The 72,089-nt window shown below is 31.4% G+C and overlaps 2 protein-coding genes and 1 long non-coding RNA gene across 3 annotated transcripts; 2 read left to right on the top strand and 1 right to left on the bottom strand.

The window, feature by feature from the left end:
- Positions 1-48,823: 48,823 nt before the first annotated feature.
- On the top strand, positions 48,824-51,366 carry LOC139844767 (probable WRKY transcription factor 53). The gene is made up of 3 exons (XM_071834992.1): positions 48,824-49,381; positions 49,487-49,615; positions 50,624-51,366. The coding sequence occupies exons 1-3, from the start codon at positions 49,092-49,094 to the stop codon at positions 51,156-51,158; spliced, it is 954 nt and encodes a 317-aa protein (XP_071691093.1). The 5' UTR covers positions 48,824-49,091; the 3' UTR covers positions 51,159-51,366.
- An 11,506-nt stretch (positions 51,367-62,872) lies between these two features.
- Positions 62,873-63,806, top strand: LOC139904410 (uncharacterized). The gene is made up of 2 exons (XR_011778781.1): positions 62,873-63,007; positions 63,623-63,806. It is a non-coding gene; the product is annotated as an uncharacterized lncRNA (long non-coding RNA).
- Positions 63,807-64,132: 326 nt separating this feature from the next.
- On the bottom strand, positions 64,133-68,401 carry LOC139842434 (protein trichome birefringence-like 25). Its single transcript, XM_071832573.1, has 7 exons — positions 67,949-68,401; positions 67,119-67,215; positions 66,782-67,000; positions 66,257-66,262; positions 65,182-65,465; positions 64,328-65,102; positions 64,133-64,182 (listed from the first exon to the last, which is right to left on the bottom strand). The coding sequence occupies exons 1-7, from the start codon at positions 68,399-68,401 to the stop codon at positions 64,133-64,135; spliced, it is 1,884 nt and encodes a 627-aa protein (XP_071688674.1).
- Positions 68,402-72,089: the final 3,688 nt, after the last annotated feature.

Raw genomic sequence — 72,089 nt, 5'->3', positions numbered from 1 at the left:
AATGGTCCAGACCATCTTGATTTCAATTTTCCAGGAAATAGCTTGAATCGTGAATTGAAAAGAAGAACTCTGTCTCCTTCTTTAAATTCTTTTGAACTTCTGATTCTTTTATCATGCCATTTCTTCGTTCTTTCTTTATAGATTAACGAATTTTCGTATGCTTCATGTCTTAATTCTTCTAATTCGTTTAGTTGACTTAATCGTAGACGTCCAGCTTCATGTAAATCAAGATTACATGTTTTCAAAGCCCAAAATGCTTTGTGTTCAATTTCTACTGGAAGATGACATGCTTTTCCATAAACAAGTCTAAAAGGTGTGGTTCCAATTGGAGTTTTGTAGGCTGTTCTAAAAGCCCAGAGTGCATCCTCCAATTTAATGGACCATTCCTTCGGATTTGATCCTACGGTTTTCTCTAGAATACGTTTTAAAGCTCGGTTGGTATTTTCAACTTGTCCACTTGTTTGTGGATGATATGCGGTGGAGATTTTATGAGTTACTCCATATCTTTTAAGAACTTTCTCAAGTTGATTATTACAGAAATGAGTACCCCGATCACTTATTAAAGCTTTCGGTGTTCCAAACCTTGCAAAAAGACGTTTTAAAAAGTTGACTACAACTCTTGCATCGTTAGTTGGGAGAGCTTGTGCTTCCGCCCATTTAGATACATAATCAATGGCTACGAGTATATATAGATTATTATGAGATTTTGGAAATGGACCCATAAAGTCAATACCCCAAATGTCAAATACTTCACATACTTGGATGACATTTTGTGGCATTTCATCACGTTGAATTATTTTTCCGGCCCTTTGACATGCATCACAGGATTTGCAAAGAAGGTGTGCGTCTTTGTAAATTGTAGGCCAATAGAATCCAGCATCATAAACTTTTCTTGCTGTTAGTTGAGGCCCATAATGCCCTCCTGTTGGTCCTGTGTGACAATGGTTTAAAATTTTACTAGCTTCATCTCCAAATACACATCGGCGTATTATTCCATCGGGACAACTTTTAAACAGATGTGGATCTTCCCAAAAATAGTGTTTTATATCACTGAAGAATTTCTTTCGTCTTTGGTACGATAATCCTTTTTCAAGGAATCCACAAACTAAGTAGTTTGCATAGTCTGCAAACCATGGGATTTCTTTATAATCTATCTTCAATAGATATTCATCAGGAAAGTTGTCTTGTATGGCCGATTCATTTAGAACTTCTAACTCAGGATTTTCAAGACGAGAAAGATGATCAGCGGCGAGATTTTCTGCTCCTCTTTTATCTCGGATTTCAATATCAAACTCTTGTAAGAGTAAGATCCAACGGATTAATCTTGGTTTAGCATCTTGTTTTGAAAATAGGTATCTAAGAGCAGAATGGTCGGTATAGACCACCGTTTTTGCTAGAACGAGATATGATCGAAATTTGTCAAAAGCAAAGACAATAGCAAGGAGTTCTTTTTCAGTAGTTGTATAGTTCGTTTGTGCTCCTTGTAACGTCTTACTAGCATAATATATAGGTTGAAATCGTTTTTCAATCCTTTGTCCTAAAACGGCTCCCATTGCAAAATCACTTGCATCGCACATTAGTTCAAATGGTAGATTCCAATTTGGTGTTATCATGATCGGTGCATTAGTGAGTTTTTCTTTAAGAATATTAAAATATTTGATACACTCATCTGAAAATATGAATGGAGCATCCTTTTCTAGGAGTTTATTCATAGGAGTGGCAATTTTAGAAAAATCTTTTATGAAACGTCGGTAAAAACCGGCATGCCCTAGAAAACTCCTAACTCCTCTAACATTGGTGGGATGTGGAAGTTTAGCAATTACATCTACTTTAGCTCTATCCACTTCAATTCCTTCTTTTGAAATTTTATGTCCAAGAACGATGCCTTCTTTAACCATGAAATGGCATTTCTCCCAATTAAGTACTAGATTTGATTTTTCGCATCTAATTAGCATTCGTTCCAGATTAACTAGACATGATTTAAATGTATCACCGAAGACTGAAAAGTCATCCATGAATACTTCCATGCATTCTTCTATCATGTCATGAAAAATCGCCATCATGCACCTTTGAAAGGTTGCAGGGGCGTTACAAAGTCCAAATGGCATGCGTTTGTAAGCAAAAGTACCATAAGGGCACGTAAATGTGGTTTTCTCTTGATCTTCGGGTGCTATTGGAATTTGAAAATATCCGGAAAATCCATCTAGAAAACATTAGTAACTATTTCCGGCTAATCTTTCCAACATTTGATCTATGAAAGGTAAGGGAAAGTTATCTTTTCTGGTGGCATCATTTAATTTTCTATAATCAATACATACACGCCATCCTGTTACAGTCCTAGTAGGAATAAGCTCATTTTTCTCATTTGTGATGACAGTCATGCCACCTTTCTTAGGCACGCATTGAACTGGGCTTACCCATGGACTATCAGAGATTGGATAAATTAAACCTGCATCTAGCAGTTTAATAATCTCTTTCTTAACTACATCTTGCATATTAGGATTTAGTCTTCGTTGGCGTTGCACATACGTTTTATGACCTTCTTCCATAAGGATTTTATGTGTGCAATACGAAGGACTTATTCCTTTAATATCATGAATCTTCCATGCAATGGCTGGTTTATGAGATTTCAACACAGAAATGAATTGTGATTTCTCATTTTCAGTAAGATAAGACGATATTATTACAGGTAATTCAGATTCACCATGTAAATAAGCGTATTCCAAATGGTTTGGAAGTGGCTTTAACTCTAATTTCGGAGGTTCTTCTATCGATGATTTGTATCGATATCTGTCTTCTTCTTTTAGCATTTGAATTTCTTCTGTTGTTGGTTCATATCCATTAGCTATAAGTGTAGCTAACATTTCAGCTTCATCAATTGGTTCATTACCTTCTCCTAAAGAACATTCTCCTGTTCCTTGTAATTCTGGAAATTCTTCTAATAATTCTGCATGTGCATCTATAGTTTGAATATAATAACATGTATCATCTGCAGATTGTGGTTGTTGCATTGCTCTATCAACTGAAAAGGTAACACTCTCATCCTCTATACTTAGGGTCAGTTTCTTACCGAACACGTCTATCATTGCTTTAGCCGTGTTTAAGAATGGTCTTCCTAATATGAGAGGAACTTGAGAATCTTCTTCCATGTCCAAAACAACAAAATCTACTGGAAATACTAAAGTACCAACTTTAACTAGCATGTTCTCCATTATCCCTCTAGGATATTTTATTGATCTATCGGCTAGTTGTATGCTTATTCTGGTTGGTTTCAATTCTCCAAGGTATAGTTTAGTGTATAGTGAATACGGCATTAGATTTATACTAGCACATAAGTCTGCCAATGCTTCTATTGAACTAAGACTACCCAGAAAACATGGAATTGTGAAACTTCCTGGATCAGATAGTTTTTCTGGTATCTTATTCAACAGCACTGCTGAACAATTAGCATTCATAGTAACAGCCGAGAGTTCTTCCATTTTCTTTCTATTTGAGATTAGATCTTTCAAGAATTTAGCATATCTAGGCATTCCTGAAATCACATCAATGAAAGGAAGATTTACATTTATCTGTTTAAACATATCCAAAAATTTGGATTGCTCGGCTTCAAGTTTCTCTTTCTTCATTTTACTCGGGTAAGGAAGTGGTGGTTGATATGGTTTAACATAAGGTTTATCCTTAACTGTGTTATCTTCATTAACCTTTTCAACTACCGGTTCTTTTTCCTTATCTTGATCAGGTTGTGGTTCTTGTGGAGTAGGAATGGTTTCATCAGAAGTTACAGGTATTTCAGGTGGTTTAAGTGTTGTGCCACTTCTTGTGGTAATGGCTTTAGCTGTTTCACTCCGGGGGTTAGCATTTGTATCACTAGGTAGACTTCCCGGTTTTCTTTCACCTATTAACCTTGCTAGGTTACTCACTTCTTGTTCCAGATTTTGAATAGAAGCTTGTTGATTTCTAAATGCTTGAGCATTTTGTTCATTGGTTTGTTTTTGAGATGTGAAAAACTGTGTTTGAGTTTCAACTAGCTTCGTCATCATATCTTCTAAATTTGGTTTTTTATCATCGGTTTGTTGTGGTGGTTTGTTTTGAAAATTAGGTCTTTGCTGATTGTAATTGTTATTATTGGATATTTGTTGATTGCTAGGACCTTGTTGGTTGTTGTATGGAATATTTCGGTTATAATTCTGGTTTTGATTGTAAATCGGTCTTGGCGGTTGATAATTATTCTGATAATTATTTCCAGGCCTTTGGTTTATGTATGAAATATTCTCTCTTTGTTCCATTGTTAATTCAATACTGAGACAATCTTTTGTCAAATGTGGTCCTCCACACTGCTCACAACTAATTCGTATTGAGTGAATATCTTTAGTCATCTTTTCCATTCGTCTCTCCACAGCATCTATCTTTGCGGAAATGGAATCTAAGTCATGGCTAGAATCGGCTCTAGCTGCTTTAGATGATCTAACGATATCTTTTTCTTGGTGCCACTCATGTGAGTGGGAAGCAGTATTATCAATAATTTTGTAAGCATCAGTTTCGGTTTTCTTCATAATAGAACCACCAGCTGCTATATCTATGTCTTTCCTTGTAGTGATGTCGCATCCTTGGTAGAATATTTGTACTATTTGACAGGTGTCTAAACCATGTTGCGGACATCCTCTTAACAACTTTCCATATCTTGTCCACGCCTCATATAGAGTTTCATTTGGTTTTTGTGTGAACGTAACAATTTCTGCTTGAAGTCTTACGGCTTTAGATGCAGGAAAAAATTGTTTAAGAAATTTGTCAACTAAAACATCCCATGTATCGATCGCCCCTTCAGGTAACGATTCCAACCAATCTTTGGCTTCTCCCTTTAAAGTCCAGGGAAATAACATGAGATATATCTGTTCATCCTCCACTTCTCGTATTTTAAATAGTGTGCAGATCCTATTAAAGGTACGTAGATGTTCATTTGGATCTTCCTTCGGCGCACCACTAAATTGGCATTGATTAGTCACCATGTGTAGAATTTGTCCTTTGATTTCATAATCTGGCGCATTAATGTCTGGATGAGTAATTGCGTGACCTTGGCCAGTGCGTTTAGCTCTCATTCGGTCTTCCATACTTAAAGGTTCCAGATTCTCCATAATTGAATTTGTTGAATCAGTATCACTAGATGATTCTGATTTAATGGTTCGTTCCTCAACAATTTCTGGTTGAATGATTGGTGGCTCCGGAGGAAAGTTTAATGGTTCAGGATCTACGAACCGTTCCTGAATATTTTCCGAATTCTCAATTGTGAGGTCGGGTTCAAAAAATGGATTATCGGAAATTTGAACTGAAGTACTTGGTCGACTGGATGACGATTCTAAAGAAAAATCAACGGCGGTTATATTTGCTAAATGTCTTGATCTAGTTACAGGTGGTGAACGTACAAAAGGTGATGAACGTCTTGCTCGGTGCATTCACTGAATATCCTATTAGTTTTTAAAAGGAAAGAAAAATTATAATAAGTTATCCAATCAATAGACTTTTCTGATTTTGCCCACGTTTCGAATAGCCAAAAGATGCAGCAGAGGGGCAGGATTCGTTTGGTCTCAATATAATTGAGGACTGTTTGGCTCCAATAACCCGGTTCACGTACAAATCCAACTATTACTACGAACCAGAAAATTTTGATGTCTATTAATTTAACCACTTAAAATAAATTTTCGTAATTTTAAGAAATTTAGATAAGAAGTAGAATAAAAATCTATGTCCTAAAACTAGAATAGCGAGAAATAAGAAAGAAAAAGAGTTCGTCGAAAAAAAAATTGAAAAAGAAAAATGGTTGAAAAAAATAAAAGGTGACGGAAAAATAAAAGAAACTTATAAAAACTTAAAAATACTTGACTAACCTAACCTTATTACTACAACTAACTTAAAATTATAATCGCAAATTGATATTACTAATTGGAATGATAATTGATACATAGTAAAAGGTCGTCTAAAAATATTAAAGCTTACAAGAAAAACTAAATCTCAAATGGAAATAACTTAAAAAGAAACTAAAACTTAAAAAGGCGTCGCAAAATTCTAAAGTACCTAAATCTTAGTCTAAAGAAAAAGCACTTAAGGAATTCTACGGCAAAGCCTAAAAATCTAGGAGTAAAAATGACTATGGCAAAAACTAAGTTTAAAATTAAATATGAGCTAAAAATACAAATATTACGCTAAAACGATTAAAAAGGGACAAAATATAAAAATATACAAAAAGTTGTAAAAAGTACAATTTTTATAAAAATATTATTTTTATATTATTTATTTAATAAAACTACTAATTTTACAATTTAATAAAACTAATTTAACTAAAATATATAAGTTAAATAAAAAGTAAAAGTAATTATAATAATAATAATTAGTTAGGGTTATAATAATAATAATTAATAATTAACCGTAATTAATGCTGAATTAGGGCTTCTGTCGGTGTGTCAGAGCAGCTCCGCGACTTGCGGTATTTAATGCTTCAAACCCCGCGACTCGCGGGGTTCAGAATTTCAACTCTGGAGCAGTTTTAATTTACGCGTTTTTTTTTTTTTTTCTTATTTTCTGTTTTTTATATAAATAAAAGATATTTAAATAAAACTTATATTTTTATACACTAAAATAAAAATAAAGAAACTTATAAAACTTAAATATTTAACAAAATCTTAAAAATACTTATATTTTTGTTGTTCTTTTTATATTTTTGAATATTTAAAACGTATTTTTACAAAAGCGACTTTTAATAGAAAAAATCTTTTTTTTTTTTTATTAGCGTTGCGCTTCCGGCGTTTAGAAAATCCCCGGCAGCGGCGCCAAAAATACTTGATGTCAAAGCTAAGGTATACGAAATAGTTTATATTTTACTAGGAAAAACTATTAAATACGATACAATTTTACACAAGATATTTATTTATTTATAGAATGGATATACTTAAACCTTGCTACAACACTTATAGGCAGTGTACCTAATCGTACAGTAGTGTAGTTTTTAGTAAGTCCGGTTCGTTCCACAGGGAAATCTTTAAACAAAGCTTAACGCTATATTAGTTTACTTTTATAAAAATACAAATATATATATAAGTAATATTATTATTATAAAGGGGGGTTTTTACCGTTTAATGACCGGTTTGTCGATTTTAAGACTTTAGTCGCAGTTAAAACCTAATGTAAAATATAAAATAAATACAAGACTTAAATTAAAGCGTAAAGTAAATAACGATAATGAAATTGCGAATAATAAAAGTGCGATAAAATAAACATGCGATAATTAAAAAGGACGGTAATTAAAAGTGCAATTAAATACAATAACAATAAAAATGCGATAATTAGAAGTGCAATTAAATATAAAATAAAGGAAATTAAATATGAAATAAAAGAATTATGCTTATTTAAACTTCCGTAATCATGATGTTTGACGTGTTGATTTTAGTTTTATGCCCATGGGTTAATTGTCCTTTGTCCTGGATTATTTAATATGTCCGTCTGGTTTTTGTCCATAACAGTCCATCAGTCATAAATATAAAGAGCGAGTGTCCTCGTCTAATTATCCTTATACCCGAAGTTAAATATTCCAACTAATTGGGGATTCGAATTGTAACAAGGTTTTAATACTTTGTTTAATGAATACACCAGGTTATCAACTGCGTGTAAACCAAGGTTTTACTACTTTGTTAGCAATTACACCAATTACCCTTGAATGTAATTTCACCCCTGTTTTAATTATTCTAGTGGCTATTAATCCATTCCCGTGTCCGGTTAAATGAACGATTATTCGTACATATAAATACCCCGCCCATCGTGTCCGATCGAGTGTATATGGTAATTTATAAGGACGCCCAATTGTAAATCTTTATATTAACATTAACAAACTTTCATTTAGTTAAACAAATATAAAGCCCATTAATAGCCCATAGTCTAATTTCCACAAGTGTCGTTCTTTTGTCCAAACCCCAATTATGGTACAAAGCCCAATTACCCAATTTTAGTAATTAGCCCAACATCATGATTACTTCATTTTAAATAAGCATAATAATAACTTAGCTACGAGACATTAATGTAAAAAGGTTGAACATAACTTACAATGATTAAAAATAGCGTAGCGTTACACGGACAGAATTTCGACTTACACCCTTACAACATTCGCTAACATACCCTTATTATTAGAATTATAATTAAAATTAAAATATAAATTATAAATATAAATATAAATTTTACGTATGAATGAGGAGAAAAAAAGATGGATGAAAATGAACAGAATTCGGTTTGCTTTATAGGGAGTTTCAAAACTGGGGGCTCCGCGACTCGCGGTGAAATCCTCTTCAAACTCCGCGAGTCGCGGAGAATGAATTTACAGCTCACACCCTTGGAGTCTTTCTCTGCCGACGGTTTTTATTTATAAATATAATATATATATAATTAATATAATTAATTATATATTATATTATATTTATATACCTAGTTAACTTGTAATTTTTAGTCCGTTGCGTCGAGCGTTGAGAGTTGACTCTGGTCCCGGTTCCGGATTTTCGAACGTCCTTGCGTACAATTTAATATCTTGTACTTTGCGTTTTAAATCTTGTACTCTTGTAATTTCGAGACGTTTCTTATCAATAATTGGAACCTTTTTGATTGTCTTTTGTACTTTTGAGCTTTTTGGTCGTTTGCGTCTTCAATTCGTCGAATCTGTCTTTTGTCTTCACCTTTTATTATTTAAACGAATATCACTTGTAAATAGAACAATTGCAACTAAAAGCTTGTCTTTCTTGAGAAATAATGCTATGAAATATATGTTCGTTTTTAGCATTATCATGTATTAATGCAACGAACGAAGGTGATTGCTTATGCGTCTAGACAATTGAAGATTCATGAGCAAAATTATACGACGCATGATTTGGAATTAGGCACGGTTGTTTTTGCATTAAAGACTTGGAGGCACTACTTATATGGGGTCAAAAGTATTATATATACCGACCACAAAAGTCTTCAACACATATTTAATCAGAAACAACTGAATATGAGGCAGCGTAGGTGGATTGAATTGTTGAATGATTACGACTTTGAGATTCGTTACCACCCGGGGAAGGCAAATGTGGTAGCCGACGCCTTGAGCAGAAAGGACAGAGAACCCATTCGAGTAAAATCTATGAATATAATGATTCACACTAACCTTACTACTCAAATAAAGGAGGCGCAACAAGGAGTTTTAAAAGAGGGAAATTTAAAGGATGAAATACCCAAAGGATCAGAGAAGCATCTTAATATTCGGGAAGACGGAACCCGGTATAGGGCTGAAAGAATTTGGGTACCAAAAGTTGGAGATATGAGAGAAATGGTACGTAGAGAAGCTTATAAAACCAGATACTCAATACATCCTGGAACGGGGAAGATGTACAAGGATCTTAAGAAACATTTTTGGTTGCCAGGTATGAAAGCCGATATTGCTAAATATGTAGGAGAATGTTTGACGTGTTCTAAGGTCAAAGCTGAACATCAGAAACCATCAGGTCTACTTCAACAACCCGAAATCCCAGAATGGAAATGGGAAAACATTACCATGGATTTCATCACTAAATTTCCAAGGACTGCAAGTGGTTTTGATACTATTTGGGTAATAGTTGATCGTCTCACCAAATCAGCACACTTCCTGCCAATAAGAGAAGATGACAAGATGGAGAAGTTAGCACGACTGTATTTGAAGGAAGTCGTCTCCAGACATGGAATACCAATCTCTATTATCTCTGATAGGGATGGCAGATTTATTTCAAGATTTTGGCAGACATTACAGCAAGCATTAGGAACTCGTCTAGACATGAGTACTGCCTATCATCCACAAACTGATGGGCAGAGCGAAAGGACGATACAAACGCTTGAAGACATGCTACGAGCATGTGTTATTGATTTCGGAAACAGTTGGGATCGACATCTACCGTTAGCAGAATTTTCCTACAACAACAACTACCATTCAAGCATTGAGATGGCGCCGTTTGAAGCACTTTATGGTAGAAAGTGCAGGTCTCCGATTTGTTGGAGTGAAGTGGAGGATAGACAGGTTATGGGTCCGGAGATAATACAAGAAACTACCGAGAAGATAATCCAAATTCAACAACGCTTGAAAACCGCCCAAAGTCGACAAAAGAGCTATGCCGACATTAAAAGAAAAGATATAGAATTTGAAATTGGAGAGATGGTCATGATTAAGGTTGCACCTTGGAAAGGTGTTGTTCAATTTGGTAAACGAGGGAGATTAAATCCAAGGTATATTGGACCATTCAAGATTATTGATCGTGTCGGACCAGTAGCTTACCGACTTGAGTTACCTCAACAACTCGCGGCTGTACATAACACTTTCCACGTCTCTAATTTGAAGAAATGTTTTGCTAAAGAAGATCTCACTATTCCATTAGATGAAATCCAAATCAACGAAAAACTTCAATTTATCGAAGAACCCGTCGAAATAATGGATCGTGAGGTTAAAAGACTTAAGCAAAACAAGATACCAATTGTTAAGGTTTGATGGAATGCTCGTAGAGTTCCCGAGTTCACCTGGGAACGAGAAGATCAGATGAAGAAGAAATACCTGTATTTATTTCCAGAAGATACGTCAACACCTCCAACTGCTTAAAATTTCGGGACGAAATTTATTTAACGGGTAGGTACTGTAGTGACCCAAACTTTTCTGAACCTTTCTATGATTATATGTTTAATGAAAACTATATTTACATGATTAAATGTTTCTAACATGTTAAGCAATCAAACTTGTTAAGACTTGGTTAATTGAAACGGAAATTTTGTAAACGTCTGATTACCCAGTTTGACCAATGATTCACGAACGCTATAAGTTGTATATGACATGATGATACATAAATGAATAAATATATATGTTTAACATGATATAATGATCATCAAGTATCTCATTAAAAATAGTAACAATAAGTTATATACTTAAAAAGGAGACTATTGACGTATGAAACTCGAAACGATACATATAACGATTATCGTTATAACCACGTCTTACTAAATATATATGACGCATATTAATACATTGTTATATTATATATAACATGATAATATGATAATTAAATATATCATTAAGATAATTAACAATGAACTACATAAGCAAAAACAAGACTACTAACTTAAGGATTTCAAAACGAGACATATATGTAACGATTATTGTTGTAACGACATTTAAATGTATATATCATATTAAGATATATTAATATATCATAATATCATGATAATATAATAATTTAAAATCTCATTTGATATTATAAACTTTGGGTTAACAACATTTAACAAGATCGTTAACCTAAAGGTCTCAAAACAACATTTACGTGTAACGACTAACGATGACTTAACGACTCAGTTAAAATGTATATACATGTAGTGTTTTAATATGTATTCATACACTTTTGAAAGACTTCAAGACACTTATCAAAATACTTCTACTTAACAAAAATGCTTACAATTACATCCTCGTTCAGTTTCATCAACAATTCTACTCGTATGCACCCGTATTCGTACTCGTACAATACACAGCTTTTAGATGTATGTACTATTGGTATATACACTCCAATGATCAGCTCTTAGCAGCCCATGTGAGTCACCTAACACATGTGGGAACCATCATTTGGCAACTAGCATGAAATATCTCATAAAATTACAAAAATATGAGTAATCATTCATGACTTATTTACATGAAAATAAAATTACAAATCCTTTATATCTAATCCATACACCAACGACCAAAAACACCTACAAACACTTTCATTCTTCAATTTTCTTCATCTAATTGATCTCTCTCAAGTTCTAACTTCAAGTTCTAAGTGTTCTTCATAAATTCTACAAGTTCTAGTTACATAAAATCAAGAATACTTTCAAGTTTGCTAGCTCACTTCCAATCTTGTAAGGTGATCATCCAACCTCAAGAAATCTTTGTTTATTACAGTAGGTTATCATTCTAATACAAGGTAATAATCATATTCAAACTTTGGTTCAATTTCTATAACTATAACAATCTTATTTCAAGTGATGATCTTACTTGAACTTGTTTTCGTGTCATGATTCTGCTTCAAGAACTTTCAAGCCATCCAAGGATCCTTTGAAGCTAGATCCATTTTTCTCATTTTCGGTAGGTTTATCCAAGGAACTTGAGGTAGTAATGATGTTCATAACATCATTCGATTCATACATAAAAAGCTGTCTTATTCAACGTTATAAACTTGTAATCACTAGAACATAGTTTAGTTAATTCTACACTTGTTCGCAAATAAAGTTAATCCTTCTAACTAGACTTTTAAAATCAACTACACACATGTTCTATATCTATATGATATGCTAACTTAACGATTTAAAAACCGAAAACACGATAAACACCATAAAACTGGATATACGCCGTCGTAGTAAAACCGGGGGATGTTTTGGTTGGGATAATTAAAAGCTAAGAAGAACTTTGATTTAAAAGCTATACTTCTGGAAAAATTATTTTTCTTATGAACATGAAACTATATCCAAAATTCATGGTTAAACTCAAAGTGGAAGTATGTTTTCTAAAATGGTCATCTAGACGTCGTTCTTTCGACTGAAATGACTACCTTTACAAAAATGACTTGTAACTTATTTTTCCGACTATAAACCTATACTTTTTCTGTTTAGATTCATAAAATAGAGTTCAATATGAAACCATAGCAATTTGATTCACTCAAAACGGATTTAAAATGAAGAAGTTATGGGTAAAACAAGATTGGATAATTTTTCTCATTTTAGCTACGTGAAAATTGGTAACAATTCTATTCCAACCATAACTTAATCAACTTGTATTGTATATTATGTAATCTTGAGATACCATAGACACGTATACAATGTTTTGACCTATCATGTCGACACATCTATATATATTTCGGAACAACCATAGACACTCTATATGTGAATGTTGGAGTTAGCTATACAGGGTTGAGGTTGATTCCAAAATATATATAGTTTGAGTTGTGATCAATACTGAGATACGTATACAATGGGTCGTGGATTGATTCAAGATAATATTTATCGATTTATTTCTATACATCTAACTGTGGACAACTAGTTGTAGGTTACTAACGAAGACAGCTGACTTAATAAACTTAAAACATCAAAATATATTAAAAGTGTTGTAAATATATTTTGAACATACTTTGATATATATGTATATATTGTTATAGGTTCGTGAATCAACCAGTGGCCAAGTCTTACTTCCCGACGAAGTAAAAATCTGTGAAAGTGAGTTATAGTCCCACTTTTAAAATCTAATATTTTTGGGATGCGAATACATGCAGGTTTTATAAATGATTTACAAAATAGACACAAGTACGTGAAACTACATTCTATGGTAGAATTATCGAAATCGAATATGCCCCTTTTTATTAAGTCTGGTAATCTAAGAATTATGGAACAGACACCCTAATTGACGTGAATCCTAAAGATAGATCTATTGGGCCTAACAAACCCCATCCAAAGTACCGGATGCTTTAGTACTTCGAAATTTATATCATATCCGAAGGGTATCCCGGAATGTTGGGGATATTCTTATATATGCATCTTGTTAATGTCGGTTACTAGGTGTTCACCATATGAATGATTTTTATCTCTATGTATGGGATGTGTATTAAAATATGAAATCTTGTGATCTATTGTTACGATTTGATATATATAGGTTAAACCTATAACTCACCAACATTTTTGTTGACGTTTAAAGCATGTTTATTCTCAGGTGAATACTAAGAGCTTCCGCTGTTGCATACTAAAATAAGGACAAGATTTGGAGTCCATGTTTGTATGATATTGTGTAAAAACTGCATTCAAGAAACTGATTTCGATGTAACATATTTGTATTGTAAACCATTATGTAATGGTCGTATGTAAACAGGATATTTTAGATTATCATTATTTGATAATCTACGTAAAGCTTTTTAAACCTTTATTTATGAAATAAAGGTTATGGTTTGTTTTAAAAATGAATGCAGTCTTTGAAAAACGTCTCATATAGAGGTTAAAACCTCGCAACGAAATAAATTAATATGGAACGTTTTTAATCAATAAGAATGGGACATTTCAGACAATTGAAGATTCACGAGCAAAATTATACGACTCACGATTTGGAATTGGATGCTGTTGTTTTTGCATTAAAGACTTGGAGGCATTATTTATATGGGGTCAAAAGTATTATATACACCAACCACAAAAGTCTCCAACATATATTTAATCAGAAGCAACTGAATATGAGACAACGCAGGTGGATTGAACTGTTGAATGATTATGATTTTGAGATTCGATACCACCCGAGGAAGGCGAATGTGGTAGCCGACGCTTTGAGTAGAAAGGACATAGAACCTATACGGGTAAAAGCTATGAATATAATTATTCGTACTAACCTTACTACTCAAATAAAGGAGGCACAACAGGGGGTTGTAAAAGAAGGAAAGTTGAAGAATGAGATACCCAAAGGATCAGAGAAACATCTTAATATTCGGGAAGACGGAACCCGATATAGGGTTGATAGAATTTGGGTACCAAGGTTTGGAGATGTGAGAGAAATGGTACTTAAGGAAGCACATAAAACCAGATATTCAATACATCCCAGAGCGGGGAAGATGTATAAAGATCTCAAGAAACACTTTTGGTGGCCGGTTATGAAAGCCGATATTGCTAAATATGTAGGAGAGTGTTTGACGTGTTCTAAGGTCAAAGCTGAACATCAGAAACCATCAGGTCTACTACAACAACCTGAAATCCCGGAATGGAAATGGGAAAACATTACCATGGATTTCATTACTAAATTGCCAAGGACTGCAAGTGGTTATGATACTATTTGGGTAATAGTTGATCGTCTCACCAAGTCAGCACACTTCCTGTCAATGAGAGAAGATGACAAAATGGAGAAGTTGGCGCAATAGTATTTGAAGGAGGTTGTCTCCAGACATGGAATACCCGTCTCTATTATCTCTGATAGGGATGGTAGATTTGTTTCAAGGTTCTGGCAGATGTTGCAACAAGCATTGGGGACTCGTCTAGACATGAGTACTGCCTATCATCCACAAACTGATGGGCTGAGCGAAAGGACGATACAAACGCTTGAAGACATGCTACGAGCATGTGTTATTGATTTCGGAAACAGTTGGGATCGACACATACCGTTAGCAGAATTTTCCTATAACAACAGTTATCATTCTAGTATTGAGATGGCGCCGTTTGAGGCACTTTATGGTAGAAAGTGCAGGTCTCTGATTTGTTGGAATGAAGTGGGGGATAGACAGATTACGGGTCCGAAGATAATACAAGAAACTACCGAGAAAATCATCCAAATTCAACAACGATTGAAAACCACCCAGAGTCGACAAAAGAGCTACGCGGACAGTAAAAGAAAAGATATAGAGTTTGAAATTGGAGAAATGGTCATGCTTAAGGTTTCACCTTGGAAAGGCGTTGTTCGATTTGGTAAACGGGGGAAACTAAATCCAAGGTACATTGGACTATTCAAGATTATAGATCGTGTCGAACCAGTAGCTTACCAACTGGAGCTACCTCAATAACTCGCGGCTGTACATAACACTTTCCCAGTCTCGAATTTGAAGAAATGTTTTGCTAAAGAAGATCTCACTATTCCGTTGGACGAAATCCAAATCAATGAAAAACTTCAATTCATTGAAGAACCCGTCGAAATAATGGATCGTGAGGTTAAGAGACTTAAGCAAAACAAGATACCGATTGTTAAGGTTCGATGGAATGCTCGTAGAGGACCCGAGTTCACCTGGGAGCGTGAAGATCAGATGAAGAAGAAATACCCGCATCTATTTCCAGAAGATTCGTCAACACCTTCAACAGCTTAAAATTTCGGGACGAAATTTATTTAACGGGTAGGTACTGTAGTGACTGAAATGTCCCGTTCATATTGATTAAAAACGTTCCATATTAATTGATTTCGTTGCGAGGTTTTGACCTCTATATGAGACGTTTTTCAAAGACTGCATTCATTTTTAAAACAACCATAACCTTTATTTTATCAATAAAGGTTTTAAAAACATTACGTAGATTATCAAATAATGATAATCTAAAATATACTGTTTACACACGACCATTACATAATGGTTTACAATAGAAATATATTACATCGACATATGTTTCTTGAATGCAGTTTTTACACAATATCATACAAACATGGACTCCAAATCTTGTCCTTATTTTAGTATGCAACAGTGGAAGCTCTTAGTATTCACCTGAGAATAAACATGCTTTAAACGTCAACAAAAATGTTGGTTGGTTATAGGTTTAACTTATATATATCAAATCGTAATAATAGACCACAAGATTTCATATTTTAATACACATCCCATACATAGAGATAAAAATCATTCATATGGTGAACACCTGGTAACCGACATTAACAAGATGTATATATAAGAATATCCCCATCATTCCGGGACACCCTTCGGATATGATATAAATTTCGAAGTACTAAAGCATCCGGTACTTTGGATGGGGTTTGTTAGGCCCAATAGATCTATCTTTAGGATTGGCATCAATTAGGGTGTCTGTTCCTTATTTCTTAGATTACCAGACTTAATAAAAAGGGGCATATTCGATTTCGATAATTCAACTATAGAATGTAGTTTCACGTACTTGTGTCTATTTTGTAAATCATTTACAAAATTACATATCCTTTATATCTAATCCATATACCAACGACCAAAAACACCTACAAACACTTTATTTCTTCAATTTTCTTCATCTAATTGATCTCTCTCAAGTTCCATCTTCAAGTTCTAAGTGTTCTTCATAAATTCCATAAGTATAGTTTCATAAAAATCAAGAATACTTCCAAGTTTGCAAGTCTACTTCCAAGCTTTTTAATCCATTCCATGTAATCATCTAAGATCAAGGAACCTTTGTTATTTACAGTAGGTTATCTTTCTAATTCAAGGTAATATTCATATTCAAACTTTGATTCAGTTTCTACAACTATAACAATCTTATTTCGATTGAAAATCTTACTTAAACTGTTTTCGTGTCATGATTCTGCTTCAAGAACTTTTAATAGACCACAAGATTTCATATTTCCATTTCTCATAAACATACGTCCCATGCATAGAGACAAAAATATCATTCATATGGATTGAACACCTGGTAACCGACATTCACAATATGCATATAAGAATATCCCCATCATTCCGGGATCCTCCTTCGGACATGATATAAATTTCGAAGTACTAAAGCATCCGGTACTTTGGATGGGGCTTGTTGGGCCCGATAGATCTATCTTTAGGATTCGCGTCAATTAGGGTGTCTGTTCCCTAATTCTTAGATTACCAGACTAAAAAGGGGCATATTCGATTTAATAATCCAGCCATAGAATGTAATTTTAGATACTTGTGTCTATTTCATAAAACAGTTATAAAAGCAGCGCATGTATTCTCAGCCCAAAAATATAAAGGGTAAAAAGGCAAATGAAACTCACGCATATAAATATTGTAAAACAGTCTTTAAAATAGTGCATGTATTCTCGGCCCAAAAATATAAATAGTAAAAGGGAGCAAATGAAACTCACCTTATGTATTTTGTAGTAAAAATACATATAACGATATTAAACAACTGAACAATGCAGGATTGGCCTTGGATTCACGAACCTATATCATTTGTGTATTTATTAATATTCATAGTTGTAACTGAGTACATATATATACATATATATATATAAATGTATTAGTTATATCATTTTTATGTTAATAATATATATATATATATATATATATATATATATAGGTTTTATATGTTTGTATATATATAAAAATATTAAATTTTGTTATATTTTATGTGTTAAATATATATATTTATGTATGTATTTAATTTGTTTATCAAAATAGTAATTCTATTATACTAAGTTAATATTAGTAAAAATAAATAATGATAATAACATTAATAATATACATATGTTAATAATAACCCTATTAGTGAATATAACAATGATATTAATAATGGTACTTGTAACAGTATTAATTTTACTGTTTATGATAGTTATGATATTAATGATTTAATAATAATAATATTGATAATATCTGGTAATACAATAATACTAATAATAATATTAATAGCATATCAACAACATTTATAATACTACTACTAATAATAAAAATCATCAGAGTAATAATAATAATAAGTCACAATAATAATAATTTTAGTGAATCTAATGATAATAATTTTATTAATGTTAATTATATTATTAATTATATTAATGTTGATAATAATATTTATATCAAATTTCATATCCATATTTTTAATGTAGTAATATTAGTAATACAAGTATTGATTTTAAAAGTAATAGCAACATAACAACTAAATCATATAACAATTTAGTAATGCATTTCAAGTTATAATATATATATATATATATATATATATATATATATATATATATATATATATATATATATATATATATATATATATATATCTAATTACAAACAGTTGCTCGTGAATCGTCGGGAATAATCAAAGGTCAAATTGAATTCATATAATTAGTTCAAAAATTTTGAGACTCAACTTTACAGACTTTGCTTATCGTGTCGGAAACATATAAAGATTAAAGTTTAAATTTGATCGGAAATTACTGAGTCATCACACTGGTGAACCAGTCCGAATATCTCGTCATGATTACATAATATCTCAGATTCTAAACCTTAGTCATTCGCTCGTTCTTACCGACAATCATCCCGGAGTAATCGAAGAAGTCAACGAGCTTCGCACCTGAGTAATGATTTTTTGGAGAATATGGTGCAAAATTTACCAGCTTCAGCAACATCATCGGCACCAACAGTACCATCAGTAACAACACCAGTACCATCAACAATCCATGCCTCAACATCTCATTCTGTACCTCAAGTATAATCATCACTCTACGTATCGTTCTATATCAATTATCTTCGTTCTTCATGGCGATTATGTAATCTCTAATGTTTTAGAGATTATGTACTCTAATTTTAGCCGTAAATCAGATGAGTTTAATATCATATTAACTCATTAAATCCACGATTTACATCTGAAGAAAATATATATGTATATATGTTTTCATAAAGAATGTAATTAAAAATTCTTTTGCACAAACTGTTAATGGTGAAAATATTTTAACAGGTAGGTAATACCCAAGGAATATTTAGATTTCACATTAATAAGTTGCACTGTACATTCTTCGAATCTGATTCAACAGTCATTTACTATCCTACTTACATCCACAGATATACGTATCCGTTCACCACAGAATAACCATTCAATTTCATATTTGGATTTTGACTTACCATAATCCAACAAGTGGCATAATGAAGAAAACATTTGACAAAATAAAATTTGTTAGAAACAAACAAATTAACTATGAGAAATTTTGTTAAGAATCCACGCTAACAAAATCCTAGCTAACTGTTCCTAGCTAACTGTTAATTCCTTATTACATTTTATTTATCGCAATTTAATTATCGCAATTTTAATTCTCGCAATTTTATTTATCGTCATTTAATTTCTGTTATTTATTTTACGCACTTTAAATATCGGGACACGTATACAAGGTTTTGACATATCATATCGACGCATCTATATATATTATTTGGAATAACCATAGACACTCTATATGCAGTAATGCTTGAGTTAGCTATACATGGTTGAGGTTGATTCTACAATAATATATATATACTTTGAGTTGTGATCGAGTCTGAGACATGTATACAATGGGTCACGATACGTATTAATTAATTTAAATATTATATATTAAACTATATATGAATTATTGAACTACAAACTGTGGACAATTAACTGTAGACTATTAACAATGGACAATTAAAATGAATTAAAATATTATTTATAACATATGAAACTAAACAATTCTTCAAGTTTGCCACTTGATTTCATCTTAAACCTCATTTGTATTTTGATAATTACAAACTGCGTTCAAACCTTTCGTGATTCTTGAAAACACCTCAATCGAGAGGTTGAACCAACCACACTTCATCTACGGAAGAAAAGATTGATGCATATAGTTATGCACCTGAAAACACAAAACCTGAGTAAAGTTTAACACGTATTTGTGCTAACTCCTTTGCGTTGTTATTACCGAAAATAACTTTGCAATTCCTTTTCAAAGTAGCCAATTTTGTCACAGCTTCAACAAATCAACTTCAATTTTTTATTCGAATTAGTCTTATTATAACCTTGATATATAAGTTCGCCCTTTGTCATCGTTACCAGCGAACCGTTTATATTCCACCACATTAGTAGTAAACTTACCAGCAACTTCATTACTCATTGGCTTAAGTCTTTTCGAAGAACCATTATATTTGTTCATTAAAACCTTATCATATACTCATTCATATCTTGTAACAAGAATTGCCATACTAATTATCTGGAATCAGTAATCAGTATTTTGAATCTCGCAGCGTTACTATATCAAAAGTTATATATACATATAACATTTATCTCTTAGAATTACGATCTCTCATTCTGAAACTCTGAACAGCACTCTAGTCTACAAATCAGTTCTTTGAATTTTGAGAAAGTTAATAAAGCAGCGAAAACTGATGATGACTTTAACAGTCAAATGTATGATGATAAAGAATGGAGTGTGAGAAACGCTCAATAGAAAATTTAGTACTGAAAAGCGGAGTATGCGAAATTATGAAGGAGTCTTTGAACAAATCACAAGGACTAAACTTGTACATAAAGAATCCTGATGATTTTGTTTCTGATGAAATCTTTAGCGAATATCTTGCTTCTAAATTGCTCTAAATCATTGTGAATGAATTTCTTCATCACACTATGATTCTAAAATTCTAAGATATCATCATATCTTTCATTATAAATATTCTCGATATTTCTACAGATATTTTCAGAACTATTCTTATCTGAAATCATTTATCTTTTCGCGATATCAGTGCTACATCAGAAAGGAAACTGTTTTAGTTTCTAAATTCTGAAAAATTCAAATTTAAAATATGAATATTTTTGAAGTAGAGTTGGGAACTGAAGCATGAGTTAGTATAATATAATGACACTTGATCAACGTGATTATATTACAGTAAGTCATGCTGAGTTTCTAATGGAACGTGATGATTTACAGATCATAACATCATCATGTGCCATGTTACATAACTCTTTCATTCTGTTTAACTTCTGAACATATCAAGAAAGTATATTCTTGATAGTTCTATTCTCAGTGAATCAGGTAATTTGACAAATCAAATCGTGTGATTACGTTCTTTTTTGTTTAGAACATTAAGTTCATTCGAAATTCCATACTTACGAATTCTGGACCATTACTCGCTTTACTAGAGATCGAGAAGAGAATAAAAAAGGCAAAGAGCTCCGAAATATAAGAGAAAATATAAACCCCAACAACAACGCCGAAATTACAAACCGTGGATATTAATACGGATAGTAATATAAAGACACGGTAGAATTAAGAATAGTATCACCCCAAGGTAATAGTAGAAGTAAACAAAATTTTCTGGTGGAAGATTCAAAAGAAGGAAACAGAAATGATAATTAGAAAAATATCAAGGATTAGAACGGGATTAAGCATTTTCACAATCTTTTGGATGTATGAACTAAGAAAGAAAGTATAGGAATGGTGAGAATAATGAAACGGAAGAGCTTAATTTATAATGGAAATATCAAACAGAGTAATCGAGGCAGATCACCGTATTTAATTATAGAGATCTTAATTTCCTTATTCGCCGAAGAATCAAATCTTTTAGATTTCGAAGATTTTCTTTAAATCCCTTGAATTCCGGAATTCAACCTAGACAATGTCAAAAGTTAAGACAAACCTTATTTTCTAAATTCAAACATGACTACGCCAAAAGCTAAGGCAAATCTCTATTCAAACCTTTTGCGATAGCTTCTCTCATACGCTCTGTGTAATTTAATTATTCTATTCAAATACTTAGCGGTGATAAAATTCTATTTTATCAACTCATATTCGTCATGCAAACATTTTTATTGTTAGCCGTGACAACCCCACTCAAATTTCAGGACAAAATTTCTTTAACGGGTAGGTACTGTGACAACCCGAAAATTTCTGACCAAATTTAAACTTAATCTTTATATGGTTTCGACACGATAAGCAAAGTTTATTTAACTGTGTTCATGTATTCAAATACCCTTTGACCGCTTCCGAATGATTCACGAACAATTGTGTGAAAATAAATATATAAATATATATATATATATATATATATATATATATATATATATATATATATATATATATATATATATATATATATATATATATATATATATATATGTAAGTGTATATATATTAACTTGAATTAACAAAATACAATTTAATCATTAGAACTCAATGTGTAAAATAATATACAATACAAGGAAGTTATTATTAAAATAAATCTATGTATAGATATACATGAATCATATACATAATTATTATATGTATATTGTAATATATATAAAATATATAAAAATTAAATAATCAATATGTGTTATTATATATTAGATAGTTAATAAATATTACATAGTTAATAATATTAACATATTAAACTTACTTACAAGATAAATTATAATTGCTATATTATCACTACTTTTATTAAAATCAATATAAATATTAATATCAATAAGTATAATATTACTATATGTAATGAAATTCAAAATATTTGATTTGTTATAACATTATAATTACTAATATTATTGTTATCATTATTAATAACATTATTAATATAATTAATAGTAAAATTATGATTTATATTATTATTATTATTTTATAATTACCATTATCATTAAAATTATTATTATTATGATTAATATCATTTTTATTACTAAAAATTATAACTTTTTATTATTATCATTATTACTTTTATCATTAGACTTAATGTTATTGAGCTTATTGTGATAATATTATAATTATTATTATTATTAGTATTTTTATTATTATTAATAATAATATCAATATCATTATTATTAATTAATTATTAATATTAATTAAAGATAATTAAAAAGCAAATCAATCGTACAATCTGTTTTTAATCGCTATCAAACCGTGATTCGACCTTTATTCCTGTGTGAAATTGATTCCATCGATCTCACAACACAACAAAATCTGTTGAATGTCACGATCTACTTTCTATTTTTTTTTTATATTTTTATTTTCCTGTTAGATTAAACCTGTCGACCCAATTTTGCTATAAATCAGAGGAAGTACTCAAGGATATTGGTACATTCACTTGACTTCACACCTACATTATCGATTATCACCTTTATTCATTTTTATTTGATTGAATTTAACATAACAAATCAAGAAAACAGGCCGGTTACCCTGTTCTTGAACGTTTAACTCAAAAGCTCAAATTCAAATCGTATTTTAAAAACTAAAAATGTAGTTTTGTTAGAAATCCTTTACTAAACTTATCTGCAAAATCCCAACTCCCAATTCTACAAATTGAGTTTTAATTTCGAGGTCAAAGTTTAATGGGAAAAAGTCAAACGGGTTATTCATGGAAAAATTCGAAGTCAATTTGATGTATCTGTTTCAATTGAGTGTTCAGAAAGATTATAGGGGTGATTTAGAGACTTTTTCATGTTATAAGTTTTATATAAAACATTCGTAAATTCAAAATCAAATGTTATGTTCTTCGTGTTCATAAAGTTTCTGCTGCAGTTTATTTTCTTTTCTTTCTGTTATTTAATCAAATCCAGATACATCATTATCGTTTATGTTTCAATTCCAAAATGTAAACCAAACTGAATTAGCTGTAATGATTATGGTCGATCCTCTGGTCAATTGATTTCTAAGTTAGAAAAGAAAAGGGAAGAAGAATGAAACGGGCTAAATAAATATGGGTGGGATGTTAATAAGGAAAAACAAAAATGGTTTCATGGTTTAGGGTGTTGACGGGTATTCAAGAGGTCGCGGGTTCGAGCCCGGCTAGTGCCATTTTTTTAAAAACCGATTTCTTTTGAGGTAGAACTTCCAATTTTATTTTTATTATTATTATTATTATTAATATTATTATTATTATTATCAATTATGTTATTATTATTAAGTTAATTAATGTTATCACTAATGTTAATATTATGAATGTTATTATCATTATTATTATAAGTAATATCAAATAAAACTTATTAGTATTATCATCACTAATATTATTATTATTATCAGTATTATTATTATTGTTATTATATTATTAAACTTATTATTACCATTATTGTTATTTGTACTAATATGGTTATATTTATAGCTAGTATTATTATCAGTACTATTAGTATTATTATCATTAGTATTAGTAACATTTTTGTAATTATTAGTATTATTATTGACAATATCAATATTATTATTATTAATATTATCATTTTTAATAAATTTATTATTATTATTAGTAAATCATTAATATCAAAACTGTCATTTTAAAGCAGATAAATATTTTGTACATAAAATATACTTATTACATATACTATAATTATATTAAAATTTCACATAACTATATATATATATATATATATATCAAACCTACTTATATTATTTATATAAATACTTATAAATAACAAACTATCGATTTTTAAATATAACATTAAACAAGTATGTATATAAATATGGATATATAAATATAACTATATCAATATTAACCATTTTGAATATATACACAAATTAAATATACATAATATATAAAGTAAGGATATAATAAATAAATTTGTTCAGTGACGACTATATGTTTTAATATATAATTATCCAAATGATATAGGTTCGTGAATCCGATGTCAACCTTGCATTGTTCAGTTCCGTCGTATGCATATTTTTACTACAAAATATCGTATTGTGAGTTTTATTTGCTCCCTTTTTAAATGCTTTTGCAATATATATTTTTGGGACTGAGAATACATGCGCTGCTTTTATAAATGCTTTAAGAAATAGACACAAGTGATCGAAACTACATTCTATGGTTGGATTATCAAACTGAATATGCCCCTTTTTAGCTTGGTAGCCTAAGAATTGGTGTTTATGATAATTGCCACCAATTGACGCGAATCTTAAAGATAGATCTATCGGGCCCAACGAGCCACATCCGAGTTATGGATGCTTTAGTACTTCGATTTATCATGTCCGATGTGAGTCCTGGAATGATGGGGATATTCTATATGCATCTTGTTAAGGTCGGTTACCAGGTGTTTAATCCATATGAATGAATTTTAATTCGTGAGTTATGCTTGTCAATATATGAAATCTTGTAGTCTATTAAAATTATGGAAATGATCGATTATGATAAACTAATGAACTCACCAATCTTTTGGTTGACACTTTAAAGCATGTTTATTCTCAGGTATGAAAGAAATCTTCCGATGTGCATTGGCTCATTTTAGAGATATTACTTGGAGTCATTCATGACATATTTCAAAAGACATTACATTCGAGTCGTTGAGTTCATCAAGATTATTATTAAGTCAATTATAGTTGGATATATTATGAAATGGTATGCATGCCGTCAACTTTCGATGAAATGAAAGTTTGTTTTTTAAAAATGAATGCAATGTTTGTAAAATGTATCATATAGCGGTCAAGTACCTCGCGATGTAACCAAATGTAATGTATTCATCCAGATGGATTAGGACGGGTCATCTCACTATTCAGGCTCAAACCAATCTTTAAAGTATCTGATATTTTGGGTTTTTGAAAACCCATACTGTTCTTCAGCAAATTGGCTAATTGACTGGTCAGGTCATTAATTTGGTTGTTGTTGGCTGATTGGGTTGAGGGTGAAGTCTGGCTGGCATCATTACTCATTAGACATGGTGGCCTACTCAATCATATATGATTAAAGCAAAGAATGAGTATCTTGATCACAAGATCGACACCATAAACCCTGATACATGTCTTTGATGTAATAAATGCAAGAAATTATAAATGATATTTGATACAAATGAATTGGTTTCTAGTTTCATTACAAAGTGTGCTTATATGCACCAAAGATACAACAACTAATTCTAATAAGGGTAAGGCTCCATTAAATTCTGGAACCACTTTAATGTAAAATGAAATGTGATGTGCTGGTATCCGTTGACTGTGTCTGCTTGTGAACATCTGTTATTAGGAGATGATGAAGAGAATCTCTTCTGATCCTAAAATCAAATAACTAAAAAGGTAATATGTTTTTGTATAGTTTTGTTCTTGTATTCTAATAGCCACAACTTTGATTGATTACAGTTGCTAGCTTTCAAACGTTCTCATCGTTTCCTTTTTCTTTATCAGTGATCAAAGTAAACATTCCGTTCATAGTCATTTTTAGACTTGCTATTTTGCCTTTTTGTGGATGATAAACATTGCCTAGACCATCTATAAACAAGATAACCAAACCCTTCTCCTGAAGCTGCCAGATGCTTAACAGGTTAATATTCAACTCAGGTACATAGTACACGTGACCAATCACTTAGCTAGTTCAATTTACAAGTAGTTTGATTGATCCTTTCCCATCAACCTTCATTTGAGAGTTGTTTTCTAGCTTAACAATATGAGAAAATGAAGTATCCATAGTAACAAACATATCCCGATCACCACACATGTGGTTCGAGCAAGCCGAGTCCAAGAACCACACGTTATTCATGGGATTATTCTTCACATCTGCATACGCCATCAACAATAATTGATCCTCATCATCATATACAACATAGTTAGCTTCTTTATTCCACTTGGGACATTCATATTGAAAATGTCCCAATCCGTGACATTTGTAGCATTTTATTTTTTATTTGTCGAAGCTCGATTAACCACGTCCAGGTCCTCTACCTCGGTATGAATTTTTTCCTCTACCACGACCTCTTCCACTTGAGTGATCTTCTACCTTTAATACATGATCATCTCCTTCATTGCCAACTCTCTTAAATTTTTGCTCATGAGCCACTAAGGAACTTTGAGTTCGTCAATAGTCATGTTATCAGTATCTCGTGCTTCTTTGATTCGAAACCACTATGTAAGTGAATTTCTCAGTTAGAGTGCGCAAGATCTTCTCCACTATCTTTAAGTACGACATTTATTCATTGTCAACTTCTTCTTTGTGTCTAATTATATGTACTTGTGATTGATCCTATTTACCCAATTTGACACATATCTAACTGTCGCATACGCTTTATCCTGCAAGATGGCATAAAAAACACCCGTTAACTCACTAACTCCAGGTGCTTTCTACATGACAATTGAAGTCAAAGTTTACAAAAAAATATATCACAAAAAATCTGACAGACCAAACTCCTAGAGGATTTTGTGCAATGTTGTTAGATGCACAAGTTTGTCAAAGGAAAACAGCATTAACTTTTAACAACGAGATCCACTCCACCACCATCCGCCCCACCAACAAAGACACCTGAACGAACACAAAACGATCACTATTCACCGAAACAAGTACCAAACCAAATAAACACAAAAGAATGGAACTATATTTATGAAATTGTTACAAAAAATTTTCAAGAAAAAGCAATTCTATCATTACTCTTATTTAATTTCCTTTTTCATTTTAACTTTGGGTTACTTTTTGCTAACTGGATAGAGTATTTTAAGGATGTTTTTTTGTTATTGTAACAGAAACACCGTCTAGTAACCCCAAAAAGAAAAAAAGAGTAATCAAGGTCCACAAAGTAGTCTTTTGCTAGGAGTCACCATGGTCCACAAAATAGTCTTTTGCCAGCCACCTGCAACAATGAAGGAATGAATCATATGCTGCAACAATGAAAGAATGCAGTAAGAAAGATTACACTGAAATCTTTTGTATAGCCCTTTATGTAATCTTTTGTATAGCGATATGCAACAATCTAATCTTTTGTACAATACTCTATATAAATATACATCAATTAAAACAGACTGCTGCAAACTTTATTGTAAAAAAAAACAATGTAAATGCTACTAACCAAACACATCAAAAACGCAAAAACAAAGATGCGACAACGCGCGGCTCCCCCCACCTCTTGTTTTATCTATTACTCAAAGGCAAACTTAATATATACATCCATTCTTCAATTAATTATTAATTATATACATCAATTCACAAAATGCATCCGAGTATTGCATTAATATGGATGAACCTGGGAGTTCAAGTGATGAATGTCGATGCACCCGAGAGTTTCACTCGATTAACATGGATGCACTCGACAATATAAACGATGAGTGTCGATGCATCACAAAATTTTTACACGTGAGCTATGATTATAATTTAGTTAATTCTGGTGATAATAGTTTCAGATAAATCACTATCATTTGTAAAGTGTTTGCATCCAAAATTAAAAGATCATCAAACACTTAATTTATATGAAAAAATCACAAGTTATTTTACTATGTTACTGTGTGTATAAAAATTAAAATAGTGATTTTCTTAAAATCAAAATTTATAGAAATTATAAATTAATTGAAAAAGGAAAGAAAGAAATGATTTGACCAAAAGTTAATGATTTGACCGAAACTACGTGCAAAGAATGAGGCGGTGATATAGTTAATTACAGAGGAATAAGAAGTTAAGGGAATGGGTCTTTTCACATATGCCCTTTTTATTTATTTATAAATCTAAACATCTTAAAAATTCCCGATCCAAAATTTCCGATCCACTGATTAATAGAATGGATGACCTAAAATTGTTCTCAACATATATAAAATAAGAACATTCTCACTAGATCACATTTAAAAACATTACATAGACCATCTTTAAATAAGATAACCAAACCTTTTTTTCCTAAAGCTGCCCGATGGTTAACAGATTATTATTCAACTCAAGTACATAGTACATGTCACCAATCACATAGTTACTTCCATTTACAAGTAGTTTGATCGATCATTTCCCATCAACCTTCATTCTAGAGCTGTTTCCTGGCTTAAAAATATGAGAAAATGAAGTATCCATAGTAACAAACATACACTGATCACCACACATGTGGTTCGAGCAACCCGAGTCCAAGAACCACACGTTATTCATGAGATTATTCTTCACATATACATACGCCATCAACAATAAATGATCCTCATCATCATATTCAACATATAGTTGGCTTCTTTATTCCATATGGTGTGACAACCCGGAAATTTCCGACCAAATTTAAATTTTAATCTTTATATATTCCCAACACGATAAGCAAAGTTTGTAAGTTGAATCTCAAGAATTTTATACTGTGTTCATATATTCATTTAACCTAAACCAAATTCCAATGATTCACAAACCATTATATGAACGGATATGATTATATAAGTATATGTGTATATATTATAACTAGAAATGTTAACAAGGTATTTAAATGAATAATACTTTATATGAACATATTTATTTAATATAGTTATCGATGGAATTATATGATAATATCAAATGATTGATTTATCAGATACATTGAATTATGATTACGAGTCTCTGTTGAGAGGTCCACTTTGATTTAGGAAATCTGTTATTGTTAACGATATTCGGAATATTTAGTAAAGTGATTTATAAGTAAGAACAAATGTGTCAATTGACGAACGTTAGACAAAAGTTAGTGGAGAATTGAATTTCATAATATTCGACTGATCTATTTTCAAATATGAGACAATGATTTCAAAAATTGAATTATTATAATCAATTACGTTATAAGGATAAATTTGATTTGATAGAATTAGAAGAATTTAAGCTTTATATATATATATATATATATATATATATATATATATATATATATATATATATATATATATATATATATATATAGCGTTTCAAGAACGTAAACGTAATACGACATAGTAAATTATGTTATTTAAATGATTATATATAATAATCTTTGAAAATATGATTATTTTGGAAAAACTAAAAATCTTATTATTAGATAAATATTTCGAACATATATATTATGTATAAATTTATAATACCAAATGAAAATATAAATATATATATATATATATATATATATATATATATATATATATATATATATATATATATATATATATATATATATATTTTAATTTACTCATAAAACGTTTCAATTTAAAATAATACATTTTGGTAAACATTAAGACGTTGATTTATAGAAGCAAATGACCACAACACTCGAATGATTAGATTACACTTTGGGTGGGATAGTTTTTCATTAAATTAAGTATTATTATTTATAAAGGTACTCGTCACAAAACGTAAAGTACTAGTTTTCTAAGCATACGAAACGTCGTTTGAAAAACTGAAACCAGGACATGAGTCGAGTGACAACGTCCATGTCATTTGAGTAAAAATTACGTTTTTACCATGAACGTAAATATAATATAATATATAAATAAATATATAAATTAAATAATATATATATTAAATATTAATTTAAGTATAGCAGCTCGTGTGTTCAACATGGAGGGGGTTAGGTGGTTACATTGCATATATATGGACGTACCTATTTTTTTGATTCATTTTATTTACTAACTCTCTAATCTCTCGTATTATATATATATATTTATAATATTATTATCATTATTATTAATATTAAGATTATTAATATTAAATTTATTATTATTAGTATTAGTTAGGAGTGTTATTATTAGTATATACATAAAATACTACGACGAGGTCATGAGTGCATTAATTTCAAAACGAATTTTATGAGCGGGGTGAAGCTAAGGAAATTATGGGTTATAGCTATGGAGGTGATGGGAAATGTTCGAGGGTATGCTCGTGAGGTTAAACTAGTGTTTATCATCTTCGTTGCGTCTACGTACTTTCCTGCAATATTGAATCTCAATATTGATACGTGAGCACTCATAACTTAACTTTTATATATTAATAGTGTATCCCTGACTAGTGCTCGAGTATATAGGATTATGCATGCTTGTATTTTTAATATTGTCGTTAGATAGATTATGATGAATCCTGAATTAGTTACATATGCGGTTGAGATAAGGTATAAGATATGCATGTCGTTGGAAATCTAGCGAAAAATTAAGAACTTTTCATTTAGATATCGAATGATTTCGATGAACGGATTAGAAGTTATAGTCAACTGAATTTTTATATTATTATTAAAAATGATTATTATTATTATCGTCGTTATTATCGTCATTATAGTTTTATCTAATTATCATTATTATTATTATTATTATTATTATTATTATTATTATTATTATTATTATTATTATTATTATTATTATTATTATCAATATCAATAAAAGGTATTATCATTAAAAATTGTTATTTTTAATATTATTACTATCGTTATTATCATTAAAGTTATAATTAAGTATTATCATTAATATTATCATAATATTTATTATTATTAGTATTATTATAATTAAAAAACTAATATTAGTAACACCTAATTATTATGATTACTATTATTATCATTAACATGAACGCGCTATAAAAGACGATTAAAAGCTATTAAACGAATCGATTAGGAAATAATGAGTATGTATATTATGATGAAATTAAAATATTGTAAGATATTGATTTAGATAAAATTATCGTTCTTAGTATTTTAATCATTACTATTATTAAATGTATCGTTAGTATTAAAACTATCATTTTAACAAAAATTATCATTTTAAATGAAATGTCATTGTTATTATAAAATATCATTATTATTATCATTTTAAATAAAATTATTATTTTAAAGTTAATATTAAAAAGTATCGTAAATATTAAATTTATCATAATTAGAATTATCATCTTATCATAATATCATTTTTAGTAAATATAAATATTGATATTTTTATTAATAGAAATAATTATAATTATTATTACAAAATAATACAACTTTTAATTATTATTAAAAATGTTATTTTTATCAAATAAATATGTAATACATATAATATAATTACCTTAACCTATCATAATATTTTATGAAGTTTATTACTTAAGATATATAAAAGTATATTTTTGTATAAAATTTTATTTATTAATAAATGAATTATATTATTTACTCTAATAAATCTTTTAAATATATTTAGTAAATATAAAACGACAATATTTAAACTATATAATAATCATGTATAAATTTTGGAAATCATTTTTGGGTCAAATTGACTTTTGTTGACTTTTGCATATTAGTCTCGAGCATTAGGATTGTGGTACACTATGACTTGACCTAATTTGTTAGACAAATATTGACCAACATATAAATATATATACTTAATTTAGGTTCGTGAATCCGAGGCCAACCCTACACTTGTTCAATGCCATCATATGTATTTTTACTACAAAATACAGTATTGTGAGTTTCATTTGCTCCCTTTTTAAATGCTTTTGCAATATATATATTTTTGGGACTAAGAATACATGCGCTGTTTTTATAAATGTTTTACGAAATAGACACAAGTAATCGAAACTACATTATATGGTTGAATGGATCGAAGCCGAATATGCCCCTTTTAACTTGGTAGCCTAAGAATTAGGGAACAGACCCCCTAATTGACGCGAAACCTAAAGATAGATCTATCGGGCCTAACAAGCCCCATTCTGGAATTTGGAATGCTTTAGTACTTCGAAATTATCATGTCCGATGGGTGTCCCGGAATGATGGGGATATTCTATATGCATCTTGTTAATGTCGGTTACCAGGTGTTCAATCCATATGAATGATTTTAATGCATGATGTTTATGAGAAATGGAAATATGAAATCTTGTAGTCTATTAAAATGATGAAAATGATCGATTATGATAAACTAATGAACTCACCAACCTTTTGGTTGACACTTTAAAGCATGTTTATTCTCATGTATGAAATAAATCTTCCGCTGTGCATTTGCTCATTTTAGAGATATTACTTGGAGTCATTCATGACATATTTCAAAAGACGTTGCATTCGAGTTGTTGAGTTCATCAAGATTATTATTAAGTCAATTATAGTTGGATATATTATGAAATGGTATGCATGCCGTCAACTTTCAATGAAATGAAAGTTTGTCTTTTAAAATCGAATGCAGTGTTTGTAAAATGTATCATATAGAGGTCAAGTACCTCGCGATGTAACCAAATGTAATATATTCTTCCAGATGGATTAGGACGGGTCATGAAATTTGGTATCAGAGCGGTGGTCTTAGCGAACCAGGTCTTGCATTAGTGTGTCTAACTGATAGTTGTTTAGATGCATTAGTGGATCTGGACTTCGACCGTGTCGGCATGTCAAAAGTTTTGCTTATCATTTCGTGTCGAAAATTACCTACTTATCATCCTTAGGAAATTACCTGCTTATCATTTTTAGTCTAGAGACATCTTGCTACATTAATTGCATGAGTAGTGTATAGACAAAATTCATATCTTAGCGTATCTGCTAAATCATATCTTATCGTATCTGTTACTTTAAACTTTGCCTGACATATCCCGCAAATTTCTCCGTAATCTACGAAATCTTTTGATCTATATATATATATATATATATATATATATATATATATATATATATATATATATATATATATATATATATATATATATATATATATATCCTATATATATATAGATATCCTATGTAAATAGAATACCACCCGATAGCTGGAAAAATCATTTTATATCGAAAAATCTTTTATTCAATCGTACGAAATGGAATTCGTCGTTAGTTCAAGTCACTCGGATTCTGAAATGGAATCTCACTCAAACTTGGAAAGCAGTGTGACCGGAATGGATCAACCAATCAGCCATCATCTATTCTGGATGAATTGGGGATAGGTTCGTAGCCTCCTCAATCATTGGAGACAAGAAGAAGGTGATCCCTTCCATCAACCACATTGCCCTCTTGATGAAGAACCTGAAGCACTTACCGGCGAACCTGTCTGAAACACCATTTTCTCTCTCATTTCCAGAGTATCTCGTCATGATTGTATACTACATCAAATTTTAGATTTTATTTATCCGCTCATTCGAACCGACAATCACCCCGGTGTAATAGAAGAAGTCAACGAGCTTCGAACTCGGGTAGTGGCTTTGGAGAATATGGTGCAGAGATTACAAACACCAACAGCAGCACCAGCAGCATAACCAGTACCACCATCATCAGCGCCAACAGTACCATTACCACCTCCAACCACAACCGCGTAGTAAACCTCAACTCCACAATCTACTCCACGAGCATCAACGTCATACGCACCATAGATACCAATGAGTACCAACAATAATAACTGACGAAATATTAATTCATAACTTCATTGGAGAAACATTCCGCGACGATTATGTAATCTCTAAAGTCTTAGAGATTATCTAATCTAGCCTTAACCATAAATCAGTTAAGCAAACCAAAATGATAGAAGGAAGAGTAGAAACTCTGACAAAAATGGTGTGTGGTTAACAAGCTAAACTTGTTTTACCAATAGCAACAACAGTACCGTCAGCGTCACCAGCATCGTCAGTGCAGTCTGCATCAGAATCAACAACACCTATAACATCACAAACTCCGTCAGTTCAAGAATCACTGTGGACATCATTACGAATCAATAACGCGTATATTGTATCAACGAGTTATGAAGAATTAACTCATTCCCTCTGAAGAAATTATATGTATATTTTATATATATATTTTTTGAAATAAAAATAAATCTTTCCGTGCTAAGCTATTGTGTGTGAATCTTAACTACTCGGTTAATTCATATTACAAATATGCAATAATGTACGTCATTCGCCCGAAACTTAACCATCGTTAACTACAATCTCTGTCTCAATTCAACAAATTTCAATTCATAATAAATCAAGTATATATTTGATTTTACACTTTCATCATCGATGTACCCGAAACTTTTCAGATAACATCATTCGTACTTTGCGAAGTTCACAAGAATTTAACAAAAACTAACATCATGCCTCAACAAATAACGAAGTATTAATTCATAATTTCAATATTATTGAAGAAATACTTATGTAATCTCTAAAGCCTTCAAGGGATTATTCAATTCTGGTTTCAACCATAAATCGGATGAGTTTAATTTAGTATTGACTCATTGAAATCTATGTTACATCTGAAGAGAATATATACATATATATTTTCATAAAGACTGTAATAAAATTCTTTTGTACAAAATATTAATTGTGAAATTTTTTTTAACGGGTAGGTAATACCCGATATATATATATATATATATATATATATATATATATATATATATATATATATATATATATATATATATATATATATATATATATATATATATATATATATATATATATATATATTCACAATTAATATGTTACATTCTTCGAATCTGATTAAGCAAATTATCAACTACATACATTCTATCATAGAAATCAAAACAACGTTACTCATTCAAACCCAATTACATATTCTGATTTTGAAACCTCGGAATTCAATTCGAGATATAACCGGTACCATCACTTTTAGATTCCTACATCTTTCAAAGCTATACTTTGACTTCAAAACTGTGTTAGAAAATCAAATGTATATTAACGATTACAATCTGTGTTCAAACCCTTCGAAAATTTCTGAATACACTTCAAATAATGAGCAATTGAGATGATGATCCAACCACATATTACCCATAGTTATATACCTAAAAAGCTTTCGAAACCAAAGTCATAATTTAACACATATCCGCGTAAAATCCTTTGACATTTATTAGCAAAAATAACCTTGCCATTTCTTTTCAAAATAGCAAATTTTGTCACAGCTCCAACAAGTCAACTTCGACTTTTCAGTCAGACTAACCTTATTATAACCTTGAGATATACACCATCGTTACCGGGGAACCTTTTACATTCCACCACATTATCAGCAGATGTACCAACAACTTCATTACCCTTTGACTTTAGCCTCTTCAAAAAGTGATTATAGTTATTCATTGAAACCCCATCATTTACTCATCTGCATCTTGTAACGAGAATTGCCATACGAATCAGCGGGAATTAGCAATCAGTACTTTGAAATCTCACAGCATGTCTATGCCAACAGTTATATGTGTATATATAACGTCTATCCCCTGGACATACATACTTTGAATGTGAAGTTTCTGAAAAACATCCTAAACTGCGAACTAGTTCTCGAAAAGCTGAATGAAGAAGCAGACACTGTAGATAACCGTAATAGTCAAAATTTTGATGATAAAGGAAAGTGTACTGGCAAGATCAGAAAAAGAGAAGTTTTGGAACTAGAAAACGGATTGAGCAAAGTATGAAAGAGGCTGTGGACAAATCACAAGGACGAAACCTACATTCAAAGAATCCAAATGATTCAGTATCTGCTGAAGTCATTAACAAATATCTTGCTCCTAATCATAAACCCCTGCGAACAATATTCTTCATCATCCTCTGATATTAGAAATCCTAAGATATCATCATATCTTTCATTATAAATATTCTCCATATTTCTGGAGATATTTTCATAATTATTCATATCTGAAATCATTTACCTCCTCGCGCTATCTGTATTACATCATAAAAGAAACTATTTTAGTTTCTAAATTCTGAAACCCTCAAGTTTAAAATAAGAATATTTTTGAAGTAGTGTTGGGAACTGAAGCATGAGTTAGTATAATATAATGACACTTGATCAACGTGATTATATTACAATAAGTCATGCTGAGTTTTTAAATGGAACGTGATGATTCACAGATCATATCATCATGCTCCATGTTATACGACTCTTGTATTCTATTTAACCTCTAAAATATCAAGAAATTATTTCTTGATGATTCGGCTTTTTCCGTGGTATTCTGGTAATTTGACAAGTCAAGATCGTGCCATTACAATTTCCTTCCTAGAACATTAACAATGTTCATTCCGAAATTCATATCTGCGAATTCTGGACCATTACAAGCGGTGCTTAATCGCAAAAAGAAGAAACGAAAGGACAAAACTCCGAAATAGAAATTGGGGTATAAATCGCAGCAAATAAAAGAGAGCATTAACTGTGGATTACAATGATTATAGAAGACAGAAGCAGAGAATTTGAAATATAAGGGAAGATATAAAGTCCAACGACAAACCAGAAATTATAAACCATATATATCGATGCATATGGCAATATAAAGGCACGGGAGAACTAAAAACACTATAAAACTAAGTGTATAGTAGAAGTAAATAGATTCTTCTGACGGTAGATGAAAAAGAAGAATGACCGATATGAAGGTTAGGAATATATCAAGAAGCAGAACTGGATGGAGCATATTGATGAATGCTTTAAAGTATGAGTTAGAAATAATGGAAGGTGTGAGTTAAAAGGAAACGAAGGAGGTGGATTTATAGTAAAATATCCGACAGAGAAATCAAAACAGATGATCGCATTTAAAGCAGATCCTAATTCCCTTGATTATATAAAGAATCAAATCCTATTACGAAGATTTTCTCCAAATCTCTTGAACTTGGAAATCAATCCTATCTACGTCAAAAGATATGACGAATCTATACCTACTCATTTCACTCTTTTGGTAATAGCTTCACTCGTACTCTTCACAAAATCAAATGGTTTTATCCATATTGCTCAATGATGATAAAACCATAATCTTCAGCTTATATGCGTCATGAAAACATACTTATTGTCAGCCATGACCATCCCAATCAAATTTCGGGACGAAATTTCTTTAACGGGTAGGTACTGTGACAACTCGAAAATTTTTGACCAAATTTAAATTTTAATCTTTATATATTCCCGACACGATAAGCAAAGTTTGTAAGTTGAATCTCAAGAATTTTAAACTGTGTTCATATATTCATTTAACCTCGACCAAATTCCAATGATTCACGAACCATTATATGAACGGATATGATTATATAAGTATATGTGTATATATTATAACACTAAATGTTAACAAGGTATTTAAATGAATAATACTTTATATGAACATATTTATTTAATATAGTTATCGATGGAATTATATGATAATATCAAATGATTGATTTATCAGATACATTGAATTATGATTACGAGTCTCTGTTGAGAGGTCCACTTTGATTTAGGAAATATGTTATTGTTAACGGTATTCGAAATATTTAGTAAAGTGATTTATAAGTAAGAACAAATGTGTCAATGACGAACGTTAGATAAAAGTTAGTGGAGAATTGAATTTCATAATATTCGACTGATCTATTTTCAAATATGAGAAAAAGATTTCAAAAATTGAATTATTATAATCTATTACGTTATAAGGATAAATTTGATTTGATAGAATTAGAAGAATTTAAGCTTTATATATATATATATATATATATATATATATATATATATATATATATATATATATATATATATATATATATATATAGCGTTTCAAGAACGTAAACGTAATATGACATAGTAAATTATGTTATTTAAATGATTATATATAATAATCTTTGAAAATATGATTATTTTGGAAAAACTAAAAATCTTATTATTAGATAAATATTTCGAACATATATATTATGTATAAATTTATAATACCAAATGAAAATATAAATATATATATATATATATATATATATATATATATATATATATATATATATATATATATATATATATATATATTTTAATTTACTCATAAAACGTTTCAATTTAAAATAATACATTTTGGTAAACATTAAGACGTTGATTTATAGAAGCAAATGACCACAACATTCGAATGATTAGATTACACTTTGGGTGGGATAGTTTTTCATTAAATTAAGTATTATTATTTATAAAGGTACTCGTCACAAAACGTAAAGTACTAGTTTTCTAAGCGTACGAAACGTCGTTTGAAAAACCGAAACCAGGACATGAGTCGAGTGACAACGTCCATGTCATTTGAGTAAAAATTACATTTTTACCATGAACGTAAATATAATATAATATATAATTAATTATATAAATTAAATAATATATATATATATTAAATATTAATTTAAGTATAGCAGCCCATGTGTTTAACATGGAGGGGGTTAGGTGGTTACATTGCATATATATGGACGTACCTATTTTTTTGATTCATTTTATTTACTAACTCTCTAATCTCTCGTATTATATATATATTTATAATATTATTATTATTAATAATATTAAGATTATTAATATTAAATTTATTATTATTAGTATTAGTTAGGAGTGTTATTATTAGTATATACATAAAATACTACGACGAGGTCATGAGTACATTAATTTCAAAACGAATTTTATGAGCGGGGTGAAGCTAAGGAAATTATGGGTTATAGCTATGGAGGTGATGGGAAATGTTCGAGGGTATGCTCGTAAGGTCAAACTAATGTTTATCATCTCCGTTGCGTCTACGTACTTTCCTGCAATATTGAATCTCAATATTGATACGTGAGCACTCATAACTTAACTTTTATATATTAATAGTGTATCCCTGACTAGTGCTCGAGTATATAGGATTATGCATGCTTGTATTTTTGATATTGTCGTTAGATAGGTTATGATGAATCCTGAATTAGTTACATATGCGGTTGAGATAAGCTATAAGATATGCATGTCGTTAGAAATCTAGCGAAAAATTAAGAACTTTTTATTTAGATATCGAATGATCTCGATGAACGGATTAGAAGTTATAGTCAATTGAATTTTTATATTATTATTAAAAATGATTATTATTATCGTCATTATTATCGTCATTATAGTTTTATCTAATTATCATTATTATTATTATTATTATTATTATTATTATTATTATTATTATTATTATTATTATTATTATTATTATTATTATTATTATCATTATCAATAAAAGGTATTATCATTAAAAATTATTATTTTTAATATTATTACTATCGTTATTATCATTAAAGTTATAATTAAGTATTATCATTAATATTATCATAATATTTATTATTATTAGTATTATTATAATTAAAAAACTAATATTAGTAACACCTAATTATTATGATTACTATTATTATCATTAACATGAATGCGCTATAAAAGACGATTAAAAGCTATTAAACGAATCAATTAGGAAATAATGAGTATGTGTATTATGATGAAATTAAAATATTGTAAGATATTGATTTAGATAAAATTATCGTTCTTAGTATTTTTATCATTACTATTATTAAATGTATCGTTAGTATTAAAACTATCATTTTAACAAAAATTATCATTTTAAATGAAATGTCATTGTTATTATAAAATATCATTATTATTATCATTTTAAATAAAATTATTATTTTAAAGTTAATATTAAAAAGTATCGTAAATATTAAAGTTATCATAATTAGAATTATCATCTTATCATAATATCATTTTTAGTAAATATAAATATTGATATTTTTATTAATAGAAATAATAATTATTATTATTACAATATAATACAACTTTTACTTATTATTATTAAAAATGTTATTTTTATCAAATAAATATGTAATACATATAATATAATTACCTTAACCTATCATAATATTTTATGAAGTTTATTACTTAAGATGTATAAAAGTATATTTTTGTATAAAATTTTATTTATTAATAAATGAATTATATTATTTACTCTAATAAATCTTTTAAATATATTTAATAAATATAAAACGATGATATTTAAACTATATAATAATCATGTATAAATTTTGGAAATCATTTTTGGGTCAAATTGACTTTTGTTGACTTTTGCATATTAGTCTCGAGCATTAGGATTGTGGTACACTATGACTTGACCTAATTTGTTAGACAAATATTGACCAACATATAAATATATATACTTAATTTAGGTTCGTGAATCCGAGGCCAACCCTACACTTGTTCAATGCCATCATATGTATTTTTACTACAAAATACAGTATTGTGAGTTTCATTTGCTCTCTTTTTAAATGCTTTTGCAATATATATATTTTTGGGACTGAGAATACATGCGCTGTTTTTATAAATGTTTTATGAAATAGACACAAGTAATCGAAACTACATTATATGGTTAAATGGATCGAAGTCGAATATGCCCCTTTTAACTTGGTAGCCTAAGAATTAGGGAACAGAACCCCTAATTGACGCGAATCCTAAAGATAGATCTATCGGGCCCAACAAGCCCCATTCTGGAATTTGGAATGCTTTAGTACTTCGAAATTATCATTTTCGATGGGTGTCCCGGAATGATGGGGATATTCTATATGCATCTTGTTAATGTCGGTTACCAGGTGTTCAATCCATATGAATGATTTTTATGCATGATGTTTATGAGAAATGGAAATATAAAATCTTGTAGTCTATTAAAATGATGAAAATGATCGATTATGATAAACTAATGAACTCACCAACCTTTTGGTTGACACTTTAAAGCATGTTTATTCTCAGGTATGAAAGAAATCTTTCGCTGTGCATTTGCTCATTTTAGAGATATTACTTGGAGTCATTCATGACATATTTCAAAAGACGTTGCATTCGAGTTGTTGAGTTCATCAAGATTATTATTAAGTCAATTATAGTTGGATATATTATGAAATGGTATGCATGCCGTCAACTTTCAATGAAATGAAAGTTTGTCTTTTAAAATAGAATGCAATGTTTGTAAAATGTATCATATAGAGGTCAAGTACCTCGCGATGTAACCAAATGTAATGTATTCGTCCAGATGGATTAGGACGGGTCATGAAATATGGGACATTCATATTGAAAATGTCCCAATCCGTGACATTTGTAGCATTTTATTGTTGATTTGTTGAAGCTCGATTAACCACGTCCACGTCCTTTACCTCGGTATGAATTTCTTCCTCTACCTCGACCTCTTCCACTTGAGTGATCTTATACCTTTAATGCATGATCATCTACTTCATTGCCAACTCTTTTAAAATTTTGCTCATGAACCATCAAAGGAACTTGAGTTCGTCAATAGTCATGCTATCGGTATCTCATGCTTCTTCGATAGAAACCACTATGTAAGTGAATTTCTCAGTTAGAGTGCGCAAGATCTTCTCCACTATCTTTAAGTCCGACATGTATTCATTGTCAACTTTTTCTTTGTGTCTAGTTATATGTACTTGTGATTGATCTTATTTACCTAATTTGTCACCTATCTAACTATCGCATACTCTTTATCTTTCAAGATGGCATAAATAACACCCGTTAACGCACTAACTCCAGGTGCTTTCCACATAACAATTGAAGTCAAAGTTTACAGGAAATAGATCGTAAAAATTGACAAACCAAACTCTTAGAGGATTTTGTGCAATGCTGTTAGACGCACAGATTTGTCAAAGGAAAACATCATTAACTTTCAACAATTAGATCCACTCCACCACCATCCGTCCCAGTAACAAAGACACCTGAACGAACAAAACGATCACTAGTCACCGAACCAAGTACCGAACCAAATAAACACAAAAGAATGGAACTATATTTCTGAAATTGTTACAATATTTTTTTCAAGAAGAAAACAATTCTATCGTTACTCTTATTTAAATTATTTTTAATTTTTAACGTCGAGCTGCTTTTTACTAAGTGAATAGAGTATTTTAAGGATGGTTTTTTTTTTTTTTAATGTAACAGAAACACTATCTAGTAACCCCAAATTGAAAAAAGAGTAATCAAGGTCCACAAAGTAGTCTTTTGCTAGGAGTGACTGTGGTCCACAAAGTAGTCTTTTGCCAGCCACCTACAACAATGAAGAAATGAATCACATGATGCAACAACGAAATAATGCAACAAGAAAGATTACACTGAAATATTTTGTATAGCCCTTTATGATTAAAAATTAAAATAGTGACCTTCTTAAAATAAAAATTTATAGAATGTAGAAGAGTGATGACTTGTGTGGATGTATGTGTGTGGATATATGTGATGCCTCTTACCTAGGGTTTGGTGCCCTATTTATAGTTTAATCCTTTTGTCCTTTACAGCCACGTGATAGGACAAAGGGGACTTCCTTTTTGCCGGGTTGTACCATTTGGTTGAAAAAGCTGATAAGTGTAGGTGGTCCATGACGCGATCCGGCAATTGTCTGTACCAACCGTCGTGCACCCTGCATTATTACCTGTCAGATGTACTATGTCGAGATCGTGCATAACCATTTGGGTCGTCCTTTACAGTCCTACTGTCTTTGTGTGGCGCAGTTCGGTTGCGCCACCGTTGGATCGGGTAACGCATTAATGAGTGCTACACGTTACACCGTTTATAAGCGCAAACATCATACTTGTATTTTTTAGAGGACACAACTATCTTGGCGTAGGTTACGCACGTGTCGGCCACGTGTGACGCACATGTATGAGATATGCGAGCATGCGTGTTATTAATGTCGTTGATCAATCAAGATACAAATAAATTGAAATATTACGTGCTTAAACAGATTACTAAGGTAACATTGAGTTGTAGCCCAGCTAGTAGTGGTATGCCTCTCTTAGCGAGAGGTCAGGAGTTCGATTTCGTTGGGCTGCATCATTGCACTTAATGTTATCCTTGATCTGAAGTATCCACCCAAGTCGCCTTTCGCTTAGTACGAGGGCAGCGGGGAGGGGGTTTTACCTGTCATACCCTCGGATTGGTTCGGGTTTCCTGAGTTGGAGCGGATTATACAACTACGGGAGATGAACGCGTGGGTGGTAAAGTCTCTAAGTGATCCCAAACTGATTAAAAAAACAGATTACTAAGGTCGTTTTGAAGAATACAAATCGTTTTTTTCTTTCATTTATTTAAATAAAGGAACTACTCCGTATAGTAGAAGTGTAGAACGTTCTATGACAAAAATAAGAAAACAAAAATTAGGAAAGGACAAAAATTTCTCTGGAATTTCATATTGTCAATACGGTGGAGTATTTTGGTTGGCGATAGTAATTGATGTACTTAACACTGAATTAATAGTTTTTTACTACTAATTTAACATTCCTACATCTTAAAAAACACGGAGAATGCTATTGCACTACGTTATTTATCTCCAATACAGTTAAGAGTGATAATCTTGAGTTATCGACTATTTTCGATCATTTTTTTAACTACCATTAAGTGACTTATTGTACTTGGGTCAAGTCCATCTTACGATAGTTATTGACTTATTGTACGTACGGAGTAATATGTATATTTCAATTTGTAGGCTTGATGTAAAATTACCAACTTTTAAAATAATTTACCAATTACCATACCAAATATGGCAAATTCGTAACAGAATTGCAAATACAATTATTTACGATTTACTAATTAGATCACTAATTCATAAACTAATCGTATAATCATGATGCCCTTAACTAAAAATACACTTATGTAATTATATTATATTATATTATATTATATTATACTTATATCCTAAATGATAAAGTACTGTTCATAGCTATTACATTTATTTAATTCGTTTAGTTAATTAAATATATACTACAATCGCCATTTTATTTGTGTTCACTTAGTGCTTCGATGGCTATGCATGTGTTTATGTATGCAAGGGGCAAAGGTTCAAATCTCCTCCTCTACTTTTATTTAATTCTCTATATTTTAACTTTAGGTACCCATTTTTCTTTATTATATATTTTGACTACAACTTTTTTTTATGGAACCCACACACTACTTTTAAATTCATGTATACTTTTGTCTCATAAATTCACAATTATACCTCTAGATTAATCTAAGGAGTTTATATAATTATTGTAACTACAATTAAGAATATTATAGATTATAGATAATTAGGTGTATATGAATCAAAAAGTAGTGTGTGATATTAACTCCTCTCTTTTTAACCTTTTATTTTTTTATTCGTCTTTCCACATTATCTTATTCATTTCATCTTTTACTAAAATCATAAGTTTTTTACCTTTCATATTATTTTTTTCAATTAAGTTTTACTCTTTAATTATGCCACTCAGTATTTCATTTTTAATGTTTATTTCTAATTTTTTACGCCTTTTAATTGCAAAATTAGATTAAATAATATCTTTGTAAATAAAAAGTTTATCATTTTCTTTTACTTTAAATTTTTTTAAATTTTTTTCCCTATTTTCTTATGATAACATTAGGTTTGCGAATTTTTTTTATTTATAAAAGGTTAAGTAACAAAGCAAAGATCAATTACTACCATCAAACGTAAAAAAATAAAAAATGACAATCACATTGAAAAACACAAGGCAACCGCAGCAACGCGCGGTTACCCTGATACCTCGTCAGGGGCGGACCTATGAAGGGTCAGGGTGGGTCGGCCGCCCCCAGTGGATTTGCAATTTTTAGTGTAAATTTTTTCGGTTTTTCGATTTTGACCCTGGTGGAATTTTTTTTTTTTGCCCCAAACCCTTCATATTTTGTCCCCAAACCTTCATATTTTGCTCCAAAACCTTAGTATTTTGCCCAAAAATCTCTAAATTTTGCTCAAAAAACCCTATATTTTGCCCCAAAAAATTTCTACGTTTAGAATTTTTTTTCGCCCCCAGTGAAAAAATTTCATGAATCCGCTACTGTACCTAGTTCATATTGAGAATGTTGTTCGGTTACTAAATTTGGAGTAAATCTTTTATTTCAAAGTAATGACAAAAATTATTCCATCAAATTTTTTTCCTAATGCAGAGGAGACAATATTAAAATATATTATTAGAATAATAGAACGGCTCAATCTGATTCTTCATTTATTTAATAGAGCATTATGTATTGATGTGATAACATAGACAAAAAGCTTCAACTTAAGAATGCTTATCATGAAAACTATTTCTACCATTGTAGTTTGCTACTAACATAAAAATAAATGATTTTTAATCCATATATACCTAATTTAACTATTATATCCTTAATTATACCTAAAGATAATAATATAAGTTTAATTTTCTGGATTAATAGAGGAATATAATTGCGAGTTTATGAAGCAAAAATATAGATAAATTAAAAAGTGATGTGTGAGCATTACTTTCCAAACTTTGTACTCCAATAATAAATAAATAATACGGAGTACCCTTTTTTCGTAATCATAACAAGAGGTTACATAAATTTAATGAATCTCAAGATTACATGAGAATAACTTGTACGTTGTACGTACGCTACATTCTACGTTACTTTGAATTTGTTCGTTTACACCTCCAAGTGGCTTATTGCCACGTGTATAGATATTGCGGAAATCGTGGATGAGGGCCACTTACGTAGTTACGTTACTGAGCGGCTTTGTTTATTGGCAAAATGCAACTGTTATTTACAAATAGTTTTTTTTTTCTCTCGAATAAGATTGATATCTATATCTATATTATTGACTACATTATGAGAATTAATATTTCCACCATTCAAATTACTCCTTCTACCACAAACTGTGCATTAATAAATTGTATTGTACAACTTAATAATTCATGTTTTTGGTAGAAAAAATAATTTGGATGGTGGAAATATCATTTCCCTACTTATTTCATTAGTTTTCTTTTATGTTGTGTTTTTTTTAACAACAAAATAATTACTGTATTAAAAAACACCTAGCAAAGACCTTGGACGATAAAAATTACAAAGACGAGGTAAACATAAACAAAAGGTGAAACCATTCCAAGAAAAACAATTATAGCTTAAGAATATATTTTTTTTAAAGCAAAATGGCTTTTATTAATCAACGAAATATTTACATTGCGACGATGAGGAGGCGAGATAGACCAATCACAAACAAATTACAACGAACAAAAGATGAAATGGTATATAACAAGTATGTAAAATATGGACAAAACTAAAATAATGAGCTAGCTAGACCGATTAGTATGTGATTAGCCAACCCCAACTCTATCAAGAATGAAGAAGTCCGGATTGATCATCCATTGGTGTCATTCAATGCGCGATTTTTGTAGCCTTCTTGAGATCAATCTAAAGCTATCAATATGTATATCATTAAGAATTGAAGCCGAGTCCCTTTTGCCCTTACGAAAAATTGTGTTGTTGCGGTTTTTCCATACCGAATGTCCGCAAACCCATTTAGATGCTTGCCAAATACGATTCCCAATGTTGCTCTTAATGTCGTGATGCCCAACGGAAAAAATATCCTCGATGGAATCGATGGAGATGTTGGAAAAGCCCCACCATCTCAGGAAAAGTTTCCATATTTCTTTGACGACTTTGCATTTAACAAGTATGTGTTTTACCGACTCGAGATCATCATTGCATAGCGCACATCAAACCGAGTCCAACTCGAGACCGCGTTTATCTAATTCAAGACGGACGGGAAGCCTTATGTAGACGTGCACGCCAAACAAAGATCTCAACTTTAAGAGGTATTGCCGAATTGCGAAGTGTAGGTAGAATAGTGTGTTGTCGAGAAAGTTTTACCGAATCAATCAACCCCGCGAGACTTTTGGTCTTGAAAATACCATCTGTTTCCAGCTTCCAAGACCAAGGATCAGATTAATTGCTGATCACGATCGAAGCAAGCTGATCAGTTAAATAAAGAGTCACGCATAGAAAGAAAGTTAGATTTCTTGAATCATTTGTTCTCTTCAATCATTTTATCCGTCTTTGTTCAATTTTTTATAAAAGTATTGATGATATGCGTTGGAGTGACAATTCTTTTTTATAATCGTGGATTCATAGATCTTATCTTATTTGATTAAAAGGGCTATATTGATTCTTTTAATTCTAATCTCGAACTTGAATTTCAATTTAATTAATTAATTCTGATATGAGCGTAAGCAATGGGTGACACTCATCGTCATCGTTATCGTCATCTATATTTTTTATATTTTATTTCGTCTCTCACTATCACTTTTTTATACGGAGTATTGATTATAGCTAATTTTTTAAATTAATGTATGAATGGAGATGAAAATATGTAGATGATGTGATGAAGGCAACAACGCGGAAACACCTTTGAACATTCTTTGTTTCTTCCTCCTTTTTAATTTTGTTTTTTGCTGACTTCTATTATTTTACTCTCTAACAACAAGGACAAAATTATATTATTATTCCATTTAATAAATTAAATTAAATAATTAGATACGCTACGAAATTTCATGTGTTTTTAGCAGTTTGTGGGGTCTGCTCCTTACGTCATCTTCTAGATTAAGCTTTCACCTTTTCACCATTTATCAATTCTAGATATTTTGAGTTTCCTTAACCTTTCACAAAATTTGGTTTCAATTTGTCAAGTTACATATGTTTAGTAAATTCAAATATTAGTTGTAGTAGAATGCACACAAAGTGTGTGTTTTTGCGTGAATGAATATATAAGGTTCTTTTTGAACGGGTCAAATTATGAAATAATAATACTCCCTCATTCCCAAATCTATTGTCCATTATTTCATTTTGGGATGTCCCAAATTAATTGTCCAGATATTTTTTCAACCAATCAAAAGAGGTTAATCTGAAGAGAGAAGATATATTATTGATGGAAAATGAAGTTAGTGGGATTTCCTAAAACTGTGTATTTTTTGTCTGGAGACAATAGATTTCGGACGGAGGGAGTAGGCAATACTTGTTTTACCTCAATCATATATGCCAACACTACTTGTATAGTACTCTAGCAGTATAAGGGCGTATTAATTACTGTACGACCACTCCCTATCGTAACTAAACTTTTCATCCTCTTAACCTTTCATATCAGCGCCACATCAACACTAATATCCTATAACTAACTCATAACTAAACACTTTCTATCATGGCTAAAACAATAGTCCTCTTAATATACAACATACAAGCAATAAAGTATCAAGTCCAATAATAAAAAGTCATTGGGACCCATAATTCCTATAACTAACCTAAACACTTCTGTTAAATTGATGGTAAGTGCAGATAACTAAGTCGTGCTTATGGTTCATTACGGGTAAATACGGATAACTAACGGGTAATGTAACCATATGGAGTGCTCTACTGATTTATTTTTATTGATGTATAATAATAATGAAATTTAAGAAAAAGTCAAAATTTTCTTGAAAATTTCATACTCCGTACTACTGTTTATGTGTATGTTATATGTGTATATTTATTCCTCTTTGCTTCACCTCAATTTCCACACACCTTCCTTGATCACCTTATTTAACAAAGAAAGCTCCCTGCTTTAGTACCAAACAACAAACAATATATATATCCCCCCAACCCTCTCTTGACACTTCATCACATATTTAATTTAAAACTTTCACCAAGTTGCAGTTGTGCAATTTTTAATTTTTTTTTTTCAAACTTCCTTAATAAAGTTTTTATATGCTTCATGTCCACTTGTGCTTTAAATCATCTAAATTATCCATAAAGATCATCACTTGATCTTGTACACATTCAGAACAGATAAAAATATAATCTTTTGTGTGTGTGAATATTCTTTGTGTGATACCCAAATGGAAACTGGTCAGAAAAGGCCTTTGATTACTGAGTTAACTCAAGGCAAAGAGTTCACTAATCAGCTCAAAAACCATCTTGATAATCCTACGTCAGCTGAAACTTGTGAAGTTTTGGTTGAAAAGATACTTTCTTCCTATGAAAAAGCACTTTCGATGCTCAACTGGAGATGTGCTATTGATGACACACCAACTCCTTTTGATAACACTAGTCCAAGGACTCAACTTTCAGACCCTGCAGATTCAAATTCTCCTAATAATTCCAACAACAAAAATGTCTTCAAGAAAAGGTGAGTTTTAAAATCTTGATAGGCTAATGCTTGATCAAAGTTTGGTTCATTTGGGTTGTATTTGAAGTTGGATTTTAATTGGTTATGTGTTTGAAATTGTTGCAGGAAACCAATAGCAAAATGGAGTGAGCAGGTGAAAGTGTGTTCAGGGGCTTTAGTGGAAGGTCCTCTTAGTGATGGGTATAGTTGGAGAAAATATGGTCAGAAAGAGATTTTAGGTGCTAATCATCCAAGGTTAGAAACTTTAATCCATGTCTTTTAATCATTTGAAGTGGTGAGTGGTGACTCCTTTTAAGTTTAAAGTTATAATAACATCGGAGTATTATACTCCCTCCGTCCCAGATTAATTATTCAGTATTTCTTTTCGAGCTGTCCCAAATTAATTGTCTACTTTAGTAAATTTAACGAAGTTTACAATATTGTCCCTATTGAATTAATTAAATTACAAAAGATAGAGGGTTTTCTAATTAATTGATTGAGGGTAAAACTGTAAAGTTAGGAAAAAGTATACAGAAAGTACAGTGTGATAATGACATTTCTTAAACTGTGTGTTTTTTGTCTGAGGATAATTAATATGGGACGGAGGGAGTATTAGAATATTAATAGACCTAAATATGTTCCTCATGGTTTTTAAAAACTCCTTTTGACTACAAATGTCATTAATGTACAATTAGCATATAAATAAATATCAAGATTAGGTTCATCTTGCTTTTCTAAAAAAAAAAAAAAAAAAAAAAAGATTAGGTTCATCTAAATTTAGCCAAATTTATTTGATCTTATCTATAATTTGTATAGTCTCATCAGTAGCGCCAATGGGGCTTTGCCTCATTGGTCACCATGTTAATATGGTGTTCGAGGAGACCAGGGTTCGAGTCTCGGGGGGGGGGGGGGGATTTTCGTGAATTAACTTCGTGTGCTAACCACTAACATTGCCTTTCAAAAAAAAAAAAAAAAAAAAAAAAAAAAAAAAAAAAAAAAAAAAAAAAAATAGTCTCATCAGTAGCCACTTGTTCATAAGGGGTAAGGCTATAATCACTGCATTGGGTCACAATATTGTGGCCCATAGGCAACATGTTATAAATGAATGTCCTTTCTATTTGTAAGGTATCCTGACTGAAACAAATATAGGACTCTAGTACACAAAAAGTTAGATTTTGTATGGTATATTTTGGTTGGTACTAAACTATTAATTATTATTAATGTATATTGGTCTAATTTTTGGGTTAATTGTTTTTAATACAGGGCATATTATAGATGCACACATCGACATGTTCAAGGATGTTTGGCAACAAAACAAGTACAAAGGTCCGATGAAGATTCATCGGTCTATGAAGTAACATATAAGGGAAGGCATACTTGCATTCATGCCACTGAACTATCGAAAGCGTTAGAGAAAAAACCGAAAAAGGAAGAAAAAACCGAAAAAGATTCGAGATCAACAAAAAAAAGGTGTATGGATCGTGTGTTTAGCTTCAAAATTAGTAAAGGACTTAATGCTAGTGATCAAGAAGGATTATTTCCTTCCTTTTCGTTTGCTTCAACACCAATTGAAACCGAAAAGTTAGAGAATCTTTTCTATGGAGGATGTGATTCGACAACTTTTATTACTCTCAACCACAATTTGCAGAGTTCAGATTCTGATCTTAGTGAGATGATGAACTCAACACCAAATTCAGCGACGAATTCGCCTTTGGTGGATTGGGATCTTACAATTGATTATGAAGATTTTGATAGTAACTTCGTTTTCGACATCACAAAATCAGAGATGTTCGCGTAAAACTTTAATTATTCTAGATTTGATGGTTAATGTAAGGTAGAGAATAGATGGGATATATAAGTTTTTCTATTTTCTAGCAAGTCCTAGTTGGTATGTTCAGTGCAAACAATGCACTAATATCTTCTTTTTCTTGAATGTACATGTAAATATATCTTCAAGAAAAATATTAATGTTGTATGTTTTCTGGCGATTTGGCCGACAACTAAAACTGTTTTTAAGAATTAGACACTCCTGATAAAAAGTTGTTCATGTAAAAAGGGTAATTCAATGTTTGTTTAGCATGAAACATAAGGAGTGGTTGCTTTCTTGAAGAAGATGGACTAAAGAGGAAGCGAACTATTCTTTTCTCTGACATTATTCTCTGAGTTATTTATAGTATCAAAAGGAAATGATATGGAAAATAGTCAAAATAGTGTAACATTCTCGAATTCTTTTTAGAAGGAATGGAATGTAATAGAAAGGATGAAAATAAAAAAAGTTAAAACGGTAATTTATTATGAGTATTTTTTTTCTAGCTACTTTAGTGACTCTTGAATTTACGAGTTGTGATAAAATACATACATAATATTTACGGAAAATGCTACTAAAATTGTGAATATTATTACTTCAAATTCATTAAACATTATCAATTCAAATTATTTTGTAATACAATATAGTACCAAACATATCGATGTCAAAATTGTTCTACTTTAATTACCCATTTTATTGTACGTGGACTATGAATGACGATATATAATTTCAGAATATTTAAAGGGACGTTGATAATAAACACTAATTTCGCCACCCTTAATATTTAAAGGGACGTTGATAATAAACAATAATTTTCTTGAATGTCATTAGTTAGTCTATGGATGCAGCGCTCAATCCTCTTGTACTATGGAGTAACCATGATAGAACACATGAGAGCAAGTTTCAAGAATCGAGTTTTATAGCTTGTGATATCGGTAGGGGCGGAGCATTAATGAGGCAGGAAGGGGCATCTGCCCCACCTAAGTTTGGGCTTCTAACTATTAATTTATCATGTATTGGGATTCATAATTAACTTTTATGATTTATTGCCCCATACCCCATTAAAAAGAATCTAATTACCAAACGTCAACTAAAATTATCACTTACGGATTGAAACGAGGGCACGAGGCAAACGACTAGACGCTTCTTCTTCACAATTACGATTCTAATCTCTACATCTTCCACTACTTATTGTTTGAGGTATTTTTCTTAATGTCTTTAAAGGCTTTAATTTTGTTTTAATTATTGTATTTGATCAAATAGTTATGTTATGCTTTAATATTATAGTTGCCGATAGAATTCTGAACGTTAACTCTACCTCGATCGGAAATTGGGATTGGTCCCGACCTCCTAGTGGTCGCGCAATGGATGAACTCACGGAACTCAATAATCTAATAACCTCCGTAAATATTTCAGATTGTCCTGATTCATGAAAATTTTCCCTCGACGCTTCCGGCATCTACACTACATCAACAATGTCAAATCTGATCAATACGCTTAAATATGGCACAAACTCTAGAAACCTATCATTACCTCGAAACAAATACGTCTGACAAAAGATCTTCATTTTCTCATGGAGGGTCGTTCAACTAAAAATCCCGGTTAGAAGCGAACTTGATAAAAAAGGAATTGACCTTCATACCATCTTATGTCCCTTATGCGAGCATCATATCGAAACCATTGATCATGTGTTGGTAAATTGTCAAAAAGTACCTTCAATTTGGATACAACTACTCGATTGGTGGAATCAAAATAACATAAGAATCTCTAACATCAATGAAGCCATCATCTCTGACCAAGGCTTCACATATAATTCCATTGGATCGTCCTTATGGCAACCTACTAAATGGATTGCGTGCTACATTATATGAAAACATAGAAACCTAAAGATTTTTTCCGGAAAAATATGGAACCCTGCAGCGATAATTTCCGAGATTCAATCCCAAAGTTTTAGCTGGATTTCAAACCGTTCGCGAAAAAGAATACCAATCGATTGGCATCAATGGCTCCTCAACCCGTCTTTTTACGTGACATCTCCTTCAAACCGAATGGGAGTCGGTTAACATGACTTAATTTAAATCGGACAGTGTTCGTTTTTCTATTTAGCCTATGTGGGTTAGATTAAATGGGTTGGTTGTGTGTCAACTTTGTCGTCGCTTGATCGGCACGGTTGCCCCCTCCTTCCCCGCTTGTGCTTTCCACTCAAGTTCGTTCCCTCATAGTGTTATCTAGTCTACGTCACTCCCGATCATACAGTTAGATATTTATCTCATTCCTTTTCCTACTGTTTCGTTTGTTTATAGAATTGTATAGAAACATATAGGGACTTGTATTGTTATAATCCGGGTAATAATAATAATAATAATACTTTTTGCTTTTCAAAAAAAAATATATATATTATAGTTGCAGGTACGGCTACATTTACTACAATATATGCGTAAATGTTTAACACTTGCAACTTAATGAATAATAGTTGAATTTGCAATTAAACGATTCTAATTGATCACGTAGTTATGTTACAATAGAAGCACAATAGATAGAGGTAGTTAATGATACATTAATACTTACAGGAGCATAACTAGTTGATGAAAAAGTCTTCGACATTTAAATTATCTTTCTATTTGCAAATTTGCATCAGGTTGTCATGAGTACATATTTAGCATAACTAGTTGTTCACTTGTTTCTTGTTTACTTGTTTAGCACTTTAGCTTATAGTTTTTAATTAAGATTTAATGATAACATAAAAGACTTGTCTATTTAGAGGAGCATCAATGATTCAATGAAAAATACAAAAAAGATTACTTGCTTTTTTCCTAAATGAAACAGTGATGAAACAACAGAACAAGAAAATAAACGTTATAAAGCTTCAACAATGTTAGCCGATGTATATGTAAAAGTCAACATAGTTATTTTTAGCACGGATTATATCATTGATAGCATAGAATTAAATTAGTTTATTGACCAAATACATTCCTAATTGTTAGGATGGCTTGTTACACGAGATATGTTGTACACTGTATATATAGTCGATCAAATCAATGAGAAAAGGCATCGGGTTTTACCAAACCGTCTTGATGATTATGCCAATGTCTCAGCCTATTGTAACCGAATCAAACTCCTAGTCGACCAATTGATAAACGTAGGTGACAAGGTCTCTGAAGATCATATGGTTCTTCAACTCATTGTTGTGTTAAATGATAACTTTGATACGGTAGACACTTATTTCACACAATTAGACAAATTGTCCTCTTTTTATGAAGCTAGATGAAAGCTAATTTTAGAAGAAACCTGCAAGCAAAAACAATCAGCACTAAACCCTAATTCATCCGACACCGCACTCGTCACCACCACCACCATCCCTCGTTCTGCACCTCCTGAATTTCCCAATGATCGAAACAACACCACCAATCGTAATAGCAACTCACGAGGTAGAGGTCGAGGGAATTTTGGTTACAGAGGTCGCAATTTTAGGGAACGAGGGAGAAGCTATCATTCGGGTTATCAACAGGGCCAGTAACAACCAAATTGGGCAACTATCCCCCATGGAACTCGGTTCAACAGGCCCAATGGACACCACCCCCATGCCCTTACCCAACCAACTCTTGGACCAGGCCAGGTTCAAATTCTTCACAAGCTGGATTGCTTGGGCCACGGCCCCAGGCCCATTACATTAATTCTTCGCAGGCCACAGCCTACAGTCCAACTGATATTGAGAACGCACTCCACACAATGACACTGGACCTACCGGAGGACACTTGGTGTATGGACACAGAGGCTACATCTCACATGTCTGCAAACTCAGGTAACTTACAGTATTATAATTCATTAAAGCAACGTAAAAAATCACTAGAATCTTCTGGCACTGTCGTGAGAAATAGATGGGTTGAATGGAAAGAAAAGTTGGTATTAAATATACTAATGGTGTAAATTTACTAAATTACCTTTTTAGGAATAAAAAATTCGCATGAACAGTAAAAGTGTATGTTCTAATAATATATATATATATATATATATATATATATATATATATATATATATATATATATATATATATAATTTAAATTTAAATTAAGCTTTGTACATTGTAAAGTTTGATCTTTTTGTTATCACAACCACTATTCAAATTTTATTATTTTTCAACATGTACTGACGTGACATCAAATAGAATAGTATTTTAGTATATTTAATAAATCAAATTGAGTAATAAATAAGAGATAAGACCATATTTAACGGTGGCGTGTTCGGATCGTGTGCTCATAGCACACACCCAACATACCTCTCGTCGGAAGCAAAAAAGGTGACATGTTGATTGGAAGCACCGGATATAATTTAGACGTGTTCATGACGTGGTTTAATTCAATCGGTCATCTGATACTTTTTATATTTCTCTTTTTTTTTTTTTAAAGGCAAGTAGTTAGCACGAATACTCTCATTTGCCACGCAAGCATGCGCTTTCGGGCAGAAATTTGAACCGCATTACGGAGATTTGAACCTTAAACCATCGCGAGGGACAAGCGGATCGAACCTGGGTCCTGAATACGGGTCGATAAAACCTCACCATGGCAATCCGGTTTTCAGAAAATAAATTTCACGAATATTTTTAAGAGGAGGGCTCGAACTTGAGACCTCCCCACCCCTATTCCAATACTCAGGTGTAAAGAGTGAACCACTATACCACACATCACTCAACACGTAATTCAACCAATTACCCAATTAGTTCCCAGTTTACCAACATGTCTATCAAGCACCTCACTTCACCTTCCCCCCCCCCCCCCCCCCCCCCCTTCTCCACGCCACTTTTGCCTATCACCATTAAAAATGGTCTAAATGATTGAAAATCTAATTGATTCAAAGATTTAAAATGACAATAACCTGTTTATTGTGAATGAACTCTACGAACAATATAAATTTATAGTATTAATTTTAACTTCATAAATTATTATATAAAAGCATATAATTGTTTAATAATTGTTCTAAATATAATTTTATAGTGGAAGCTAAAGGAAATAAGTGTGGTGAATGGTTAAAATACTACGGAATATTTCAACTGCGAATGATTTAACACATACTATTTTTTTTTTTTTTTTGAAAAGCCAAGGAATTTTATTAGAAAAACACGAGAATGTACAAGCATATTGAAAACCCAACATCCTGAGTCACCAATACAATACACAAGAATATTACAATCGGTTGCAAGTGTGCAACCTATCTACATACACGAAGGAAAATGAAATTACATGTTACAATCTCAATCTCACGGTGTATTGAGGTAGCAACTTGGGTTTGAGATCCAAGTTAACCACTCGAAATGATTCCCTTTTGATGTTTTAGAGAACCACTCGAAGGATTTAGATTGTATCTCACTTAGTGCCATCAGAGCGGTCCACCTTTTGCCTTGGAAAACCATATCATTCTGATTCTTCCAAATAAGATACGCACATACCCATCTAATGGCGTGCCACAATAAGTCTTCAAACTTTGACCTTGATGGTGAGTTGTTTTCACCTAGTATGTCCGACAGGTTTGAAGGTTAATGGGATCCAACGTTCCACCAATTAAAAACTCGACTCCAAATATCTTTCACAAACTTACATGAAATGAGTGCATGTTCAACCGATTCTAAGTCTTCATCACTTAAGGGGCATCTCACGGAGTGCAAGTCAATACCCCTTTTATCAAGTTCATGTTTAGCAAGCAATCTTTTATTAAGAGCTCTCCAAATATAAATTTCGACCTTCTTTGGAACAAGGTTATTGCGGAGAGTTTGTTATTGTGATGAAAACTGTTAGAGTACTTATGTGTCGATAATATCCGAAAGCTTTTTAACCTTAAAGATCCCGTTTGAAGCAAAGGCCCATCTCCGTGAATCTTCATTTATGTTATTTAACTCGAAAGTAGAGATTAGTTCAACCAGGGAGTCTAATTCTGTAGTCGTTCTGCCCGAGGGAGTTCGTGACCATTTCCAGTTCGCAACCAGCACATCATCAGTCTTGCAAAAACGATCCTTGATGCACACATTTTTTTGTTCTTCCAGCATATATAACCGAGGATATAACTTGTACAGCTTATCACTTCCGATCCAATGCTCATGCCAAAAAGAGGTAGAGCCTCCATCACCGATTGTATTGATGAACGAACTTGTAAATGCAACAGGTAACTCGTCAATAGAAACACATGCAACAATTATGTTATGCCAAGTACTTACGGGTGGAGAGTGAAAGATTCATTCTCGACCAATAAGCCACCATTCGAACCATAGATACTACGAATTACTTTAACCCAAAAAGATTCGGTTTCAGTTTTAAACCTCCACCACCATTTTCAAAATAAAGCAAGATTTTTAGTTTTAAAAATGTTTAACCCCCATTCCCGAATTTATTTAGGACATTTTTCCATTTGACCCATGCAATTTTTTGTCCCGAACCCGAGCCCCCCCAAAAGAATTTTCTCCTTACATTCTCAAGTAATTTTAGCAAACTCGACGGGGAGCACAAAAGAGCGAAAAGTAATACAACCGGAGACTAGTAAGAACCGATTTGATTGGGACTAAGCTTCCACCAAAAGACAGCGAACACATTTTCCAACTCAATAGCCTCGATTAGAATTTGTCTATCGCCGATTCACCGGGTTCCAATCCTTTACTTTGGTCATTTTCACACCAATTGGTAAACCAAGGTAAATGAATGGAAATTTGCCCGCTTTTCACCCAATATGCCTAGCCATTCGAATTACATCCGAGAGTTCAACACCAACACCGTACAAGCAACTTTTTTGAAATTTAATCTTTAAACCCGCCGAAAGCTCAAAACATTTAAGAAGGTTCCTTAAGTTAAGTGGATTCGACCTTCCCTAATCACCGAAGAATAGCGTATCATCTGCATATTGTAAGTGGGAGACTCATACTTTATCTTTCCCCACTTCAACACCCTTAAAGAGTCCTTTCTCCACCGCCGCCTTTGTAAGAATATTTAGCCCCTCCGCCACAATGATGAAGAGAAAAGTGGATAAGGGTTCGCCTTGTCGAACCCCCTACCAAGTGAGAATTCATTGGTGGGTGAGCCACTGACCAAAATAGATATGGAGGCGGAGTTGAGACATGAGTTAATCCACTTGATCCATTTGTCACTGAATCCCATACTCTTCATAACCTCAAAAAGGAAATGCCAATTAAGGCTATCAAACGCCTTTTCGAAGTCCACTTTGAAAATAATTCCACTTTTCTGCTTTGATTTCAAATAATCGATTGTTTCATTAGCAATTAATGCGCCATATAGAATAAAACGATTTTAGGAATGCACTTTGCTCTGAGCCCACATGACAATGTAATACTTTCCGTAGTTGATTAGTAAGAATTTTGGTCACAATCTTGTAGTAGCTTCCTATAAAACTAATTGGGCGGAAATCTCCAAGTCCCCCCGGGTTTAATTTTTATAGAACAAGTGTGACGAAAGATGCATTGCATCCTCTAGAAATTGCCCCTATCTCTCAAAATCAAGTAATTGCATCGACTAAATCGGCTTTTAAAATATCCTAGAACTTTTTGAAAAATCTCATATCATGTAATAATATTAATTATTAAACTTCAGAATTACTTGTCATTCGATTTCACAAACAAATACACTAAATACCTTAAATACCTAACGTTCATTAACATTTAGTGCTACATCATTTAACTAAAAGGAAATTAAAACGATGTTAATGGATAACGTGAGTTTTATTTATAGGAATACATTTATTGCCCAATATTTTCATTCGTTTTTTCCCATTTGAATCAATCATTCAAATATATATAAGTCAAAGGCTTTAACTCGATCAAAAACACAACATGTCCGAAAAACATGTCCGAAAAAGACGAGATGAAAGAACTTTTACGAAATAATGAGGAACTTTACCTAACTATGGACCCAACACAATTAATGAATATGGGAACCCAAATAATTATAGAAACGATATTCAAATGATTATAATAAAAACGTACGTACTCAAGCCGATTTAAATTTAATATATTTTCATCTATTAAACTTAATTTAGGTGATTCATAAAATGCAGTTAAGCAACTTCTTACCATTAACTCGACAATATTAAATGCAAGTAAATCAGAAATTAAGTGTAATTTAAAAGATAAGAACAACTAATATAACTTATTCGTTTGACATTTCAGGCAGACAAGTCGCGGTCTAATACATTTTCTACAATCCAAAAAATTCTATATACAAAGCAGAAGGCTTACGCTATCTTTACGATTGATCAGCACATCAAGAGATTGGAAACATGAAATAACCTATGGGAGACAAGACCAAAGTTTTAAATTAGAGAAAATTGCGCGGATAGTCCATGTGGTTTGTACCAGCAAGCATGGATAGACAAAGTTGCTGTTTTGAGTGTGGATAGTCCTTGTGACTTAAAAGTGGAGCAAGGATAGTCCAGTTCACTAACACTGTTAACTTTTTCCGTTAAAACTGAATCATGTGCCAAGCATGTGAGGGTATTTTCGTCATTTATCCTTCTTATCAACAAATTGTTCTTATCTAAATTAAATAAAATTCTGATAATAATATAAGAAATTAAGAAATGCATTTCAGTAGCATTTAGTAGCATTTACTTGTTTATTTTTTCACCCTTTCTCTGCTTTTCGACTTCTTTTTCTTCATCTACAGAAAACATGAAGATTCCAAAGTTGCTAAATTTATAGTACCTTACCAACATACACATTCATAAATAAAGATTAAGTATATAAATATAGATTTAAAAAAAAAATACATAATACATGCCTGCATCACTCGTCGATGACCTGCACCATCCCAATAACTGTATGTGATTTCAAGAGCCTCATCTGCAATTAAAATAAAATAAAAAAATTTCAGAAAATTGCAGGTTATAACAATTACATACATTATAAAAGTTCATAAAATATTAAATTACTTTTAATCTGCTCTTGCTCACGTAGCCATTGTTTCCGCAACCGTTCACGCTCGGCCTGTTCCTCAGCCTCCCTTTCACTGAAGGAGTATGCTTCACACCAACATGGCGAAAACTAATCAGCTCATAGAAACCACAAATAAAAAAGTCTAATTTTTTAAAAAAGTTAAAGAGAGATATGCTAAACATGTCCGGTAAAAAGCTAGTTTCTACTGTCGGATCTTTGCCAAAACCTCTTCGGCTAACCACATTTGATTAAACACTATGTTTACAAATATAAACAAAGCTTAAACCACAATTCATATTTTTAAAAAGAGTGAATTAAAGAAAAATATTAGAATAAGCGATTCACCTTCTCAACATACTGCTCCTTTGTAACTAGCCCAACTGTTTCCTTCTTAAACGCAGTCCCAAGAATCTAATCAAATTAATTCAAAATTAAAAAAATCTCATAAGTAACTAACAATATAGATGCATACACGAAATTAGGTTAATTTGTGAGTAAATAAAATTAAGGTAAGTTCGGCCCAGGTTTTAATTATGAGAATTTGATATGAATTCATATGAAATTCGGATCCAAAGTGGCGTGATTCTCATATGAATTCACAATCCAAAAACGATTTCAGATATGAGAATTTGACCGAATGAACTTGAGGTTTAACTTCAGATCTGAGAATTTTGAAGTGATTCTCTATTCGATTTGAGGCTTCAGGTAGTTCAAATAGGTGATTGGAAATCAGAATTGACATCGATTAGAGTTTTGAGCAACCGAACTAATCCAGAGACCAAAACCAATTGATATTTTGGTACTCTAGCTTGAACTCCAGATATGAGATGATGAAAACGAATTGTAACTTTTAAATCTGAAATCTTGTTTTTGAGAACTAGAAATTAGAGAAATGATTTTTGATGAAGAAGTAATGAAGATGAACGATAATATGGTGATGATTTCAGATTTGGATTTTGATATTTTTATTTTCTTATTTTTATTTTTGTTTTGTTTTATGAAAAAGGATAGAATATGATATATGATATGATAGATTAAGGTAGATAATCTGATGATATAGAATATAATATTAGGTCAAATGACAAAAATGCCCTCACATGCTTGTCACATGACTACCTTTAACAGAAAAAGTTAACAATGTTAGTGAACTGGGCTTTCCTTGCTCTACTTTTAAGTCACAAGGACTATCCACACTCAAAACAGCAACTTTGTCTATCCATGCTGGCTGGTACAAATCACAAGGACTATCCGCGCAATTTTCTCTTTAAATTAATATACAACGATTCTCTTTTACATGTAGATATTGGTTTTTTGTTTCTACTTTGCTCAATAGCTATATAGAAATATTATCTCTATATGGAAGTTACTACAACACATACAAAATAAAAAAGATACTCACATTTTCTCACGTAAAACAAATACCCGCTAAATTCAATAAAGTAGCCCCGCGAATTCGCGAGTACTAAGCTAATTTAAAAGATAAGAACAACTAGTATAATTTTATAAAAATTACATAAATGATGATTGTCGTGCAATACCCAACCATTTAGGGACGATGAGTATAATTTTAAAAGATAAAGAATGATTAATGAAATTTCATAGAAGGATCATCGGTATAATTAATCTATACTTTTTATTAAAATTCTATAATAATGATGTTATTATTAAGATAATTCTTTTGTTATAAAAAATCAAATAATAAAAGAAAAACATCTAAGCATGGTGAGTGATGTCATTAATCTAAATAATTTTGAATTAAAATTAAACCTTATTAATTAAATTATTATCAAATATTATTAATAATTATTTTAATTATTAAAATTAAATAATTTTGAATTATTTTAATTAATTATTTTGAATTGAGTACGAGAAGGTATAAAAGCTAGGCAGAATGAAACTAATTATAAATTTATATTTTAATTTACACTTTTAGAATAAAATAACAACCAATATTATCTCTTATAATTGGATGTGGATTGTTTAATATGCATTTTAGGTGTTTGATGAAATGTTCAGCTGACAAGTTTCTTAGTCGGACTCTGTGATTTCACGGGTCATTAAACTAAATGACTTTAGCATTTACGTTCACTTAATATTTAAAACATATCATTAAACTGTTTTGTTTAAACAAACCAGTGTGATTCCATGGGTCATTTCATTAGTATAATTTAATCTATATAGTCTAATAAACCTCTAAAATGATGATGTTATCATTAAGCTTATTTTCATAATCATGATGTCATAATTATATATTAATTTAATTTAAAAAATATTACAAAATCTTTTATAAAAGGAAATATTAATCTCTCCTAAATTGTAATTTTATTTTTTTCAAAAAAATTTAAAAGACATTTATTATTATTAATTATTATTATTATTATTAAAAATATAAATATAAATACTCAACTTTGAGCGAACTTTATGTTTGTAAAATCAACAAGTTTCTTAGTCGTAATCCGTGATTTCACGGGGCAATAACCTAAATGACTTTAGCATTTACATTCACTTAATACGTAAAACATATCATTAAGCTGTTTCGTTTAAACAAACCCGTGTTTTCACGGGTCATTTCACTAGTACTTAATATAAATCAATATAAATTCTCTAATGGACTCAAAATGGGCTAATTGGATCCGGATATTAGGTTCATTTTATTTCAGTAATACTTAATGGGCTCATCATATCGGGCCAGCCTACTAAGCTCAAACAATCTGACAGTAATTATTTAATTAAATTAACGCCATCATCTTCCAAATGATCAGATTTGCATTTAATAATTAAAGAAGACAGCGAAGAAGAAAACTAAGAAGAATTCAAGATGATATACAGGAAATGGAGTTTGATAACGGGACCAGCTGTTATGTGTGGTGGTGTTGCAGCCGCCGCTCTTGCCGTTAATTTTATCTTTAACCAAGTCAGTTATTCCTTTTTAATCCCTTTCCTAAAACGCTACATTATCTAGGGTTTGATTCTAATAAATTTGGCCGTTTTTGTATTTTACGATTTCAATTTTGTATGACGATTTATTCGCTGTTGATTCGTTTTATCTCCAGCCTATGAATCTAGGTATTCTATTTAAGCCGTTTAGGGTTATATATTCTTCTAATTTGAACAGTAATTGTGACAAAATGGACCTTGATTTGGATCTGGAATTAGTAGTAATGTATCAATTTTAAAAACAGATCTTCATAGATAAAGATAAGTTAATAAAAATGACTACATCAGCTTGATAGAAATGCAATTGTCTTGTTTGAATCATTGAATGTTAGTTTTCAAATTGATTTGGTTATAAGTGTGTTAATCATTATGCAAGCCACTGAAGCCAGCTTCCGGATATTATAAAGTTTGATGTTTAATTTTTGGTAAAACTCGTTAAAGTTCTAAATGTGTGCCTGCATGATGAAACAATTAACGTGACTGGCGTAAAAAGAATTGTGAATTTGTTTCTTTTTTATTTGCTGGCATGTTATTGTTGTTGTGTGAAGATGTATGCTCATTCATTCACCTTTTATGTTAACTGTATATGCAGGATCCTATTGCTAAACCACCTGAAAATAAGCAAGGCAAGTAGAACATATGCCAAGAGTGAGTTCACTTTCTTTGAGACCATGCTATGTCTCCCCCCGTTACATGTTCATTTCGGTTTGTAGTTTGAAAATGTGTAGCCGGGAACATAACTCTTTTCTTGAATAAATGATGGTAAGTTTTCCATTCATGATATGAATGCAGTTTGATTGCTTCTTTAGCTTCTTGCATTTGTGAGTTTGTATATTGTGGTTTCATTGTCTGCTTCAAAATCTAGCCCATTTCATAATTGAAATACAAGTAATGTGTAAGACTTGATCATTCAGCATGCTGCGTACAGTTCCTTGAACGTCAAATGAATCAAGATATTATGCTATTAGAAAGAGAACTTAGACTCGTAAAGCTTTAAGGTAAAGGCTATGTACTCGAATCAAACAAAAGCATTCAGGTGGTGCGGTCATTTGCCCCCACTGTTAACTTTTTCACTTATGTCTTACTCGAGTTCATTTGTTCTTTATCTTTTGAATGTCAAATTCATTACTTTTTTTTTCTTTCTTTGGCGATCTCAAACAAAAAAAGACTATCATCTACATTTCAGACCAACCACAAATCTTCCCTCAAAACAAGCAGTTCCAGCTATAAAATTGTAATCAAAATGATAGTCATAACATATACAAATGAAAAACTCTTGTCTTTAACATCTAAGGGCTAAGCAGTATGTTCATTAGTAGATCATTCCATGAGTCAATTGGGCCAGGCAAGCACCAATGTAAGCAATCATTCTGAACGTAAGTGTTCGTTTCTTTCCCATCAAATGGGTGATACGCACGGTAGGGACCAGGATGCCCGTCTGGTCTTAACAATGCCAAACGAGTCGTATCAAAAAGTTTCAAACTTGAGCCTTTTCTTGACATATTCAAATCCTCAACAGCCTTCTTAAATTCTTCCAATTCAATTTCTCTCATTATCGTATCGATATCTCTCAATTCAATATCACCATTTTTAAAGGGAACTGTTCTATTACAATACCCTCTAGTATTCCACTCGCCATTTTCAAAATGATCAGGTGTAGTGGTTCTAAACAAGGCATAAACGTTGTGATTGGACCTCGTGATGAAGTCGAGAGCCGTCTGTAAAGCTCTACGGTATGCGTAATAAAACTCAACCTCTGATACATTCTCTTTTTTACAATTATGACACCCGAAAATAGTATTGTTCTCATAGTAGACCGCTGTTTTCAAGAACCATTTCCCGGCAGCTATCTCTATATAGTTGAAGTTACCCAATTCGCTGACCCATTCTGAATCAGGCTCATCAAGATGGACCTGAACTGCATCAGATGAATGTCCATCATTATCTTCAAAGATTTTGGCTTTTGTTAAAAAAGGAGACCAAATTACTGAAAGGGTGAACTCATGTGAAACAAAGAACCATCTTTTGCTTCTGTATTCCTCGTCATGATACACCTCTACCGGGCGTTCCACCTGCATAGTGTTCCAATATTGTTTAAGTCAGAACAACAATTGTTGACACAAATAGCCTTAAAGTAGTGTAAAGTTGTACCTGAGAAAGAATGCATAGCAACGATTGCACGTGATTGCGTGAGATTGAGTCGCCAATGAACGCCATAGACTTGTTCCTCATAAAATCAAGAAATCTTTTAGGGTTGAATCTGGGTAACTCGCAGTCTCGGGGTCTCCATTTCCAGTAGAGATAACTCGAATCAGGCCTCCCATTTTTCATACAGTTCTGATGATGTTCAATTGTGTCACAGCTATTGTTAGTGTATTGTGGACTGGTGTAATCCCTAACCCACTCTCCAGTAAATACGTCACAAATTGGTGAACCTAGACATGAACAAATATGTCACATACCGAGTATTTTAAAAATAGGTTTGATACCATTTTCAATTGTGCAACTTAAACATAGGTTTAAAAATAGCCCCTGGAATCGGACCATGACCGGATCGAGTCTGGGTGATGTGGACAGCATGAAACAAGCTGAACCCAACCGAAAACACATTTTGAGCCAGTCATGATTTCAGTAAAGGATGTGACCGACCTGCCGGTTAACACATGACCCCTCAAGGGCCAAGCTACAACTTCTGTAAATTTTTTGTCACGAATGTGTAGTTACTATATATATTCGTTACCATTTTTGAAATTTTAGTTCTATAACAATTAATTTGGTCAGTGGCAGAATAAGGAATTTTTTTCATCGGGGGCGAATTTTTTTTAAAAACGTAGCAATTTTTTTGGGTAAATATGTAAGTTTTGGGGCAAATTTTGAAAGTTTTTGGGCAAAATTTGGAGGTTTTATGGCAAATTTTCGAGGTTTTGGGGCATAATTTGAAGGTTTTAGGGCAAAATATAGAGAGCTTTTGGGACAAATATGAAGACTTTGGGGAATAAAAAAAATTTCAATTGGGGCAAAATCAAAAAATTCACAATTTTTACACTGTAAATTACAAATTCACTAGGGGCGACTGCCCCCCTTTGTCCCCATCAATTTTCGCCCCTAAATATGATTGAATATATTACCCTTCCATTCTAAAAAAATTGTTCATTTTACTATTCATATTTGACCTGAAATAATTGTCTTAAAAAAAAAAAACTACTAAATATCACCGAACACTTACCCTCATCTATTCGTTTCAGTCATCTAAATAAACTCAATTAAATTTACGTTACATATAAGAGTAAAACTGATAATTTCAGAATAATTCTTATAGGACATTCTTTTATAAATAGATGAAGTAAGATCTATGGTATGTTTTTAATATATTTTTAATGTATCGAAGGACACGAGTCTTTCTTATTTCTTTAACTATACAAACAAAATGAACAACTTAATTAATATCCGTCAAATATCATTGAAAATTTTATTATTAAAAAACAACCATTTTGAGATAAATTTTACTTCCACATTGTTTACGGAAATACATAATTTCAAAGTTTTCCAAATATATATATGAAGTTGTGCAAAAAAAAAAAAAAAAAAAGTAAACAAAGCACGTACGACAAGATTGAATTACTTTGGAAATGATGAAAAAAATAGATGAATAAAGTAATGAATGAATGATGTCATATATCCTATAATGGTGCATGTAATGCAAGTAATTGATGATGCTTGTAAATGAAGTACTGTAGAAACAAAGATAGACACGTACTGTGATCGTCAACCGGAATTTGACCGGAAACTGTGAAATTAGCTTCCACCACTGCCGACGTAGGTGACAAATTGCTGTAAGCATCGTCGTTGTTAATTGCCGGTGGAATGACCTGAATGTAAGTTGGGGAATAGATACGATATGCAAAACCCATGAGAATTAAAAAAACGATGATCTTAACAAACATCTTCTTAGTGAATTGCTTTTGGTTCACTAGAATTGATGAAGAATTAATCATGTTCAGATAACTATGATGATGATGAGGAGGAGGAGGATGATGATTGGAGAATTTGGTATTAAAGAGAGCGAGTGTGGTGTGTGGTTGGATTACAGTAAATGGTGTCAATAAGCATGTTGAAGTTGAGAGTATGGTCCAAATTGGTTTTAATAGTTATTAGTGCAGCTGTACAATGTTTTTTGTTCTTTACCTTAATTAAAGAGACCAAACTTTAAAGTTAAACGGATAAACAGACACAATTTTCTTATTTAGACCATTCGTAACGGTAGGGGCCGTGAGTTGAGAGCGTAAGTTGCCTTTTGATGACTATGATGTGTGGGTGGTTTGAGTGAAGTAATGGTGGTGTGGGTTTGTGGTGTGGGTTGGTGGTGTGAGTTAGTGGAAAACTGATGTGGCATTTTATTTTTAATTTTTCTGTTGTAATCAAAAACTAAAAATTAATAAAACAAAATATTAATACGCTTCAAATTGAAAAAAAATACATAATTAGAAATCCTAAAATGAAAAAAATACATTAATTTAAATCCTAAAATGAAAAAAAAAAATACATTAATTTAGATCCTAAAATGAAAAAAATACATTAATTTAGATCCTAAAAAATAAAGCGATACATAATTTAAATTCTAAAACAAACTAATCCTCATCGGGGTGCCGGATGGTTCCGTCAATGTTCAAGTCCTCTTTTAACTGACGACGAACATACATTTTAAGATTGTGAAGACGTATCGCATCTTCCGGATCCTCCATTTGAGAAGATGATTTACCCAACACATCCATACTTGTTAGAGCGCTTTGCAAATTCACCAATTTTTGGAAGTCGTGAATCGCACTTTTCTTATCCTCGACCACACCACCCATTTGGTCAAAAAATTCTTCCACCTTTGACTTTGAAGATTTTGAACTCTTACCACGAGATGACCCACCTGCGTCCGAAGAAACCGATTTTTTTGGGCTTTCTTCGCTCTATCACGTCCCATTGGACGTTGCATCGGTATTTCCCCAAACAACTCCGCCTCGTCAAAGTCTTGCGAGAGTCGTACCGGGTCTCCTTGACTTTCCCCCACAACATCATTAACATTCACAAACTTTTCTTGAGCTTTACCAACCGGATCTTTAGGTACCCTCCACTTTGGATGATCTCTCAAGAAAAAAAAAAACGCTTCCTTGTACAAAAACGCTTTTTCATATTGACTCATATATGAGTCCTCCACACTCTTGTAAATGTCATCATCATTACAACCACTACGCCAATGCTCGGCTATATCTACAAAGATCGGCAAAAACTCCGTACATGCCTTGTTGACATCTCTCCATTTTGAAGATAACGAATCTTCACCGCGTACCCATCCTTCATTGTTTACATTAAACTTATCCATTACCCCGCCCCAAAAACTTCCGTGTCTTTAGGATTTTCTAACAATTGAATTCTCCGATTGATCACAAAAACATTTACACAACCACAAAACCTCTTGCGCAACCCACAATTTTTGTACTCTTTTTGACGACGTACCTACATCCACCGCTTTCCCTATATATTCACATAACAATAATTAATTAAATAATAATAATAAACGTATATATATTTATAACATTAACCTACTGTAACTTAATAATTAATAATTAATAATAATAATAATAATAATAATAATAATAATAATAATAATAATATTATATAAAAATAACAAATAATACTCCGTAACAGTAAGTTAATAATTAATATTAAAATTAATAATAATAATAATAATAATAATAATAATAATAATAATAATAATAATAATAATATAATAATAATAATAATAATAATAATAATAATAATAATAATAATAATAATAAAAGTAAACCTTTTTCTTTTTTTCGGTGTCTACGAGTTGGCCGTGTTAGTGGTTGACTTTATTGTACTTGACTATCTTGCGACTCTTCATCTCGCAAGCGTAGTTGTGGCTGAGTTGGTTGCGTTGGTTGCGTTTGTTGTGGTAGTTGCAATGGTTGAATTGGCATTCGATACATTTGTTGTTGTTGTTGAAACATTTGTTGTTGATAAAACAAAAACGCTTGTTGTTGTTCTAAAGTTAACGGAGGTTGATTGAACCCGAATAAGTTTCTACTTATATTTGTAAATTGTTGTGGACTAGGGGTTTGGAGTGGTGGGGATGATAATCCGGGAGTATTGGGCCGACCGAACACCATGAGATTTGATAACGAACCACTTTGATTAAGTGGTGTTTGTGGATCTTCATTATCATCTTGCAAAGTGAAAGGAGTGTTTGGAGTAGACATTTTTTTATAGAAAATTATGAAATATAGAGAAGTATGAAGATGTGTAGTTTGTGAAATGGGGATTAGTATGTATATATATATATATATATATATATATATATATATATATATATATATATATATATATATATATATATATATATATATATATATATATATATATATATATATATATATATATAAGTAAATAAAATTATTATTATTATTATTATTATTATTATTATTATTATTATTATTATTATTATTATTATTATTATTTATTTAATTCCAACGGATATATATTCAACTGCATTTTTGATTTTTTGGTCAACACCACATGCCACGTAGGCCAATCCCACCCACTCACCCGCTTTTCTGTTTTCCGTCGCCTGGCCACGCGAATCCCCCACGCCACTCGCCCCGCCCCTCTGCCACGCGCCGTTACGCCACCGCCTGGGGCGTGGCCGGTTGCCACTGTTGGAAATATGTTCTCGGGTTGGCTACAGTTCGACCGTGGTTTGACCGTGGTACATATATTCCGAAGATATGCCCATGACATTAAATAATAAAAGTCCATTTATCCTATTCGGTCACACACAAAGGCCAATCGTAAAATTGTTTGATATACCTTCTAATCGGAAATTAATTTATTAATCATTAGTTAATGGTTTAATAAATTAAGTAAGTTTTTTTTATGTGTATACATATACTTACAAATCTAAATATGTAGAGATTTGATTAGATTTTGCAAATCATATTTTATATAAGATATAAGATTTGATTTGATTTATAAAATATGATTTGATTTTGTAAATCTTATTTTATATAAAGATTTGATTTTACAAATCTTTCCAAATCTTTATTTATTACATTTGTACTAGATGTATTAATTGTATCAATTATGTAATATATAATACTAAGTCTTGGTATTGGAAAAGTTATGAAAAAGATACAAAAACACACATACAAAAATGTTATTTTTATTTCTTATTTTCAAGTAACCAAAAATACTTGGAATCTATAATTGGGTTCGGTTTTTGGTGGAAATAACGAAGAAGAAAATATCCCTTAAGTAGAAGGTATAGATCGAAGCAAGGTTGGAACTTTGGGTGTCTACCGTTTAGAGGAACTCTTCTTTGGTTTTCAAATTCGATCTTCAAAAGGCTACAAAGGTTGTATTCTAATCTTCTCTTGTTCGGTTTCGTTAATTTGTTTTGTTTGCCAAAGTTTTGTACAATGATCCGTGGAAGAGTATGATTTTGTAAATTTTTATAAATGCTTCCGCTCGCTTTGAATTTGTATCATACTCCAACAGTGGTATCCGAGCCATCTTGTACAAGTTTTAGCAAACTAATGTACTCTATGATAATCGATTTTGATGAGTGTGTTGTGCATGATTCTTGGAGATGATTATGCATAACAAACATGCACAACTATTATCATGATTTGTGTATTTATGTTTCCTAAATAACATTTGAATCTTGGGTTTTGGCAAAATATTAAATGGTTAATCTCATTTTTTAAAGTTTTTTTTTCCAGCTTGAACAGTCTGTCTTTGATGGACTGTTTCGAGGCTTTAAACTCAATATTTTCGTATGAAGCCAACTGCATTTGAAAGCTAACTAAAAGAACTTAAATTTAAAAAAAAAATCATCGAAAACGGATTAGAAATGAGTAAGATATGACCATTTAAAGTTGATGTATGAATCTGTCCAAAATCCGAAAATTTTAATAGTAGCTTTGTTGTTGACTATTAAAGATTCAATGTTTAGGAAAATAAAGTACATAAATTATATTCATGTTTTACATGAAATGAGAAAATTAAAATTGTTAATTTTAGACTTTATGCCTTATTAAAAAGTGAATAAATCTCCAACATATTTTGATTCACTTAATATGTTTGTTTGGATGGTTTTGGCATGAAAATCATACTTACAAATATGAAGTGGGTTTACATACATACATAAGTTATGTAAACAAGGATTGATTATTTTGTGTGCCATTAAGTGTTTAAATCAATTCTTATCGAAACATGTTTCATGAAAATGGATATTTGGCACTCCATTTGTTATGTATGTGATTGTTGTATGAAATCGGTAGTATTTGCCTCAATAAGAACCTTGTGTGGATGTTTGGTTGTATGATTTAATTTATTATTTATTCGGGATGAATGTAATAATTTATTAAACGGCTTGCATGTCGTGTTTATTATTTATTCGGGATAAATGTAATAATTTATTAAACGACTTGCATGTTGTCTTTCTATTTATATTGTATTTGTAATAGTATAGAAAATATAATAGTTATTTTGTAAGATAATGCAACCAAGATTGGAATCAAGAAGACGATGTTCACAAGGCGGCCCATCCGAGCATATAATGGAGATGGCGGTTTTAGTGGGAGCCAATTCTCACACAAGGTTATGTCCCTAGTTGACCATGTTTTTCCGTATGTTGGCTCACCGGAAAAACGCATAGGACTCGAGGCATACTACCGATAATTGCGTGTCATGATTATTATTGTGTTCTTATTTGTCTATGCCATGCTAGCTAGAAAATTAGTATAGAAACAAAATACAATAATCACTTAAAATGGTTTGGTTAAAATTAGTTTAACAAACGCAACACGCAATACATAATTAGCAAATGTTTTAAAATGGAATAAACTACTTTTGCTAAAAGAAAACAAAACCCCGTTTTTAATGTAAACTTTATGCTACCCATGAGTAGTACACACATCCGAACCTTCTACCTGTTAGAGTGCGCGATACCCGAGAGTCTTGAGCCGGACTTTAGTTGAGTGTTGGGA

Source organism: Rutidosis leptorrhynchoides, chromosome 4 (assembly GCF_046630445.1).
Source record: "Rutidosis leptorrhynchoides isolate AG116_Rl617_1_P2 chromosome 4, CSIRO_AGI_Rlap_v1, whole genome shotgun sequence".
Classification (NCBI taxonomy): domain Eukaryota; kingdom Viridiplantae; phylum Streptophyta; class Magnoliopsida; order Asterales; family Asteraceae; genus Rutidosis; species Rutidosis leptorrhynchoides.
The sequence above is the reverse complement of the archived record's forward strand: the minus strand, read 5'-3'. Positions and strand labels throughout refer to the sequence as shown.

Coding starts and splice junctions, on each gene's coding strand:
- LOC139844767 (XM_071834992.1), top strand. CDS start 49,092: ATGGAAACTGGTCAGAAAAGGCCTTTGATTACTGAGTTAACTCAAGGC. Junction 49,382..49,486: donor AAAAATGTCTTCAAGAAAAG/GTGAGTTTTAAA, acceptor AAATTGTTGCAG/GAAACCAATAGCAAAATGGA. Junction 49,616..50,623: donor TTAGGTGCTAATCATCCAAG/GTTAGAAACTTT, acceptor TTTTTAATACAG/GGCATATTATAGATGCACAC.
- LOC139842434 (XM_071832573.1), bottom strand. CDS start 68,401: ATGGATAAGTTTAATGTAAACAATGAAGGATGGGTACGCGGTGAAGAT. Junction 67,216..67,948: donor ATCGGTTTCTTCGGACGCAG/GTGGGTCATCTC, acceptor TCTTTAATTAAG/GTAAAGAACAAAAAACATTG. Junction 64,183..64,327: donor ACTAATGAACATACTGCTTA/GCCCTTAGATGT, acceptor TTTTTGTTTGAG/ATCGCCAAAGAAAGAAAAAA.